This window comes from Neltuma alba, unplaced genomic scaffold (genome assembly GCF_004799145.2).
Source record: "Neltuma alba isolate B1F8T4 unplaced genomic scaffold, ASM479914v2 tig00003268_pilon, whole genome shotgun sequence".
NCBI lineage: Eukaryota > Viridiplantae > Streptophyta > Magnoliopsida > Fabales > Fabaceae > Neltuma > Neltuma alba.
The window spans coordinates 8933-81021 of NW_021633214.1; the positions used below are offsets into that span (position 1 = coordinate 8933).

Here is a 72089-nt window from a genome sequence, read left to right on the forward strand (position 1 = left end):
TATATATCTTAATTGAAGTTTGACATGTCCATGTCTGTGTCTCTTTTCGTAATCCATAGGTTCTTTATAATTTATAAGATAAGGTAGCGTCTAGCACCCCTTATGTTATTGTCCAGTCATAGTCAGCACCCTAATCGTATTTATAGTTTAGGACCTTAATCTTATGGGAAAAATAACGTCAAGGTGCTGGATACATCATCAATAAGATTAAGGTGTTGGATGCAATTGGAAAATAACATTAGGGTGTTGGATGCTACTTTGTCCTAACTTTTATTTTTATGTGAATTTTGTGCTTCATGTAGGAGTGGCTCATTCTTGTCAGTATTAAGGAATTTTTTTTCCAGTTTCCTTCCCCCCCCCCCTCGCAAAACGTTAGAACATTTTGCAAAAGATATAATAGATGGCACATAATATTGTTGAGTTAATCAACCGCTATCCCATTATGATGTTGAGAATACTCGCAATCCTAATATAACGTTGGGGTTGGTAAAACACACCATGACCGATTCATCAGCTGTTCTTGTTTGTAAATGCTGGCTTGAAAATATTATCTCACTGTTGCTTTATTGTGTAGCATGTCAGCTATAGACTTCTACTGCTCAGTTGACAAAGTTAAAGGAGTCGATGGGAAGGATCGTGTGGTGGTAACATTTGATGGGAAATATTTGCCATATACTGAGCAGGTCTGTTGCTGCATATTTATTTTTCCTAGATGGATTTTGCTGCAGAGAACAAAGATCTATTGAAAGACTGATAAAAAAACATTATAAAAAATTTCTTCCCTTGACAACAAACTGATTAGCGAGCCACAGTCAAGTCTTATTTAGTTATTTATTTAGTCTTATTTAGTTGTTGACCGCAAACATTATGAAAAATTTCCTCTGTTGTTGTCGTCGTGGTTTCATAGATTGTAGTCTTGAGTCTTTTTGCATCTGGTCAGCCACTAGAGTCTTGATGTTCAGCTCAAACATGTCTGTGTTAGCCCTCATTGGTTGATGAGCCAGAGGCTGCATGAGAATATCTGAATGCATTTATCTCCCTTTCTTTTCTTTTGACTTATAGGTAAATGGATTCAGAAATTGAGTTTGCATCATCAGTTAACAAATTAAGCATACTGACAATTCTGCAACTAATTTACGCTGTATTTTTATATGTTTAATGTCCTTTAGTAATGTTTCATATACATTTGGCCTTTCTTAATGGGTACAGAAATCAGAGCACATGGTTTCCAGGGGAAGGCTTCCGGGAAGTCAATGAGTATCCTCATGCAAGTTCCCTTACATGTTGCCTATAGACATTGGAAGAGAATAATGAAATCATCATTACTCTGTGCACATTCAGGAGCATCTTTTAGATTATATGTTACATTACATTGCAGTACTGGCTTATGTTGGTAATATCATGATACTGACATCGACTATGGATATAGATATATAAATATATATATTTTTGTGAAATCTCTTCTATCATTCTATGTTGGTTAAATACCAGATGCATTCTATCAAAAAAAAAAATTGTCTTTTATCCTTAAAAAAAAAAAATCCCTCTTGTCCTAAATATAATATTCATTTCGTTGTGTAAATTATATTATAATGTACATCTTACATTTCGGATCGGAGGCAGGTTATGTGGTTTTTTCTGGAGTAAGACAAAATGATATTGAGAAAATTAGAGTTTTACATGGTATTATCCATATTGTATTGAGCAAGCAAATGATTCAACTCACCAAACGATAAAAGAAAGACCACCTCTATCAAGATAGACAAGTGTTTCTTTTAGCTAAACTTTAAATTTTGAGAATTTAAGGCCATTGTTAATCTTTATAGCCTCTTTGGTCTGACATGTGAAGGCTGATAAGAAAAATGAAATAGCTTTCAAAACCTTCATTTTGATTTTTTGTGATGTCCACATTGTGTAGGTGGCTGCCTACTTTTTGGTTGAGGCCATTTATTTAAGCCGAATAACACGGAGCCCAATTGTTTTGCCAAACCACATTGCCCTAGTGAACAGTGAAATGAATATGGGTTCTGTTTGCCATCATGTCACTGGGATAAAACTCTTGCTGCATATTTATTTCGTATTCTATAAATTATAATTGAAAAACTGCTAATAAATTATTCTTTCTTTTTTTTGTGGTAAAAGCGGCAAGCCGAGGCTTGAAAGAGTCTCAAAAGAGACAAAATAAGAATACAAAAGAAGCAAAGAGAGCCATGAGAGAAAGCTACTAGTCTCTCCGAGAGTCTTCTGAGAACTGGGCCCAGCATCCACTTGGTACTCTTGGAACCAAAATCAGCTCCTCCGAGCTTGCATGTCCCTTTCGCGCAAGGAAGTCTGCACATCGTAGATTCTCTCTTCGCGTATGTCTAAGCTCTGTCTCTCCGCTCTGTAAAAGGAGGTTCCTAATCTCTCGGACTGCATTGCTCATGGAGTGATCTGTTACATAGTCTCTTGAAAGCATGTTAAAAGCGTCCAGGGAGTCTGAGTAGATCAGAATTTTCTGGAATCCCATTTGATGCCTGAGCTCCAGACCATGCTTGATCGCCCATAGGTCTGCTTCTCTAATAGAGCATATACCGAGTGATTTTGTGAAACCCATGATCCATTTTCCCTCATGGTCTCGAATTAATCCTCCGCATGCTGCTTGTTGCCCGAACCTAACCGAGCCATCAACATCAATTCGAACTGCGTTCTGTGGGGGTGGTAAATTATTCTAAACAGACTAAGTGAGCCATTTTGGAGCCCGCTTAAGACGAACAATTATCATATATATGTTGATGTTGATGTTGATTTTCAATAAGAGTTGCCTCGTTAGTAACAACTTGGCTCATGATCTATAAAGTTATGAGTGTGAAAGCCGTTATCGATATGAGGATTTTGTTAGTGATAATTTGTAAGTACTTCTATAAACGTTCTATGAGTTTGGAAACATATGTTGATCCTTATAAATGCAAGCCCCTAAAACTCAACTCACATAATATTTCATAATAAAAAAGATATTAATATTGATTGATAAGTGCAAGATTCTAATAAAGAAAAATTACTATATTAGTCAAATTGACAGCATCTAACGCATAAGTTGCAAGGAATTTTCAAGTTAACCAATGAAAAAAAAAACAAGCGAAAATTTACAACCGATTTTAAGATTCAGTTTTAGATTTTAGATTGATATTTTAGTTTCCATTTGGTCAAGGGAAAGGAAATGCAGAAGAGTACAGGAGAAGGAATAAAGGAATGTCACAAATTTTTTGCTTGGTTGATTTATCTTTGTTTATATTCTCATTGCTTTGAAATCCCAATTTCCACAATATTGGTGTTGAACATCCCATCAGGAGTTGAATGATATGATTTGAGATTCCAAGAATTAAAATTGAGTGGATCTGTTTTCAAATAAGTTGTTTCACCAATAAACAATTGAAAGTATTAAATTTATGACAAAATTATATAGGTAATTTTTAATATTATTAAATTTATTAAATTCTAACATCATATTCTCTTTGGCTTTATATATAATATTCAAATAACCAAGTTATGCAGATAAAAAATTTGGCTAAAACTTGTCAAGGGCAATAAGTTTATAAAAAAATGTATTTTATCTGTAAAAATGTTCTTATTTATGGAGTGAAAGTGGGTAAAAGAGAGAATAAATAGGAAAAAGGAGATAACTATATTTAATAAAATAAGGTAAAAGAGGGGGGAAAAAAAAGCTAGTTAAAATTTCAAGAGTCTTTAATATAAGAGCTAGATAACTAATTTAAAAAAATTAAAAAAAAATTAGCTAAATTAGTTATTTGTAATAAATGTATATTAACTTCTCTAAAACATTTTCTTTAATCATGTGTATTAAAATGACATCTTGGTGGAAATCTTTTACAATCAATAGGGATATTTTGAGAAAAATGTGAGACAAAGAATTGATGTCTCATGTCTTTTTATTTTTGATACAAGAAGGAGAGAGAAACTCTCAAAGCATGCTACCCATTATCATTGGGTCCGGATGAATCCTGCAATAGAATATCTTTAAGCTCTGCAGGCGGCGAGACTATAGGAAAGAAACCCGTGATGCCTCCCAGTGCCAACTTTACTAGATAATCAGTTGCCTTATTCGCATTTCGACTTACATGTTGAATTTCGACATTCTAATCCCGTGCAAGAAGTGCCTTGATCTCAAAAATCAGGCCGACTTCAGCATGTGTATCCGTCTGCTGGTTCCATAATAGATCTACCACTTCATAGGCATTTGTTTCCAGAATCACAAGTTGATGGCTTGCGTCCCAAGTGGTTTTCAGTCTAAGAAGAACAGCCCATAGCTCAGCGGATAGACTGTCTCCGATGTGGTCGTGGTGCATGAAGCCCATAATGAAAGCCCCGTCGTCATTGCCCGCAACTCCACTGCACCCAATTCCTTTACCTCTCAAGTAAGCTCCGTCAACGTCCAACTTCACCCATCCTTCCCCATTGTTCATGTCTATCAGTCACTAGATGACCATTGAGATTACTTCCTTTTATGCGGGCTCGAGCATGTTGAGTAGCTGTGACCATGGACTTGGCATGTACAAGAAGGGAGTCATTTGTTGTGATTCTTGCCTCAAAGACTCTGTCATTCTGCCTTTTCCAGAGTAACTAACAGATTGTTGAGAATGTGCTCCCCCAGTCCTTATATCCTGCGTTGAGGGTGCCTCTAAGATTCTATTACATCCAGTCCTTTAGGTTGGCATGGAGGAACCTGTTATGCGATTCTGGTCTTATTAGGCCTCTCTACAACCTCATGGTCGCTTCACAATCATGTAGAACATACAACGTGGTTTTAAGCCTCTGTTTGCACCATGTGCACAAGTTATCTCTGGTCATATGTTGTCGGGCCCGCTCCTCATTCGTGAGAAGACAGTTATGGTAAGCTAGCCATAAAAAGGTTTTGCACCTTTGAGTGGTATCCATCTTCCAAATCTTCTGCCACGTTGGGTCGCCTTCTCGGACACCGTCTGTAATTATGGTGTATGCACTTCTGATCGAGAATAGTCCACTCTTTTCATGCTTCCATCTTACTGTAGTGGTTGAGTAGTCAACTACACACCCATCCTTAACAAACTTCCAAGAGTTTTTGATCCCCTACCATACGTTTGAGCCGCATCGCTCCATGTTTATAATTGGTATGAGATTGTTTTTGCACTTATATTTGCTCCGCAACACCTGTACCCGCAGTTCATCCTTACGGTGCATCAAATTCCCCCCAAGCTTAGCCATGTATGCTTGGTTTTGTTGTCGCATGTCTTAGTTCCAAGACCCCCTGTTTTCTTTGGCTGGCAGATGATGTCCCACTTCACGAGATCGGTCTTTTGTTTTTCTATTGTAGTGCCCCATATGAAAGCCTGGTTACTTTTCTTAATGCTGTTGTAGGTACCCACTAGGAGGGATGAAGTCTGCATAATGCACCCTAGGATTGCAATAGTCACTGCCGCAACCAGCATCGTTCGTCCTACCAACAAAAGATTATTAGCTTGCCAACTCGTTAGCTTTTGTTTCACCTTATCCACAACTCCTTGGAAGCTATCTTTGGTGACTCTAGAGTACAGCAATGGTACACCTAAGTACTTTCCAAGGTCTCCCGTCATTTGAAAACCTAGCACGTTGCTTTGTTCACTCTTTCGAGTATGATTAATATTCTCAGAGAAGTACACCCGAGTCTTACGAGCATTGACTTTTAGACCAGAGCTTTCACAAAACACATCCAAACACTGTTTAATCGCTTTAGCCTGTTGTATTGATGCTTCACCGAAGAGAATAATATCATCAGCGAAAAACAAATGAGAGATCGACGGTCCAGACTTACAAAGTTTTATGGGTAGCCAAGTTTTGGAGGCAACCCGCTCTTGGATGAGGGGAGCAAGATGCTCCATACATATTACAAACAAGTATGGGGAAATGGGGTCGCCTTGTCTTACTCTTCTAGTCGGCTTAATGTCGCCTGCAATTTCACCATTCCAGAGTAGCTTCATGGAGAGGGTCACTACGCACTGGTAAATAATTTCAATGAGCTTCTCAGGAATGTGTAGGTCGTGTCTTATGCCTAAGAACAAATCCAATACTTAATCAGCTCATATATTAAAAATTGGAGGCAGTATTTTATATATAGGATTGGAGTGTTAATGTCTACTCTATCTCATTAACCTATATAAATATGAGTATATATGGACGAAAAATATTTGATGGTTTATAAAACTACCAAATGCCTTGCAAAAACCATCAACAACATCTTTTAATAGATGCTTTATGTACGGGACTGAAGGTATGTTGAATGATAACATACCATTTTAATATTAAAAGATTTAGATAAATTGAGGCTCAAACTTACTATAATCAATAATATTAAAATACTTTTCAAATAGGGAGTAATATATCTGTTTTTCCGAAGTTCAAATAAGATTGTTATTCAAGAATGAATTGATGTTGTAAATGCAAAACTTTTTGGAAAAAATTATTTTTCATTATGATTAATTATAATGTTGTTTATTTTATTTTATTTAAAATTATTATTTTACTACTGATGATTGAAAAATATTTTTCTAAATTCAAGAATGATAATTTTTATTTATATATTTTAATTAGAGGTATAAAGTTTTCCCCACAAAAATTTTAGAGGTACAATCATTCATTCATCTTTCTATTTATTTTATTTTATTTTAATGATACTTTCATTTCAACCAATCGAATATAATCATGAATTGAAAATTTATTATAAAAGATTAGAAAATTTCATGGTAGCAAATACAATAGAAAATGACAGTTCAAAATACAAACGGCCTCAACCCTCATGTTGCAAGGCTTTTGAAAAATAATATTAATTAATGAGTTTATGATAGCTATTAATTAATATTTAGTGTTATAAATATTATGTTATGTGGATGTGCATAATTCTATAGCCTCTTAGGATTTCATTTAATGGTTAATGGCATTATACTTATAACTTCCAAATTGAAGGTTTCTAGTATTTATTCCCTATAACCTCCAATTGTACAATTGTGTTGCTTAATTCACTTCTTTATGTACTTATAACTCTTTAGGTTAGTCTTCAATGTTGGGGTTCTATAAATAGGAGATGATATACACACATTTGAAATAATAAAGTGAATGAAAATTTCTCCTTATTTTCTCCTCCAATATCCTCTTATTTTCTCTATCTCCCCTATCTCAATTTTTATATTTTTCTTATTTTCATAAAACATTATCAGTACGAGTTTGTTCTGAAGATTTAAAGTATAAACTTTGTAAAGTGATATATTCTCATAGTATATAATAATTCTCTCTATCAACTTCCCCTTACTCAATTATCCCTTTTATCCTATTTAATTTTCTATACATTTGCTATATATTATTACTGTTCTTTTATATTATTTGTTACTTTATTCTTTGTATACATTTTAATTTCGTTATGTTTCAATGCTTCTTATTATGTTGTTTATTTATATATATCTGTCTGGTTTATTTTATGTTGTTTTACATCTACCATAATATTGTATATGATTATATAATGTAATTTATATATAAATTTATTTGTGTCTTTATATTTAATTATAAATTTGAATTTAATTAATTTGTTTAGTTACAATATTATTTTTATTTTATTTTATTGAATAACTAGAAGTCATAATACTTTTGATCATTTGATTAGATCACTACAAGTCATATCACTTTTATAATAGTTCTTTTGTAAAAAGACAATATGGGTGTTTTTAAATGGCATGATAAGAAAAATCTATAGCACTTTGATGATTTAATGTGATAAATATCAAAACCTTAAAGGCTACATGGTGATAGATATCAAAACTTTGAAAGCTAATGGTTCAAATATCAAATGGCACAAAAGAACTTTATTTAAAAGATTTCTACTATAATCCTAAAGACTAATATTGGAAGAAATTGATTATGTGAAGCAAGAAAAATGTCTATAAGAGTGATAAAGAACGTGATCACATTGTACTAGTGAATTAATGATTGAAGGGCAATAATCTTCACAACACTGGAACCAAGTTAGGTGAGCTTGAATGTATTGGTTAGAACGGGGAAAGATGCTCTTAGAGCGTACTCGTTCCGAATCTTGGCTATTGAACCATAATTGAGGAAATAGTAATATTTTTATAGTAAAAAAACAATTATGAGAAAATGTTATAATATAACTAAACGTTATATAGATGAATATATATACTAATACATTGAGAGTAAATGTTAGAATTGGTTATGAAACCAAAAAAGACCATGAGATATGAGATATTATGAAAAATACCAAATATAGTTATCATGTCTATGGCAATGACTTATGACAAAAGATATCCAAAATAATTAAAGTTGAAAGATATAATCGTAAGCCCAGAAAGTTATATGATTTTTAATTTTTATTAGTATTAATTTTTTACGAGTGATTGGTAGAAAAATATCCAAGAGTGGTTTGAAACTAAATATACCAAAAAAGTAGTTATTGTCATTTTGAAATATTAATTTAATGTGACAATTTATTTGCATATTTAAGAATATGAAATGTGAATATAATTTATTTTCATATTAATAGAATAGCCTAAAAGATTGCCATATTATAATATTGATATTTTATTGTGCCATTTGTGTGCAAATTAAAGAGATGATATAATATTATTTTGTTTATTTATATCCTATTCATATGATCTTATCTAATACTAATTTTGACTTATTGTGATTTATTGATAATAAATTTTATTATTAGTATTCGAAGTTATTTCAAGTTTAACTAAATAAGAAATTAGTTGAGAAAGAAAAATTAAGCATTCATATAATATGAAAGTATTTTTTTCAAATGATATATTTTGAGTGTTGCAAATTGAATAAATGATATATGATATCTTGATTAATGTTGAGAAGTTTTGAACAATGCATTCAATTTTACACTTTATTCTCAAAATGTTTATTTTAAAAGATTATCTACATTTTGTGTTCCTTTTAACTATATGAATTTGCTTGTGATAAGAAATTAAACATATAAAGATGATAATTACAATTTTAAAAAAATTGATGAATATTAGATTAATTCAAATATCATTTAATTCTTTAAATTTTGAACATTTTGAAATAACATAAAAGAAAATTGGATATTTATATTCCTCTATTCTAATGTTACGACATATGTTAATCTTTAATTTTCGAAATGATGAATGTTGATTTTATGTATTTAAATTAAATTAGTCTCTTTATAACATTTGTGAGAAAAATAAAAATCATATATTTATGTCACATTTGAATTGAGAGAATGGAAAGTTATTTAATTTTATGAGAAAATTTATTAAAAATAGTTGATGTTGATTTTGATTAGCTGGAAAAAATCTTAATTAAGAAAAAGAGGATAGCATATTCTTTCTTGCCCTAGTGATAATATCACTTTTACTCTTCCTGATAACAATGTCACTTTTTTTCAAGTGGATTATTTCTAATACTTTTCATATAATCTTTTTTTTAATCAACCCAAACATGATGCATTGTCATCATATAAAAGTTTCAGATATATTTTTGCAACATATTTTTCTGATATGTTGAGTTATCAATATATGCTCCACTAGTCTTATAGATTGTGAAAACAATAACAAAAAAGTTATTATGAAAATCATTAGGATATATCTTGTATCTAGATGTTCAATTGGTTTGAACACAATAATCTTATATAATTTCATAAAACTACAACATCAAATATAAATTTTATTATTCCCTTATGTACTTGCAAGAACTTAATAATAAAAAAATAACAACATGCAATATTAATATTATCATAGAGTGAATATTGCAATATTAACTTCAACATTTCCTGTTAAGGTTTTTGACGAGGCAATTTTAATGTATATTATATACTCTTTTTCATTTACTAAGTTTTTGTCTCACCGGGTTTTTTTCTAGTTTCAATGAGGTACAATATTTGTTTATGAACATCCAGGAGAGAGTGGTATAAATATTATGTTGTGTGGATGTTCATAATTCTATAGCCTCTTAAGATTTCATCTCATGGTTAATGACATTATACCATATAACTCCCAAATTGAAGGAGTTCTAGTATTTATTCCCTGTAACCTCCAATTGTACAATTATGTTGCTTAATTTCTTTCTTTATGTATTTGTAACTTTTTAGATTAGTTTTCAATGTTGGGGTTCTATAAATATCAATGAAGTGAATGAAAATTTTTCCTTATTTTCTCTACCAATTTCCTCTTATTTTCTCCATCTCCCCCATCTCTGTCTTTATACTTTTCTTATTCTCATAACAATTAGTAATTAATTCAAATTCTTAAGTTTTCTTTTTCATTTTAAAAGAAAATTTCTTCCGCTCATTACATACCCTTTCATCCTTAAAATTTTTATTTTAATGTTTGGGGGTGTTGAACTTGAAATTTGGATCATTCAATCAAATGTATTTAATTTTTCCTTCTTGAAGATTAGTAGGAGTGTCAGAAACATTATGTACTATTCTGTAAAAATTCCTTCCTAAATATGACTAACGCTATGTTTGGCTCGACAGAGGAAAGGAAAGGGAGGGATTTCAATAGAGGAAAAAGGAGGGTAGGGAAAGGGAGGAGAGATATGGAGGGGAGGGGAGGAATTTTAATAATTCTTCGTTTAGATTGATTGGAGAGAAAGAAAGGGGAGGCATTTTAATGATACCTTATTTGACATAAGAGGGAAAGGGACAGGAGCTATTCAAAAATTTAAATTATTTTTTTTAATTTTTTTATTTTATCAATATGTACAAGGTAATTTATGAACTTGAAAAAAAAAACACTAGCTTGTGCTTTCGCCACAAGCACAACTCATTAAGAAAAACAAAACAAAAAAATTGAAATCCAATTTCTTTCCATAATATTATTCGCTGATTCTAATGAGCTTATAAGAAAAATTACATTTTTACCATTTTTTATCTTTTATTTCCTTATTTTTTATTTTTTAACTAATTAAAAGATTAAAAGATGTTTATTATCTAGTTTAACTTAATATTACTCTATATTGACTTTTTCCAAAATATTATAATTCTTTATCATTTCTTTTTCTGTCCCAATGATTTTTATCATTTCATACTTTTTTAGCTAAGTAGTTTGATTTTTCTAGTAGAAATGTTAAATATAAGAGGATAATGAAGTTGAGTTGATTAGAGTTATTAAAATTATAAGATTAAGAAAGAAGTGTGGAATGAAAGGGCCAAAGAGAGGATAAAGGAGAAATTATGTTATTTGACTAATGGTGTGTTTGATATGAGTGATTTGGGAGGGAGGGAAGAAAATGGGAGGGATTTTAATCATTTCCCTTTGTTTGGCAATACACAAATTTTGTAAAATTTTTCCTCCCTTTCCCTCCTCAACTTCCCCTCCAAAATTGGGAGGATTTGGAGAGAAAGGACAATATTTTGCCATGTTGTGACCATTGTGCCCATATTTTGTCATGTTGTGACCATTATGTTCATATTTTGTCATGTTGTGACCATTATTCCCGTATCTTAAATAAAATAAAAGCAAAATTATCCATATTAAAATATTTTTCCCTCCCCTCCCCTTTTTTTTAAATAAATCCAAATAAGATAATATTAAAATCCTTCCACTATCCTCCCCTCCCCTTCCCTCTATTAAAATCCCTCCCCTCCCCTTCCCTTCCTTTCATTAAACCAAACATACTCTAAGGCTACTTATGAAATTAAATATTTTCTCTCTAATTTTTTCTTCGAAAAACTCCATTTTTAGAGGAGAGGCCAGGAAGGGAAAAGGAGGGAATAGGAACCCCTCCCCTCCTTAAAAATTATTCCAGCCAAATGAGGGAAAGGGAGCAACTCCCTTCTCTCGATTAAAAAATATTCCAGCCAAAAGAGGGGAGGGGAGCCACTTCCCTCCCATGCTCTTTAAAAATCCCATACCAAACACTGTGTAAATATCACAACTCAAAATCTAAAAAGAAAATGATAAATAAAAAAGATTGAAAAATATGATATTCCAAATGAGATATCTAAAAGTTAAAAATAATAGAGAAAGAAGTAGTGACGGTATATTATTTTACAAATATAGTTAAATGACTTAAATACCCTCATATTAAAAAGTTTATTAATAAGTTCTGAAATAAATATTAAACAACAAATGACAATAAATATATTGACAATGATAAGTTATTTATTGACAAGTTGCAAAGTAATAATGACAAGTGTTGAACAACCAACAACAAGAAATGTACTAGCATTTTTTTTCCCAAAAAAAAAGGTCATGAGCTGTTCTTTGCTCTCGCCAGCAAATTTTCCAAAGATTGGGGGGGGCATCAATTAGTGGAAGAAGATGATCTACTACAAAGAGATACGGAAAAAAAAAAATTAAAAGCTGTGAAGGCATAGTTGTTTTAGGCAGCAGGAAAGGTGAACATAGATCCTTCAAAAAGATGCTTCGTGGTGCCCTTTTGTAGAAGAGTGAATCAAACGAGAATCTACAAGAAGAAGAAGAGGATCTGGAATCAATCAGATCTGAAAGCAAGGTTATTAAGCATCAGAAACCCAAAATTGAGATTCTTGAATTTGTTTTTACTGAGAGGGCTTTACATAAAATATGTAAACCTTATTAGTTAAGCCTGATCATTAAGGTTCTTGGTAGAAGATTCAATATGAGAATGATGAATGAGAGGCTCCAAAAGATATGGGCGAAAACTGGATCTATTGAGGTGACTAATCTCTCTAATGATTTTTTCATTGTCAACTTTTCTGTTGTTGAGGACTATGAGTTGGCTGTCTTAGGAGGTCCATGGATGATATTGGATTTTTATGTTACTATAAGGAAGCGAAGACCTAATTTTGAACCTGTATCTGAGGCTATAAAAGATGTATTGGTTTGGGTTAGATTTCCAGATTTGCCACTTGAATATTATGAAGAAGAGATCTTGGAAGACATGGGAAATGAAGTTGGAAGCACTGTGAAAGTAGATATGTCAACTTCCCTAAGGGCTAAGGGGGTTATGCTAGAGTGGGTGTTCAAGTATATCTTAGTAAACCCCTCCTTCCTGCCTATATTCTTAATGGAAAAGAAAGATCAGTTGTCTATAAAGGTCTTTATGCTTTGTGATTCACATGTGGACGGTATGGACATACAACTAAGGAGTGTCAACAAGCTCAAGGGGAGACTCATGGAAGGGAGGAAGGTGGAGAGCAAATGAAGGAAGAGAAGTTATATAGAGAGTGGACGACTATAAAAGGTAACAGAAGAACTAGGAGAAATGGAGGTGAAAATGGGAGAAATGCTCCTCGACAAGACGTTGGGGCCTTGAGATTTTCACGAGTTGGAGGCTTGGAAGAAGAAGGAAATGAGCTAGAAAATGCAAGTGAAGAGGGAGTGACACAAATGTAGGGAACTATTTCAGTTAAAGAATGGGTTAAGAGGAAGGCGAAAGTAGTAATATCTAAAGAAGTGTCAAATGAAATTGTAATGAGGAAGCTTTAACTAAGAAGCCTAATGAAAGACTAGTCAGGAATCATACTTTGACCCAGAGATTGATTGAACAAAAGAGGCAGGCTAGAAGCAGAGGAGAGGAGGAAGTAAGTATGACACAAAAGGATACTGACATGAATATTGTGATAGAAGGGAGAGAACTCTTAGGTGAGATAGATACAAATGTTGTTTATGAAACCCCTGAAGTGGCTCGAGAAATCAGCTTATTAAGGGGTACTGATGCTGGAAGGCCCGCTGACAAAAACATGGAAGAGGGTATAGACCAACCAATAATGGGTGAAGATACTAATATTAGGATGCCTAGCCAGATGGTTGAGGGAGCTATTATGAATCTTAATTGAACATCTGATCTTCTATTATGAATTGTTTTATGGATCAAACTATTTTAGTATGGAATTGTAGGGGTGCTGGAAGTGCATCCTTTAGTAGAAGTTTAAAGATGATTGTCGGTAACAAAAAACCTGATTTAATTGGATTACTAGAGACAAAAGTTAACCACCAATGTGCTAAAGGTCTTTTTAAGAAATTAGGCTTTCAAAAGTGGATTGTGGCCTCTGGAATTGGCTTCTTGGGAGGCATATGGGTGGCTTAGAGTGACGAGAAGGGGTCAGTAGTGCTTATAAAACAAGACCTTTAGTTAGTCCACTTAGATGTGAGCTTTAATGGTGAGGAGAGCTGGAGAATCACCATAGCTTATGTTAGTTTGAGAGAGAAGGAAAAGAGGCTATTCTAGGATAGCATGGAGGAAATTGCTAAAGTGAATGGAGGATTATAGGCTATTATTGGTGACTTGAATGACATAAGAGGAGATGAAGAGAAGAGGGGAGATGCACCAGTTAATAGTAAGAGATGTAATATTTTTAATGAAAGAATCAATAATTGTAATATGTTTGAAATTAGTAATTGGGGACATGAGTATACTTGGAAGGGCCCTGCTATACCAGGATATGAAAGAGTCTTTGAAAAACTAGATCGTGGGGTTTGTAATGACATATGGAGATGCAGATACAAGGAGGTAGTGGTTAAAGTACTTATTAGATTGGATTGCTCTAACCATAACCCTTTGCTTCTTTGTTTAAAGGAGGAAACTAAAAGATCGGGGTAGTGACCTTTTTTATTTGAGGCTGCGTCGATGCTCTATGATGATTTCAAACCTTTTGTTAAAGAAAATTGGAGTAATAAGGTGTGTATTTGCCAAAACCTAATGGAGTTGCAACAGAAGTTGAAGTCGTGGAATGCAGATGTCTTTAGAAACATTCAGAAGAAGAAAAGATAGATTTTAGCTCGGATTGATGGAATTTAGAATAAAATCAGTAGTATGGTCAAACCCTAGCAGTCGCTTGTGAACTTGGAAAAGAAATTACAGAAGGGATTGGAGGATGTGCTGAAGCAAGAAGAGATTCATTGGTATCAAAAGTCCAGAGGAGAGTGGATTATGGATGGGGATAGAAATACTAAATTCTATCACATCCGTACTCTTGCGAGAAGAAGGAGAAATAATGTTGCTATGTTGAAGGGTGAGAATGGAGAACAGGTGGAGGATGAGTTATTATTGCAGGGAATGGCTAGAGACTTTTTCACCAAACTATTTAGGGAAGAAGGAAGAGTTGATTTAGAGCAAAGCTTGGAAACAACAACCACCTTTCCTAGTCTAGATGAGGCTGATTTGGGCATAATGGCTAGAAATGTTTCTGAGAAAGGGTATATCAAGCTATGTTTTCTATAGGAGCTTTTAAAGCTCCTAGAGAGGATGGTTTTCCAGCTTTTTCTTCCCCAAAAAGAATGGTGTATAATAGGAAATGATGTTTGTTGTTATGTTAAACAACGTTGGAATGGTGAGGAGGATTTGAAGAATATTAACAAAACTCTTGTTGCACTTATTCCTAAGGTAGACAGACTAAAAACCTCAAAGTAGATGAGGCCTATTACCCTATGTAATGTTTTGTATAAGTGTGTGACCAAAATATTGGCTAGTAGATTAAATAATAGTTTGAAGAAAGTTGTAGCACCTAATCAAATGAGCTTGGTTCTAAGCTGTTATATTCAAGATAATATAATTGTGGCTCAAGAAATTATCCAGCCCATAAAGAAGATGAAAGGGAAGAGGTTTTTTTTGCTATTAAAATTGACTTAAAAAAGGCCTACGATAGACTGAGATGGAAATTTATAGAGGATGTATTGAAGGAGATGAATTTAAAGGAGGAGTTTAGAGACCTTATAATGAGGTGTATTACTTTAGTGTTAACTCAAATCTTATGGAATGGCTATAAAACTGACAGTTTCTTCCCTATATGAGGTATTAGACAAGGGGATCTCCTATCCCCTTACATCTTTATCCTAGCCATGGAAAAACTTTCTCATATCATTCAAGATGAGTGAAGAAAGGGTTCCTGGAAAACTATTAAAATTGGAAGGAGTGGTCCTGATGTTACTCACCTTATGTTTACGGATGATCTAATTGTCTTTATGAAGCAACTGAAGCTCAAATGAAGGTGACCCTGGATAGTTTGAATAGATTCTGTTCCTTTTCAGGTTAGAAGGTTAATGTCAATAAAATGGCTATGTTCTTTTCTAGGAATGTGGGTAGTGGAATCAGGAAAAACTTAGCCTCAATGTCTGGGTTTAAAGAAGAATGTGACTTGGGTATGTATCTTGGGATTCCTTTGTCTTATGGCCAAGGGAAAGGGAAAAGCTTCAGGTTTATAGTTGACAGAATTAAGAGAAGATTAGCTGGATAGAAAATTAACTATCTTTCTATGGCAGGTCGTACTATCCTAGCTAAATCTGTATTGGGAGCCCTCCCTATTTACCCTATGATGGTGATATTGTTGCCTAAGGCTCTCCTGGATGAGATTGAGAGAATTCAGAGGAATTTTATTTGGGGTCATGACTATGACACAAGGAAATTACATGTAGTAAGTTGGGAGCAAGTTCAGAAATCATGAGATTGTGGAGGCTTATGAGTTTTAAATTTGCAAGATATGAATCGTGCTTGCTTCTTGAAATTGGCTTGGAACTTAAAAGTGAATACTTGGAGATTGTGGAGCAATGTTTTGCTCCATAAATATAATAAGGGCAGGGAATTAGATACGGATTTTCCTAGCCACAAGAATGCCTTCCCCCTCTGGAAAGACCTTGCTGAGGTCTGGTCACTCTTAAATGGAAACTTATGGAGAGGTGTTGTGGATGGTTGCTCCACAACCTTTTGGAAGGATGAATGGGTGGAATAAGGAATCGTCTTATGGAATGAGAAGAATGTTGATGTTAATAAAGGATCTCTAAATTGGCAAGTCTTAGATGTTGTTATAGCATCAGATGAATAGGATTCGATGAAGATAGGACCTTTCTTACCTACTCAGATACAAGCAAAAATCAAGGCTTGTGTCCCCCCTCGTGGAGAAAGGAGAGATAAGTGGTTATGGAAAGGTGAAGGGGACGGACTGTACTTAGTTAGAAGTGGGTACAAATTAATTAGGAGAGATAAGGTGGAAAGGGTTGAAAAGATTTGGGACCTAGTTTGGAAGTGGAAAGGACCAGAGAAAATTTGCTTGGTCTTCTAGTTAGTAGCTCAAGACCGCCTTTATACAGGAGATTTAAGAAACAGATGCTAAGGGGCAAGCAGTATGTGTGACGTTTGTGGTACTAGAGAAACAACTTTTCATGTGCTCAAAGAATGCAATTTTGCAAGTAGTGTCTGGGATAGTTTGGGTTGGTTCGATAAGAATTTCAGAAGGGACTTGGCAAGTTTGAATCTTTCAGAACGTGAAATTATACAACAGTGGCTCCAGACAAACTTTCATAATAATAAACGATTTAGATCCATACATTGGTGTGTGATTTTTGGTGTGGCTTGTTAGACTATTTGGAAACAAAGGAATGAGAGATTATTCAAGGCTGATCTCTTTGATTCACGCTCCTGTGTTGAGCAGATATGGAAATTTGCTGCAGAAATTGAGCAAGCTCAAAAAGATAAGATATTGGGCCCTGGTAAGATGGTAGCTTTACAAGAAGAAGGACTTTACCAATGGAGGAAGCCAAAGAAGGGTTGGGTAAAGGCCAACTACGATGGTGCTTGTAGGGGTAGCCTAGGCTTCTTAGGGTGTGGAGGAGTGCTTTAAGACGATGAAGGAAGATGGATCTGTGGTTTTGCAGAGCAAGTAGGATTTTGTGATGCCTTGGATGCTAAAGCATGGGGTGCAAAGAAAAGCTTGGAGATAGCATGGGATTTGGGAATTAAAAATTTAATGCTTAAGGTGGATTTAGAGGAATTAGGGAGGAAATTGAAAGGGAAAGAAGCAGAGAAGGGGTACTCAAATGGCTTGATAGAAAGTATTTTGAAACTCTTGTCGCGAGAATGAAGAGTTAGGCTTCGTGTTCTACGGTAGAAGGCAAATGGAAGTGCTGATACAATGGCTAAGTTCAGCTTTAAGAAACAAGGGAGATGGAGCCATGTGGGAGATGTCCCACTACATATTGTACAGCTAGTGGAAAGAGAAAGAATTGTATGTGAAGATACTGTAGCAATTTTGGAAGTTTTGAATCTAGATGGGATAGGATAGTGTTGAGTCTTGGGCTTGAGCCCTCTCTTCCAACCAAAAATAAAAAGAAATGTACTAATGTTGACAAGTTGGATAGCTTTTTTTTCTTTCCAAATCTAATATAAGGGTATTTTGGTCATTTAATTATATTTGCAAAAAAAACCAGCTATACCAGCTATAACATGTATTTCTGTCATTTTCAGCTCTTAGATACTGATTGGAAAATGATAATTTCTTCTCTTTGAAGTTTTTGCAATCCAAAATTAAAATGATTCTGCGTTTGTCTGTGACAATGCCTAGACATCCTAAACGTGTGATTGTATAAAAAAACGTGCGATCCATAAAATTATGGTGTTTGGGTTTCGGTGGGAGTAATATGAAAACCTACAATAAGCTATACTTAAAAATTAGCTGCTAATGGCTTATGACTTTTGGCTTTTGAAACATGAAGAGAGGAACAATTAAAAAATGTACTAGTTTTTTTTCTCTTCTGGTTTTTATTATAAGTATCAAATAACTAATTTACGAATAATGAAAAATCAATTAAAATTAGTTGAAAATAATAAATAATTTAGAAATATACTTTTGTTTTCAAATATAGCTTTATAATAAATGATAAAAAAGATTAAAAAAAAATATACGAGATTAGTAGGAGCATATACATTTAAATTGAAATTAATAAAATGGATCACACTCCTCCTAAATTTGGAGCTAAGATCAGGAGGAGCTTATAAATAATTTAAAATTATTATATTATGTAAATTGATAATTTTTTTTTTTTTTTATTTAATAAAAGTCATACCTATTTTGATAATTTTACGAACTAAAATTATTTATTCAATCATAATTCAAACAACTTACTTGCAAAAACTACCTTATTTATAAAAGTTAATTCAAACATAAATCATATTTTTTTATAGGTACAAATATCTTCCTATTGAAAGTAATCATATTTGAGACACTATCACACACTAAATGTGAGCATTTCCTCCAATGAAAATTCAAACATTGATTCACTACATTGTCAACATAAATTGTGTTGCTCAATTTAACTTTTACCTGATCTAACTGTTTTAAAAACTAAGAAAATGTTTGAATAGAACCCAACTTATAATTTTAAAAATGATTTTATAGATATACGAAATAAATACTTAAAAAAATTTGTTTTTAAAAAGCACCTCTAGACATTTCCTACAATCCAAACGGGCGCTCTGACTTCTGAGGCGTCATCACTGGTCTTCGTCTTGCTCTGCTATGCCTTGTGCTCACTGACCCCGAAACGAGGTCATCGTATCGTAAAGATCTGAGAAAAAGGAAAACACAGTAATGGAGAGTAGCGAGGAAGAAGATGACTTTCCTTCCATTGAAGGCATAATCCCGCAGAGCAAGGTTGACTCCCTCTACCAGTCCCACACTGAAAAGGTTCGCTTTTCTTCTAACTTCTCCAATATTGATTTCCAACCCTTCATTTTGTAAGTGCATTAGCTAAATGTTAGTTCCCGAGAACAATGAACTCAATATTCGACATAAAAATTGGGATTTTGGGTTGTTATGCTTGATTTGTTGCTGTTCACTTAGTCTGCTAACTGGCGGGGATTTTGGCTACCTCCAAATTTACTTTCCTGTACCGCTTTTTAAGAAAGTGGTTGACTCCGGTTCTCCCATTGAGATGGATTACTGATCGTGTCTGATTTAATGTTATCTATTTGAATAACGCCTTTGATGTTTTGTGGTTTGGACGAGAGCATTGTTGTCTCTTCCCCAGTAAGGAAAATTTTCAATATTTTTTGTTTTGGTATATTTGCTGGGAAATTATGACACGAACCAGGCCAGACCTTGGACATCTCACCTGCATTTCATGCGCCCATGTAGATTGGCTTTGTGCTACATTCGAGCCATGGGCAAATACTTCAATACCATCTTCAATACCAAGGCTGTACAATTGCGGCTGGATTGTAGTGGAATGCTCTGACACTATGTGATAAGAACTTATCTGGAAAGATTTTGGGATGTCTCAAAGCCCTAAGGGTCATCTGTCTTGATTTTTTCCCAATAAAGGACATATCTTGCTTACTTTTTGAAACTTCAGCATCAGAAATGAGCCACCCTCAGTGGCTTCCTTCAAGATGTGTTTTTGACCATCTTGAGCTCTAGGCAGCCCTTTCTTTTGGCATCCCTTCTATGCTAACCAGCTCTTTGTAAGAGCACTGATTTCGTAGCTCAAGCTATCTATACATACAAGATTCACTACTCTATGAAATAAAATCCCTTGTGATCTTTATCCTTAGCAGATGTCCAAGACATCTCAGAAAGAAAAATACGGTTCAATACAATTCACATAGCTTTCTGATTAAACCAACTTTCTTAAACGGCCTCACAATTTCCTATCCTTCTGTTAGGTAAGGATATAGGTTGATTTTGAGGCTAAATCCCATCAGATACGGATCTCCCTGGGGGGAAAACTGATCAGAAACACCAAATTGAGGACATGAATACTCTCCTCCCACGAGAGCTCCAAAGACAAAGAAATACCTCTTAAAATCCAAGCATTCTTTCTTCTACAACCAACTGCACCATAATACTGCACATTGCCACAATAATTTATCCTCTTTTTCTTCCAATCTTTGATGGCACATCCTCTAAGAAAGATTTGTCCAATTCACTTTCAAAATTTCAGTAATTTGCTTTGTGTATATTAATCATTCATTTTAGTTTCTGTATTCATGGTTTAGCAGAGATGGATCTAGATCTAAACATATGGAGGGACAAAACAAAAGCTAAATAATATTGCCCCTGTTTTTCATTCTTTTTTTGTGGCTGTGGGTCCGGGGGGGCTGCTTGCCCCTCTACATGTTATTTTGGTTTGAGATTTTTGCTGTAAACTTAGGAGGTGTTTGGATAAAACCAAACTATGATTTGGAAAATAGCTTCTAGAGAGTAGATTCTTGGGAGAATAGATTTTGTGAAAAAGTGATTCTGATAAAGTGAGAGTGTTTGAATAGTTGTTATCAAAAGTACTTTTTATATGTGCAAATTATTAAAAAGAACATAAGTTAATATTATAATTACAAAAAAGATAGATTTTATAATATATTTGAATTTGAAGAAATAAATTTGTTGATAATATATTTTTTACCAACATAATTAATAATATATAAGAAAATGTAGTTAATAAATAATTAATATATGTATATATATTTATAAAATATAAGATTGAATATGTTCATAGAAAAATGATTTTTTTTCCAGAAAAATATTAATTTTCTTTAAAGATTTTAAACATGAAATCTCATAACATTTTTTCACAACTAGTTTTTGTAACAATAGACTACCTCCGAGGTTAGATTACAAAGAACCTATGAATAGATGGGAATAACAAAGAGAAAAAATTACCCATACTCATATATAATGAATTAAAGTTAAAATTGCGTAATTTTTTGGGTCAAAATTTATAATAGCCCTCTCCATATGAATAATAATAATTTAATAAAGAAATATGAAGATAATTCGTTTGGATTTACAATATGATCTTAAAATCACTGTGAGCTTTCTCATTCAAATAATTGCACAAATGAATATTATTCAAAGTTATACGAATTCAATATAAAATTGTAGCTAGTTCTTGGGAGGGTTTGAGAAGGTAAATCATTGATCTTTAAATGGGAATGGATAACAATATTATAGGACCTAAGGAGGAATGGATTCTGAGCAGTGAAGGCCAGAAGGCGGAAGAGAATGAAGACAAGAAATGAATAATTGAGGGTATATCCGTCTGGGCCAAAAAACAAAAAAAAGCACATATCCGTTGGAATACACAAAACCCACCCTGACACTCCAATTTTCTGCCCAAAAGCATATCCATTTCGCTTCTCCCCAAACCATGGTTTTTGGGGCCAAAACCATGGTTTCTGCTTTTTCCATAGTGTTTGGCTGCCCAAACAGGGCCTTATGCTTATATGGCCCTGTTCCAGGCCTTTTTTATCGCAGCTAAACCTGACTTTGGATTTGACACAAATGATAATGTTGTCCAACATGATTGTAAATAAAATGGGTTGCACTGGAGCTTTTAATCAGGCTTCCAATGACTTATGCATGTAGAGCTGGACGTATATGGCCATAAAAACTCATTGTTCTGGCCATTGAGGGAAAAAATATTTTGATTTTCATCTAGTTTGGTTAATACTGTGATAAAATAAATCAACCAATCTGAGAATTGCCCTATCTTTTTAATGTTGTGCATCTATGCGGAGGGAAACTTTTTTTATTAAGAATTGAAATCATAATTTTATAATGTCTTTGTTGTACACCACAATGGAAAATCTATTCCATGTTAAATTTGATGCCTGTGATGTGCTTTTGAAAACTTGACGTGTTTTAATGCTTTCAAATTGCTTGACCTTGTAGGGCTTATGATGCCAATCTCTTTTTAAGTCATTTTATTATTTTTTAGGTGAGTTCATTATAAATTGCACGGTGAATTTATATTTTAGATTGTGATGAAACTTCAACCCTGCAGGGTATTAGAAAGCTTTGCTGTGAGCTCTTGGATTTGAAGGATGCTGTGGAGAACTTGTGTGGCAATATGCACTCAAAGTTCCTGGCTTTCTTGAGGTAATATATGTCAGCTTCGTTAAATTTTTCTGAATCTCTTCCATCTATTCTTTCTTAATAATCATGTACCATTTTTTGGCCAACTGAATTTGGCGATGTTACCCTAAGGTATGCCAGAAAATTGTAATGACGTCTAAATTTTCTGCTAGATAAAATCATTTTCTTTCATTTTGTATGTATAAACAAGACAAACTATGGAATATCCATTCTGTAGTAGTAATGGCAGTTAGCAATTTCAGCTTCCTTATTGGATTAGGCATGCTATAGTTAAAGCTTTGAAACTTTTTGGGTTTACAACACAGCACTTCCTATAGAAAGAATGGGAAACCCATTGAATAAATCATCATCTTTAATGTCTGCCCAACAAAATTAGAATACGAGTGAAAATTTTTGATGTAGAACTATCATTATCCAGAGTAAGAACCTATCGAAAGAATGATTCAGAAATGTTCTTTATATTATTCCATTGTAGAGATAGTACATAAATAGGGTCAGATTTCCTTACAATATATTTGGAAATCTGATTGTATTGAATAGAATTTATGATAGGGAATCCCCATGATTGGAGACAGTGATTCTAGGTGATTTAGAAAAGGAAATACACAGCTTTAAGGGATCTGATCCAAACGGCAAGTGCTAGGAATTAGGGATTCGATTTTGACCCTCCCTCTCAAGCTGGAGAATAGATGTCAAGCATTCCCAGCTTGCTTTGAAGCCCTTCAAACTGTACCCTTGCTAATGGTTTAGTCATTATGTTTGCAATTTGGTTGGAGGACTTTTTGTAGGATAGATTTATGATGCCTGCTTCCACTTTCTCTTTAATAAAATGTCTGTCTATTTCCACATGCTCCGTTCTGTCATGGTAGACATGATTCCTTGTCATTTCAATACTTGCCTTGTTGTCACACCATAGATAAAGAGGTCCCTCATAGGGTATTCTGAGCTCTTTAAGGAGCCTTGTGATCCAGATTCCTTCACACATTCCTAGGGCAACTACTCTTAACTCAGATTCAGCACTACTTACTAGATACTATGAACTGCTTCTTGCTCCTCCATGTTACCGAGTTCCTCCTCACATATGTGCAGTGGACCTTCTATGCTCTACTACTCTCCCATGATCTGTATCTGTGTATATTTCTATGCTTCTCATTCTATTTTTCTCAAAGAAGATAACTTTTCCAGGATTAAGTTTTAGCTGACTTGGGATTCTGAGCACGGCTTCCATATGTTTTTCTTAAGGTTAGTGCATGAATTGGCTTACCACTCCTACTACATAGCTTATGTTAGGACGTGTGTGAGTTAAGTAAATTAGCTTTCCCACCAGTCTTTTTGAGTTAACTGGAGTGCCGTTTGGTTTCAACTCTAAGTTGCAAGTAGCTTCTATTGGTGTTTCACTAGGTTTTGATCCGAGCATTCCTGTCTCATGGAGAAGGTCAAGTGCATACTTCCGTTGGTATACATTAATCCCTTTCTTTGATCTTGCCACTTCCATGCTTAGGAATTACCTCATCTGCCCAAGGTCTTTAACTTGAAATTCTGCAGCCAATGCCCTCTTTAGTAGATTTATTGTCGTATCATCATTTCTTGTGATTATAATATCGCCAACATAAACAATAAGTATGGTAACCATCCTATTGTTATGTCTTACAAATAGTGTTTGGTCTGCTTCCCCTTGGAGATACCCAAGGCACTTTAGGACCTTTGCAAATCTATCGAACCAGGCCCTAGGTGATTGTTTTAGTTTATAGTGACTTTTTGAGCTTGTAGACTTTCGTAGTGATTTCAGTTCCTCCCACTCCCTCAGGAATCTCCATGTAAACTTCCTTATCTAAATCTCCATTGAGAAAAGCATTCTTTATGTCTAGTTGATGTAGGGGCCAGTTGGACGCTATGGATAGTAGAACCTTGATGGCGTTGAATTTGGCTACTGAGCCAAAAGTCTCCTCATAGTCAATTCCTTAAGTCTGAGTGTATCCCTTTGCTTGCTACGAGCCTTGCTTTGTACTTGTTGAGACTGCCATCAAGATTGAACTTTGGCATGAAGACCCATTTGCAACCTACCACTCTCTTTCCTAGGGGTATTTTTGTGATGTCCCACGTTTTGTTCTCCTTTAGGGCTTTAAGTTCTTTTTCCATTGCCTTTCTCCAATTGGGATTGGTCATGGCTTGTTGGAAGGTTTCTGGTATCTTCACCTGTGCACTGTTAGCAACAAAGTTTTGCATTCTAGTAGAAAGGTTACCACATGATACAAATCTTTGTATAGGATGTTGGGTACATGATCTTATTCCCTGTCTTAGAGCAATTTGCCATCCCAAGTCCTCGGGATCCAATTCTATGTTAGATTCATGGTCTTGCCTTGGAGTGGGAGAGTCTTCTCTTTCATCTTGGTTTTTAGGGTTGTTCTTGGTATTGCGGTCGTCTGTTTCTTGATTTTCAGTGTTTACAAGGTCATTAGGGTTGGTGTTAGATCTGGTTGCTGTATTTTCGTTGCTGGTTGAGTTTTCTGGTTCCTCATGTGGGTTTTCTGGGGTGAGTAGTGTAGTTTCAGGTTTGTTTAGTGGGTTTGCTGGTGGAGTGATTGCTGTTTCAGGTTTGTTCTGCAGAGTTTCTGGGGTGTGAGTGACTTCAGTTTCAGGTGTGAAGTGAGTGTCCTGAATTAGCCATTCTTTGTCTGTATAATTCTCCCCCGAATGGGTAATTTAGGGTAATATGCTTCTTCCTCATAGAAGACAGCATTTTTTGTGAAGTAAACATTTTTAGTGGTTGGGGAATAACACTTATATCCTTTTTGTGTTGGAGAATATCCCAAAAAAATACACTTTTCGGCCCTTGACTCGAGTTTTCCTGTATTTTTATAAATGAACACTGCACACTCAAAAACTTTAGTTGGTAGGTTATTAATTAGAGGGGAATTTGGATAGTTTTCAAGTAATTTCTGGACAGGAGTTTTTAAATCCAGTACTTTGGAGGGTACTCTATTTGTGAGATATGTTGTTGTTAATACTGCTTCTCCCCAAAAAAGGTTTGGTTCATTTTTCTCAATCACTATTGTGCGGTTCACTTCCAGCAAGTGTTTATTCTTTCTTTCTGCCCCTCCATTCTGTTGGGGGGTGTAAATGCAGGAAGTTTGATGATGTACCCTTGTTAGTCAAGAAAATTTTTGAAGGACCTATTCATATTTTTTTTTTTGCATTATCACTGTGCAAAACTTTAATTGTGGTTTGAAATTGATTTTTCACAAAGATGAAAAACCTTTTGAAAGTTTCAAAAACTTCAGATTTTTCTTTCAATAGGAAAACCCAAGTCATTCACATGTGATCATTGATAAAGGTAACAAACCAGCGTGTATTGGAGGGATTTTTACCCTTTGTAGGCCCCCAAATGTCACTGTGAATGAGAGTGAAAGGGGTAGTAGGCTTATAGGGTTGTTTAGGGTAGGTACCTCTAGTTTGTTTTGCAAATTGACATGTATCACACCTTAGGAAATCTAACGAGTCTTTATTGAAAAGTTGTGGAAACAAATATTTCATGTAGCTGAAGCTAGGGTGGCCTAACCTATGGTGCCATAATAAGATGTCTTTGTTTTGAGTGTGGTGGCTAACCATTGCATGTCTTGTTCCCTATTGTTCATGCTTAAATAGTAGAGTCCATCCCACTCCTTAGCCTTGCCAATCGTCCTCCCCGAGACTAGATCCTGAAACACACATTCGGTGTCATTGAATAAGACATGGTATTGTTGACTTTTAGTTAGTTTGCTTACAAAAATCAGATTACATTTTAGTTCAAGCACATATAGCACATTATGTATGGTGAGGTACTCAGATAGTTCAATAGTTCCAATACCACATACTCGAGTTGTATTTAAGAGTTTTAAAAAGGGATTTATTACCAGTCATGTGGTCTGAAGCTCCAAAATCAACAATCCAAATATCGTCACTGGTCAGGGCAATTATAGAGTTACTTGACTTTACTAAATTGGTGGTAGGGAGACTGGTTTGTTTTTTCTGAATTCATCTCAGCATTTGGAGCTCTTCTAGGCTCAATTTTTCTCCCTCCTCTTCTTTCTTCTTAGCGTGATAGCCTTTCCTTTCTGTTCTTCGTTTGTTGTTCAGGTTAGGTGGCTTTCCATGGAGTTTCTAGCACATGTCCTTGGTATGACTCTTTTTGCTGCAGTGATCACACCGTTTTTTTGTCTTTCTTTTTTGTTCAGTTGAGTTGGTCCCCTTTGTGATTAGTGCAGAAGCCTTGGTCTGTATAACTGGTGTTTGTGCGAGTTGTTTCCTGCTTTCCTCACATTTGACCATGTTAAATGTTTCAAACAGAGAAGTGAGAGGCTTGAGGCCTATAATCTGGCCCCTAACATTCTCGAAGGTATCGGTTAGTCCCAATAAAAATTCATAGGTTCTCTCTATTTCAATAAGTTGTCTATAGCATTGAGCATCTACAACTCATTTCCATGAGTGTACCTCAAACAGATCTAGTCGTTGCCAAATTCTCATGAGAGTACTATAATACTAGGTTATAGTCATTGTACCTTGCTTAAGCTCCTTGAGTTGTTTCTTTAGTTGGTAAAGTGCTCCTTTGTTGTCAACAGAGGAGTAGGTTCGTTTGGTAGCATCCCATATCTCCTTTGCTGTTCTAGCGAGCAAGTATCCTTCACTGATTTATAGTGTCATTGAGTTACGTAAATAGGCCATGACTTGGTTATTTTTAGTGAACCATGTGTCAAATGATGGGTCATCTGGTAGTGATTGTTGTGCCTGGCCATCAATGTACTTCTCTTTCCGGCGGCCCCTCAAGTACATTGGGATGCTTTGTGACCACTAGAGATAATTGCTTCCATTTAGCTTATGAGCAACCACCATCTGTTGGCTTTCAATTGCAAAGGTGAGCTCTGGCGCCATTGTGGAGCTAGTGGAGGGGCCAGTTGCGGTAGAGGATGATGAATCTAAAGTGGCCGAGGTACTCGATGCGCGGGATGAGGAAGAAGCAATCATCAGGGCTATCGGAATTGGGCCCGTGCTTGATTGATTGCATCGTAGAGTTACAAAGGAGGAAACTCTTTGCTGTTCATTCTTTTCTCCTTTGCTCTGATACCATATCGGAACAATGATTCAGAAATGTTTTTCATATTATTCCATTGTAGAAATAGTACATAAACAGGGTCAGATTTCATTACAATATATTTGGAAATTGATTGTATTGAATAGAATTTATGATAGGGAATCCCCATGATTGGAGACTGTGATTCTAGGTGTTTATCATGAATTTCAAAATTTAAAGTACTAATCATTTTCCTTAGCAAGAATCACGGTGCTGGCTTAGTACGTTGAAAGTTGATCTAATACGGAAGCCTGATAAAAATATGAGTTGCAAGCTGTTGCTTTTTTTATTTATTATTTATTTTTCTTTTTAACTTTTTTAAGTTTTAGTTTTTTCAAAAAAGAACCATTCTAAAAGCTCAATCATACATGTGTGAAAGGGAAGATAGGGAATCTGCAGCTAAAGTGGGGGTTCTAGTGAGGAATCTTTCCATTAGCACTAGTTTGTTTGGTGTGGGGCCCTTAACAGCTTGTGGTTATCTGGGTGATGGAGATGGAAAAGGGCCTGTACTTGACATGAGAATTTTGCTGATGAATTAATTTGCACCGAGTACAATCTGCATTCCTCTGTACCGCTTAAGCTGTTAGTAGAACGTTGAGGAATGCTCTTCTGTATTTGTATCCTTGGTTTGCATCCATCATACAAATTCCCCGTAGACTTGATATGTGGGTAAAACATAAACCCACTTTTTCCTTTTGGTATGAAAATCAATTTTAGGGAGGGCGGTCAATGAGAACTGAACTATAGAGAGAGAATTGAATTATCTTAAAACCCCATTTCTCAATATCTTATATTATTGAATCTTGTTCTGTTTTTTGTGGTCATTGTAGGATATCTGAAGAGGCAGTGGAAGTAAAGCATGAATTGATTGAGCTGCGAAAGCATATTTCGGCTCAAGGTATTCTTGTGCAGGATTTGATGACTGGTGTCTCCCATGAATTAGAAAAATGGAACCAGTCAAGCAATGATGTTGATCAAATTCAGCAAGAACCTGAAATATCTGAACTTCTTGAGCCCTTAACAAATGAAAGATATGACCGCAAAACAGTATTTTTGGAGAACATTGATGTTCTCTTGGCTGAACATAAGTTGGAAGAAGCACTGGAGGCAATAGATGCTGAAGAAAAGAGTTCCCCAGAGCTAAAAGGCTCGGGGAACTTGTCAGATGAAGCATCCTCATATAAGTCAGCTTTCTTGGAAAGAAAGGCAATGCTTGAGGACCAGCTGGTTGCAATTGCTGAGCAGCCTTCCATTAGCTTCTGTGAGCTGAAGAAGGCCTTGTCTTCTTTAATCAGACTTGGAAAAGGACCTCTAGCACACCAGCTACTGCTGAAATTTTATGGGTCTCACCTCCAAAAGAGGATAGAGGCCTTGCTTCCCTCTTGTTCTCTCTGTCCTGAGACATTTTCTTCTACATTAGCTAGGCTTGTTTTTTCTGTAATCTCTATGACGACAAAGGAATCTGCTTCAATTTTTGGAGACAATCCTGTTTTTACCAATAGGGTTGTTCAGTGGGCAGAGTGGGAAATTGAATATTTTGTACGATTGATAAAGGAGAACTCGCCCCCATCTGAGACTGTTTCTGCCTTACGTGCTGCAAGCAATGGCATTCAAGCTAGTCTGAACTATTGCTTAATGTTGGAGTCCCAGGGACTGAAAATGTCTAAGTTATTGCTCGTGCTTTTGCGTCCTTCTGTTGAAGAAGTTTTAGAATCTAATTTTAGACGTGCTAGAAGAGTAGTTCTTGGCTTGACAGAATCTGATGAGTGCTTCCCATTGTCACCACAATTTGCATCTTCATTGTCTGCGATAGTAACATCATCTAGTAGCATCCTTGTTGATAGTGGAATGCGTTTTATGTACATAACTGAGGTAAGTTAATTTCCTATAATATAGCTAATTAAGTAGACAATCATTTAGTTTATATCATGTCTGAGGTGATGCCTGAGCTTTACTATTTTACATGCAAGAATTTGTGAAAATTGTAGTAGGACCAGTAAAAGCCTTTGTCTTCAGCCCCTTTCCTCTTGTTATTTCTGTTATGAGGAGGACTCTTACAATAGATGTGATTTTCATCTCAACAGAGCGTTATCTAAAGTTCTCAAAAAACGTACTTTTGTCATCTGCTGAAAGAATTATTTATTATTTAATAGAGTCTTGACATACTCAAGTTAGCGTGAGTGGTCAAGACTCTTGTTCCTTAAATAAATGGTTGGGGTTTCAATTTCCAACCTTTATGTGTTGAGTAAACCTAATTAGGAGGGTTTTAGCCTTTACCCTTCATGCTCCAAGGGAGATTAATCTCTGCTACAGACCTAGTGTCTTGGAAAAAAAAAAAAAAAAAATCATGGCAATGTATCAGGTTTTAGTAAAGCTTCCTTGTTAGCCATGTTCTCTAGTGCTTACTTTGGTACTTCCGTAATGCATAATGAATGGTTATTGCGTTTATAGCTTTTGATGCTTTACAAGTGCCAATTGTAGAAGTTACGTTCTGGAAGTGCATATAATATTTTCTCTCTTGCATGCCTTATGAATAATACATGTATTTGTGCGGATTCATCTCCCTTCTCTTTCAACCACTTTGTACAAAATTGGAAAATAACAGTAATGATGCAATGAATTATTTTTAAGATTGTGTTTCTTAGTGTTGTTGCCCTCACAAACTCAACTAGTGTAGGATGCGTAGTGGTGTATATTTATTAATTATTGGATTTGGTGGTCATATCTGTTCAGTTACCTATCTAGGTAAAACTCCTCATGCATTAGGAGATTATCTTTATCTAGGGTTTATTATTATTTAAGAGTCTCACTTATCTTTATCGTAACCTTTATGAGTTGTATATCTTAAGATTATTATTATAAATAATAGAAGAGAGGGGCTGCCACTGTGTTAGAGTTCTGCATGTCTGTGAGCCTCTTCATTCATCATATTTATGCTCCTTGTCTTGAATTTTACTACATAATTTACGCTCCCCCTCTCTGTGTTGGCATTTACAGCTGTCGTGTTTTAGTTTGACTGAATGTAAGCAAGTATAACGGTGAGCACTGCAATAAGTGCCTATGATTGAACTTGCATGGAACTTTGCTTTGCCCATTATTAATTTGAACGTAAATGCTGTATTCATGGACCTATGGTGCAATTTACAGGAGATATTAGGACAGTTGACGCCCTTGGCCATTTTGCATTTTGGAGGAAGTTTACTGAGCAGAATTTCTCAGCTATTTGATAAGTACATGGATGCTCTTATCAAAGCCCTGCCAGGTCCTTCTGATGATGATAATCTTCCAGAGCTGAAAGAGGCTATGCCATTCAGAGCTGAGACAGACTCAGAACAACTTGCAGTATTGGGTGTTGCATTTACCATTTTTGACGAACTGTTACCAAATGCTGTGATATCAATGTGGAAGCAACAAAATGAAAGGAATGAACCAAAGAGTGCAAATGCTGAGACTGTTGTTCCCAATACTAGTATAGAATTGAAGGAGTGGAGAAAACATCTTCAGCATTCTTTTGACAAACTTAGGGATCATTTTTGCAGGCAGTATGTGTTGAGTTTCATTTATTCACGAGAAGGAAAAACACGACTGAATGCCCAAATTTACTTGAGTGAAAACCGAGGTGATCATTATCGGGACTCTGAGCCCTTGCCTTCGCTTCCATTTCAGGTCATTACTCTTTTTCTTCAGCTTTAGCTGCAGAACTTGTTTTGGTACTCTATTTGCTTTTATTGGGTTTTTTATGGCTAGACGTTCCCTTTGTATTTCCATGCTTACTTTTTGATAGTATTTAATATTGATTCTTCTTTTCCCTTATCCACTTCAATTTTACTAGTAGTCTCCATCTTGTGACAATTTTGATGCTTAACTGGTGTCTATGTTGTGCTCAGCATAATAAAAATTTACCATTTATACATACTGCTAGTTTCATGACGTTTTCTTGTACAATTGAGTCTTCAATTTGCTTTTCACCTTAAGCACAATTTTTATCTTAAGTGATAGCGTGCAGGCGACTTTGAGTAGTAATTGAAAAATGGGAGCTTTTTTACTGAACATCTTTTATCTACTGATAACTCCATCTTTTGTGAAGACTGCACATAGAAAATTTGCTACTTAAGATTATATTGCAGCGTTAAGGTGGTTTCAACTGAAGATTGACCAAATAAGGATTGAATAAAGATGTGTTGGATTTGGATAGGACATTAAATTGTGTGATTGCTATCTTTCTACGAAGTTAATAATTGTTATCTTTTTGGTTTCCTGCTGATATGTGCAGGCATTATTTGCAAAGCTGCAACAATTAGCCACTGTGGCTGGAGATGTATTACTTGGGAAAGAGAAAATACAGAAGATTTTACTTGCTAGATTAACAGAGACTGTTGTTATGTGGTTATCAGATGAGCAAGAGTTCTGGGGTGTGTTAGAGGATAATTCAGCACCCCTGCGGCCACTTGGCTTGCAGCAGGTACTTTGATATCTAAAAGCTACCTTTTCTATTTACCTATCTTCTTCTGGAACAAGCTCTAATCATTTTATTGTCTTACATCATTTTTATAAATAATCATGTTATTATGCATCAAATTTTAGGGAAAATGCCCAAACTCCTTTAAAATTCGGGTCACTTGCATTATTGCATGCATGCCCATAAACTTTCAAAACCGAAAAATAGATATCAACTTTTCCTCTGAAAATAGGTCTCTCTGTCTAGTTTTCCTTTTAACACCATCTCTCCATTTGCCACTTCAACTCTCTGGTAACTCCCTGAGCCAGAACAATTTGCCACTTCAACTCTCTGGTAGCTCCCTGAGCCAGAACAATTCGCCACATAATTTATGAGATAACTTCGTTATGGATAAAATAGATAGAGGGACATAATTTACGGTTTTTTCAGAAGGTTTTTTGCAAGTGGCCTAAAGTTCAAGGGTTTCCCCACATTTTCCACACTGAATTTTAGATACAGTTTTAATATTATTTAAATTCAGATTACTATCTCTTTTTCATCTTATCGGTGTTGAGTTGAAGATTCACACCTCAAATTGGGTCATGAGTTACCATATAAGACCCATTAGTTTGACTAATATGAGTCTCATGAATATGAAAGGCAGATAAGCAAATTTTTTACCCTATTTATTCTCCTTGGATCATTGAACATTTCTCAGGAGACGCTACAAAAATGACATTTTAAATTTTAGATGACTTATTTGTTACTTTATTGTATTGAATATAAATTTAACAAGCCCCTGTGATTACTTATTTATATGGTCTGCAAAAATTTTGATGTTTAAAGTCTTAAAATGTCATTAATACGAGTCATTAGCTATCATTTTCTGTTGTGTTTTTTTTTTTTCCCGGCGTCCTCTGAATCATAATTGACTCTTCGTGGCAGTTGATTCTTGATATGCACTTTACTGTTGAAATTGCACGCTTTGCGGGATATCCATCTCGACATGTCCATCAAATTGCATCAGCTATAATTGCTCGTGCCATCAGGACCTTCTCTGCTAGGGGCATTGATTTACAGAGGTATTCTTCATTTCTTCAGCCTATGTTCTTGCCTCTTTCCTGTATTCATATGTTTTCTACTGGATGAGGATCCTCTCATGTGATAATATCGGTGTCATTTTAGTCCATTACACATTTTACTTTAAAAGTAAATCAAGAAATAAAATAATGCCTTATCACATTTCATAGAAAAATTGGCTTAGTAAAGCGATGAATATTGAAGATTTTAGTTATCATCTTATATGTTATCGTTTTTATTGGTTGGGTTTTAAGTGAAAACCAGATAAACAGGTCCTGCACATTGTATGGAGTGTGTGCATTACATGAAGTCTAACTAATGAATCTGTGCTGTTCATGATTCATGAATAGTGCTGTCTTATTATTCATTGCTCGTAAAAATGTGGTTAATTGTAAATTTTATATATTAATCATGAGAAGTGACTAAAATGACTATTATGGGGTCCTAATATCATGTGACGGTCTCCTTTTACTTGTATTTCTCCTTTCTTGTTGACATGCTTAGTTCTTTCAGCTTGAGGCCATTGGTATATTGTTGTATTCTTTCTTCGATGTTGAATGAGATTTTCCACATTCTCTCTCAAAGCAGGAAAAAAAGGGCACAATAACAATTAAGGACCTTATAAGTAATTCAATGTAAATCGAGTCTCTTTATATAACCAAAACTTCAAAATTTATAGCTCAAACTTCTCTATTTACAACTTGAAGATTCTTATTTCACATTAATCTTCTTATAAGGTCTTACATTTGTTATAGACTTGAAATTAATATTGAGGGGGTGTTTGGATAGAAACCAAACCATGGTTTCAGAAGTGCTTTTACAGTTTACGAAGTAAATATGTGGAGGAATTTGTCTCGTTTTGCAGAAAAGTGCTTCTGAAACCATGGTTTGGAGGTTGCCAAACACCCCCTGAATATTGATTGAGTTGCGACTAAAATGACACTATCATGTGATATCATGAGAGGAACCTGATCTCGTGATCTTCCACTGGGGTCTGGGAATCTGACTGCTCATTATTGTCATTTTTGGTTAGTGCACTTCCTGAGGATGAATGGTTTGTGGAGACTGCAAAGTCTGCAATAGGCAAATTATTGCTGGGGGCTTCTGGGTCTGAGACATCTGATATAGACGAAGATCACATAATTTTGAATGAAGAAGTTGTGTCAGATTCAGATACTGCATCATCCCTTTCTTCATTGGAATCTACAGACTCATTTGCTTCTGCTAGAGCAAGCATGGCAGAAGCTGAAAGCCCTTCTAGCTTGTCTGATGCAGAAAGCTAGTTGAAGTTTTTTTAACCTAGAAGGCTGATCTGTTCTTAATTTTCAGATTGCAACATCAGGTTATAATTTGTGGTGTATTAAATAGGACACATAAGATTTGTTGTAGGACATAAACTATGGGCTAAATTATATCTCAAGTTAGAAAGTTATGCATGCATGAATTTTCCAAAAGCTTACCTTGGAACACACGGTAACGGAAGAGCAAAAACCACTGGTCAGTAAAACATGGGAAAAAACAAGGAAGTTGCTGCGTGGGACATTTTCTCTATTATATAGAAGGAAAAAACAATTCTTTTTTCTCCCTTTTAGATAAAAGGAGATAGGAAAGCATAATACTTCCTAAATGTAACACCTATTATATTTATACTATAAAATAAGTTTTACATTTTAATTATATAAAATGGTAATAAAACTTCAAACTAATTTTTTTGTGGTGGCAATTTTGCTATGATTTTAATTTTTAGGGTAAATTTGTATTTAGAAAAGTTTTCAGATGTGTGGCTTGACCTGATAAAATTTCAGTCTTTTTTATCTTCATTGTCAACATTTCAACGTTGTTTGTCACGGATGTAGGAGTTTTGTGCCGTCATAGAATATCTTATGGACATTTTTGCCCTTCTGCTTATTTACACATGGGACGAGACTAAACCCTTACTAATGGATATTTGGCCTTTGTTACGAGTTGAAAAATTTTACATCGTGATGGGTGAAACTTGTCCCGTAATATATATTAAAATTCTTGTCACTCCTCACAAAATACTCTGAGCGTATATATATAGATATAGATATTTACCCCTTAGCAGAAAAATGAAATATATAATATAATAAGTTATACTATTAATAAATTATCTTATTACACATTACTAGTCTTCAGTGTTGCCTTAAATAATAATTTCTAACTCAAATTCCTATACTTTCCCTCAATTTTTAATTGGGTACCCATATATTTTTTCTTAATCAATCCATTTAATTTTACCTTTTCAGCAACATTAATACTTTGTAACTTTGTTCTATTAACATTTTAATCTCTATTTAAGGGTTAACGATATTAATAAAACAAAATTAAAGATTTAACTAAGAGAAGAAAACACATAGACATCAAATTGATAAAAAAAAAAAAAAAATATAGATACGTCCAAAATGGTTTTTCTTTATATAATAATAATGATGATATTGTGCCTACTATAACTATTTTCTTCTTCATGATGAATTGATTACCATTTCCGCCTTTACACTTGGAAATCGGAGAAAAAAAGTGAAAAAATATTACTACTTCGGTCCTAAATGTAAGACCCTTATACTAGTGTGTATAAGGGTCTTACATTTAGGACTGGAGGAGTACGTCTTTAAATTCAACTTTTCTATATCTGACGTCTGATAGATATCAGCAGAATATTGAGGAATAGAATAGACAGAATAATAAAAATAATAATATATAAATATTAACGTTAGATAATGTCATTTGCATCCCGAACCCGCACGCATTCATTGAATAAGAGCTCTGTTTCCCTTCTAGAACTGAAAGAAAGAAAGAAAAGAAGGATGAAGTTATAAGGTTAACGGGCGGCCGATAACTTTATGGAACATTTTAGGGACGTTGAAGTTGAGATAAGGCCTAAACTTTTCCTTGGTTTGCTTCCCATGAACTTTTAGTAAGATTCTTAAATCACTTGCTAAGACAAGATTAACCACAAGAACTCTATACACACAGACAAACTTAACACAAGACCTAGTTGCCTCATTTAATATGAAGAGATTAAAAAAACTAAATAAATTAATTATTTAAAATATTTATATTTATTGTTTTTATTCAAACTAATTTGCCTAATTTATGAACTGATATATAATTCAATGATACACATAAGTCTTTTAGAGATATCATGTAATATATGCTATAATTAATAATCTATTTAACTTCCTTAATCTCCCCAAATTATTCTACTAAATCTTATATTGAGGACATGAGGTGATATTAGAAAAAACAATACAACTTGTATAGCACACAAATTTATTACTCCCCAAAATTCATGAACTTTAACAAGTTAGCTTTCATTACTCTGTCAAGAGAATAACAACAGTAATAACAAGAAGCCTTATCTTTTTGAGTTAATTGGGTTGGCTACAAGGATTAATTGCATGATGTCATTATACTCTATCAATGACTAAATCTTTATCCAAGTTGTTAACTAAAAATTCTCATTTAATAATTTTATTGAGCGTTCTCTTTCTTCGGTGAGAAGAAAAACATACTACGTACATATGTATGTACGTATACATACACACGAGTATTTCATCTTTTCTTAATCTGAAATGTATAAGAACTTAACTATGTGGGAAACCATTCAACATTAATCAGTGGGTTTTTTTTTTCGCTGTCGGTAAAAGGTTGATTCCATGTTTGGCCAAAAAAAAAAAGGTTGATTCCTTGGAGATAGGTAGACAGATAATAGTGATTATCTCAATCGGAATATTTTCCGTGTCATATTGAGTCACTTATAACCAATGGGCAGTTCACCCATTCTGCTGCGCCAGAGATTAATGAAAAAGCAATGGAAAAGGAATAGCTTCAGTTGAAGAAGCTGGACATACATGGAAGTTCATTGATTCTACTCGTTTCGTTGATCTTCTGGAATATATATATATATATACACACACACACACACATATCGATCTCAGCATGTGTCATTATATTCGTCAACATCGATCGTCTGAATTGTGTGGCCATTAGGGTTTGATGGGATAGGATCCACAGGTCACATGAGGAGGAGAAGATATGCCAAATTTAGGATAATCCCTTTTCTGTGGGGATGGAATCTGTGCGTTTTTAATGTGAAATCTGCAGAACAAAGTCAAAACGATTTCAAATTCCTGATTTCTTTAAACCCAGCACCCTCTTGAATCTTTAATTATTTTCCTTGGACGACGTGCGCTTTGCATATATATGTAGTTAAGACTTGTTATATAGTGTGATGACGACTTCAAATACATGCAGCTCCCACGGTTCAAATTTAAAATTTAAAACTTAATGTGTCGGTTTTAATTTGATAAAGTGCCCTTTTCAGTTCTCCAACCTAGTAACCCTAAAAAAATACGCTAATTTTAAATTTTTAAATATTGACAAAATGTTCTCAAGTTAATTAATACCGACATATTAAGTTTCATTTACAAAAATCATAAGGTTTGGCACAAAAATTGTCATCTAAAACTAGTGATTTTAGATGAGTAAATTTTAGTTTATTTATATAAATTAGTTAAAGCACTGAAAGTGCTTTTCTTTTTTTTGGCTATTTAATGTTCCCAGTTCGAATCCTCCCTATGTTCAAAAAATTGTTCGTGATGCCATTGAATTAAACCTACCTTGTGTTCCGTCCAAATGCATGGCTGGATCGCGTTGCTATGTAAAGAGGCGGTGATAAGATAAAAGTGCTCCTATCCATTAAAGTCCGTTACTTTTAGTATGGTGGGACCTACACGATGTTTTGCTTAAACTTAAACCGTTGTATGCGTAAAACTTTTATAGTATTAGATCCATAAAAAGAGAAATACTTGATGCTTTTTTTTTTTTGGGCCTCTTTTTACGTATATATGAATGTTTCTTTCTTTTCATTTTCCTAATATAAAACATGGTTAATATATATTTTTTATTTCCTAAAATTGGGGCCTCTTTTTATTTTAGTCTCTCAAATGTCAAACCCTTGATTTTAGTCTTTGAAATTTAATTTATTTCAAAACATTAGTTTTTGGAGGTATAATGGTGTTAAAATCTGATGAAGTGATAAACAGCGTTAGAATGGTGATGTTGACTCGCCAAATGACATTGAGCTGGATCTTTTGTGGATAATAAAAGAGGGGAAGAATAGGTTCTCAAAATGTAAATGTTTAGCCCTTTTTTCCCTCTATGTTCATTGGAGGGGTTGTCAACTGTGTTGTGTTTAAAGTCTCATTCCCTTTACATAAGATCCAACTAGGTGTCATTTGATGAGTCCATATCATTATTTTAATGTCGTTTACAACGTTTCAACAGATTTTAACACCGATACACCTCTAAAGACTTATGCTTTAAGATAGATTAAATCTGAGATAATAAAATCAAGAGTTTAAAATTTGAGGAACCAATATCAAAATACGCTTAAATTTCATAAGTACAAAAAATTATATTAACCATATGAAATATATAGGAATTTTTACTGTAATAACGTTTACATTATTGAGAGGGGTTCGAGAGTGATGGTGGTGGTAAGTTGATTCCATATTCCATACAGAGATCCAATGATCACAGGCGTTGATTCAAAAAGATAAAATTCTCGAGCCCTTAGGGGGAAATAAATTAAAAGAAGGAATTTCCTCCTTAAAGAAGATAGATGAGAATATTTGTTCTTTATATTCATCACTCAACCTGAGCGGTACATAAAAAAGAATACAGTAATAAAGAAATTGAGAATAAGTACGTGTGCATTAAATTACTGCATGTGGAGACTATGTTTTATTCTTCTCTTTTTTGAGGTTATTGAGGCCAAAGAACATATTCCTTCCGATTACCTTGATCTACTTTGCTTCATACATAAAGGAGGAGAAGCGAAAGGCTTATTTATTACTACTTCCAGTGTTTAATATAAACACTAGTTGGAGATTCAATTTAATTCTAAATATAAGACCTCAATTCACCCTCTCTCTCATATTTATCTATTAATTGCAAGAATTGTTACAGTTCACATGATTAACAAGAATGTTTTAGAAAAAAACAACATCTACTTATTACAAATTAACTAACTAACATAACTAATTTTTTTAATATTTATAAACCAGTTATCTAGTTCTTATATGAAGCACCAAAGATAGTATCTGATTATGAAACAAATTAAAATCTTTTACAATTCACGTCAACCTGAACAATTGGTTTAGCATTAAGGGCGACAAACATAATCTTAAAGCATTCTGTAAGGAGTTACGTTACCGAGTCTGGTGTATTTGTTAACAAGGAATGCGTGGATCCCATATGTTGTGCTATGTGTAAATGAATTAGGGGTAAAAGTACGTAACTCATAAAGTTTTAGTATAATAGTGCAATTTTACCCATTACTCTTAAAAAAGGTGTAAAAAAATCCAGCTTAAAGGCGCACATTGGCAAACCGTGTTGGCCGTGAACGTAAAAATTATTGGAATTTTATTCATGTAAAAATATACGTACCTTTAGTCCTTAATATGAGACTCTGTTAACTAATTTGAAGAAATTAACGAAATAAAAAATTACTTAATTATAGTATATGTTATATGATCTTTCTAAAGTACATATAACGTGATCTCTCTGAAAAATAGAAGATAGAATTGGGAGTTTGAACTAACCTGGAAAATAGGCAGAAGAGAAAATAGGAAGTGAAGGTAGCTTCTAGATAGCCTGGGTTCCAAATCAAAATTTGTTTATGTGACTATGATGTATGACAAAATAAAATGTTTCACCAAAGATTTTTGTTAGCTAATACAAATTTGACCACATGTATTTTCGCGGGTCAAATAAAATTTCAATATTTATAATATTTGTGGACAAATCTATCTCTCTATTTTTTTTTTTTTTGGCCACCAGATGCTTCTATCACTTTATAGAGGATTTTTGCATTGGTCTTTAGAGTTAATGGACAAACTAAAACTGTATCATACTTAAGTTTAGGATGCCAATAGCTGTTCCTAGAATACTTTGTGAGTATTTTTACATTTTAACCATCGGTTTATTATCATTTTTCATTTTGACCCAATAGTATAGGGTATATATACATGTCATTGGAGATTCATTATTGTCTCTGTTCAATAATTGTATGTATGTTAAAGAAGATCCGGATCAATATGGCACAACTAGTAGTATTAAAATCTAGCTGATTTAATTTATTAAAACTTTTGGTTTAGTAATTTAACGTTGAAAATATATTTATACGTATTTTTTGTGACACAACTTTACATTATAATTCTAAACTTTGTATCAAGAAAAAGAACCTTCATCTCTTGAAAAGTGGTCACCACTTAGGGATTCCTTTGTTGTCAAGTTGTTTTAAAATATATATTCTCTCTCTCTCTCTTCTTTTTTAGGTGCAGGACAATAACTTTATTCTTCGCGTTTTGATGAAACACGTTATTCTCTTTCTCATCATCTCAACACTACTATAAAACCCTAACTCCCTTCATAAACTTCCATCAAACTTCATTCATCAACCAAAGAAAAGCACAGAAGAGGAAAAAAGAGAGCTTTGAATTTACAAGAAACAAAGAAAGGGGAAGAAGAAGAAGAGGAGGAGAAGAAGGAGGAAGGAGCTAGTTTACACATATATTGCTCGTTTCAAAAATGAAGAAGCCTCATCACCTCGCAGAACCTAATTGTTTTGAAGAAAAGGCAAGTATATATCTATACACAGACACACATAGACTGGGTTTTTTTCTCGTTGTATGCGGGCATCTGACAAGGTTAGATTTGACCATTGTCGGGTCTAATTGAGGGTAGCACATACACTGGTTTTTGCTTGTATAAATATAATTTTCTTTTAAAAATATTATTCTAAGAGTAAGTTACACAAGTCCTCCTTCCCACACTTTTTATTGAAATGACCCAGTCTTTCCTTTTATTTCAAGAAAGGAATAGAAAAATATTGTATAATTCAACCAATTAAATTAATGAAAGATTTGTGGGTCTTATTCTTTAGTTAGGACAGTTTATGTTTTCTTAAAAATGGAAAAAAATTATGCCTATATAATTTTAGATAAACTTGAGAAAGGTTAGTATTATTTTATAGGGTTAATACAAATTTTGGTCCCTCAAGTTTCTTTTATATAATTCAATTAAAAACATGGATCATTTTACTCCTTAAGGGACCAAATCAAAATAAAGACAAATTTAAAAGACTAAAGATTATATTAATCCTATTATATATATTACTCAGAAATTTTGAGATTATAATTATTTTATGCATGCGCTGATCAATATATTGAAAAATTAATGCAGGCTGAGGATAATTTTGAGATTTTTCCCAGAGGACTCAACATTGTTTGGGGGGACGACCCTCGTTATTGGAGCCTTGAGTGAGTATCAAATATTATTTATTTAATTTTTTATATTGAATTTTATCACAAATAAATAAATCTTTAATTCCTTTGATTGCCATATAGAAAAGAATAAGTTTGATGATTAACTGCTTTCGAATTATTAGATCTATATACGTGGGTGTATTATTAGAGCATATATAATATCTGGCGCATATAAGGGTGGCTGAGGTAAATAAATCGTATATAATATACTCACATGAATAATAAAATGGTCAATAAACTGATGGTTCGGCTTTAAGCAAAAGTATATGATATTGCATTTTTTGTGTGTATATGATATTGTATAAATATTAATAATATCCTCGTCAAATAAATATTCTTGTTAGTGTATCAATAATATAATCTAATACCCTGAATCATTATATCTTATTTTAGTTCTGGTAAAAGTACATTTTTGTTCTTTTAGTTTCCAAGCTAACAAATTCACATACCTATCAATTTCAATGTATGAAATACACATTAATCTTACGAGAGGCTAAACAATGTTTATATATATGTTAAAGACCTGCTTCCTTCTCTCTCTCCCTCTCACGCACACATACATACAACCTCCAACCCTTAATATAAGAATTACATAACTAACTTGTCGATATTAAGAAAAATTAGTTAAGTCAGTTATTTATAACAAATGATATTGCTACTTTTCATAAAATACCTTCTTTTTTTTTTTTTAATCAGGTGCCTTGTAACTACCTCTTTATAGAAACCCCTTTAATTACTATGTGCAACTTTGGGGGGAAATATAAATTTGGAAATAAAAGTAGGTTGTAGTTTTATATTTAAAACCGAAATAAATCCTATTTGCCTGTCATATTTAGGAGGTAATTAATACATACGCACATGTTTGTGTGTGTAATCAATGGGAATAATTTAAAAATTGAGATTTTATATTTAGAAAAATACTTAAGTCAGTATGATCATCATCTCAAGTTCTTTAATCACATAGGGTACTTAGATATGTGTAATTGAAAAACTCGATCGTTATAATGAATGTATATAACTTGATGTAAATATTATCGTTATATTTAATACCAAAATAAATCCCTTAATCTAGATGTTATATTTCGAAGAACCGGAGGCAATATACATACATATATATATATATATATATTGATGCTTTAAGGGTTGTTTAATGAATTTGCAGTAAGACTTCTACGAACGGGGCTGCGACGCTGATCCAAGTATCATGGCTAGACGTATCAGGTATGGTGGAAGTTAAGCAGGGAAAGAAATACAGAGTGACGTTTGAAGTGATGATGAAGCCGGACGCGTTCGGGTGGACGGGAAGTCCGGTGCTGGTCATGGCCAAGGTGGGGAAGAAGGGCAAGTATACCTACTCCGAGATCCTTCTGAGTAGCCATTCCGGTGAGGCCATCACCATCCCGGACGGTGGGGTCGAAGTCGACCTGACGCAAGGGTCGGAGAAGAAGATTTACTTTGGGCTCTATGAAGTTTGGAGTGGCAAATGGAAGGGAGGGCTTATGATCAAGAAGGCCAAGGTCGAACCCGTAACTTAAAGCGACACACATATACACACCTTCTCTTCTTTGTTTGCTGATCTTTAATTATATTAGTCAATAAGATCGTCGTCGTCGTCGTCGATCATGAGAAATTAATGCCAGTGTCTGTTTTATTTGTGTAATAACGAATAACGTGTTTGCAATTATATATGCTCTACGCGTATGTATTTGGAACGCATTCTATATGCGTATTTGTACTTTTGTGTGCTGTTTTTCTCTCTCTAGTCTCTCTTTCTTCCTCTCTCTCTCTCTCTCTCACACACGCGAAACAGAAGAATTTAGTTAGTCCCATCAAAACTGGGCGTTCGCATTCCGTGCTCATCAGCCTGATGAGCACGGAGTGCTCAGCACTCAAAACGCACAGCGTTTTGAGTGCTGAGCACTCCGTGTTCATCTGAGCATTTTTTTTTTTCACTTTATTTTTTTGTTACAAAAAAATTTATACCATCTCAAATTATTAATATAAAAATTATCTTGATATTTAATTTAGTTTTAAATATAATATTCTAATCTACTTTATCTCTTATATATATATATTATTATTTTCAATATAGTCCTTATAATAATTGTACGTGTTAAAGATTTAATCAATTGTTGATTTTAGTTAATACACATAATTAGTGAGAGGCATTTTAGAGAAAACAACACTTATTTATTACAACTGACTAATTTAGCTAATTTTTGTAGTATACTTGAATTAGTTAAACTAACTCTTATATTAAGAATCAGAAGAAGTATAAATTAAAATTATTTTTGGTTAACATTTATCTAGTACTCAAAAATATTTTTTTAGATGTTTTCAATATCTTAAAGTATTTTATGATTTATTTATTACCTTAAAATATTTGTTCACGTGCATTTAATGTTTTAAAATTTTTTCTATTTCTTGATATTGTATCATAAAATATTTTAGAATACTAAAAAATATTTCAGGATACTAAATAAATCATAAAAGACTTTAGAATACTAGATCCTAAAATATGTTTTTAGGTAAACCCAGTCACAAAGTATTTTAAAATAATGAACATATATAAAAAAATATTTTAGGTACCAAATAGATCACAAAATACTTTAAAATACTAGATTCTTAAATATTTTTTCAAATGCATTGTCAGAAAATATTTTAGAACACTAAATACATATAAGAAAATATTTCAGAATATGATAAAATATTTTAAAATATTAAATATGTGTAAAAAAATATTTAAGAGTATTAGATAAACTTTAACTAAAAATAATTCTAATACATATATTTTTTTGTAATAAAAAAAAAAAGGTCCCTCATGCTCAGCACTCAAAACGTGGACGTTTTGAGCGATGAGCACGGAATGCGGATCCTCAAAAGCGCCATATTTATTAACCATGTTTTCATTAATTGTCTCAAAAGTTGTAAAAGCGCGACTAATTAAGAATTGAGTTTAGAATAAGTTTGACTATATTAAGTAATCCACGACCTTAATTGAATGTCAGCGAAGCGTGCTTGGAAAATTGTCGCACAAACCATGAAGATGTTGAGGTCTATGAAAACGTCGATCGAACTGGACCAGGCCGAAAACCACCGAACTTGGCGCTTGACCAGTGTTTAGCCCTCGTGAACTGGGAAATGTTGAGCCAAGGTGACTCAAAGTAACCCAGAAACAACCCGGTTAACCTGACCGGCATAGCAGGTTAACTTACTTTTTTTTTTAGCCCCCCAAAAAACAAAAACTGTTTTGATGCAAAAAGAAGTCATCTTCTTTTGTTTTTTTTTTTCAAGTTGTCAATAGTCATTAGTTTAGTGATTAAAGAATTGCAAGTAAGAATATCTTGTTATCATATTTTGCTAGATTAAATATCTAGTGATTTTAATAGTATGGTATCGTGATGTCAATTTGTCAAAAGAATTATAAAGAACATTAGAAATAAATTGTAAGTATGATTATTTTGCTAATAATTCATGATACTGAATTGATATTTAGTCTTTGAATGGTGTGATAAGAAATTAACTTATTGTTTTTTATTCTTCACCTATTTGACTCTTAAGCTAACTCTAATCTAACTTTTTCTTTTTTTTTGGATATAACTTAGATGATTTCTTAAGTTACTTTAAACTTGAAACTAATCTCTGTCATGTAAAAAACATTAAAATTAAAACCCTCCTAACAAGTGCGCCTTTTGAGATTTAAACTTATATTTTCCTCTTTACGACCGCTTATCATATTTCATTTTTTCTAAAAGTAACGTCTATAAAATGATATACTTCTAAAAAGATCATGTTACACTTGTTAAAATTAAATAATTTATTTAGTTTTTCTAATCTATCCAAATTAATCAAGTAATCCTTATATTAAAAACCGGAAGAATCATTTCTCAAATGCATTACCCAGAAAAACAGAGACAGCTTATTTCTTGAAGAAGAAACCGTGCATATACTTGGTATTAGGTAGCTACATTCTTTTATGCCTTTTCCCATTCAAGCCGATTTATCCATTTCTGCTTAATTACTAAAATTGTGCATGACAGCTTTTGGCAGCTCACTTTTTTCAAACTCACCCACCGTTACTTGGGAACACCATGTCATGCTTATACAATATCAGAAATCTAGGTTCATAAAAGCAAAGACCTTTCCTTTAGAAATTTGTAGATGGCACATCATCTTACTATGCCAGACCTTATATACCAGACATTGAGTGTTTTTGTCAGAACGATGGCATATTTCTCATGTATGATATAACCCTTAGATACATATATACCATTACAACCCCTTCAAACATGATGTCATCGACGAATATAATAAGCTGTACAGGATAATTACCATTCACTTCCACTGCAACACTTTAAAAGAAGCTGATTTTTATCAGGCATCGACTGAGACGGTTAACTCGTTCAGTTGAACACACTGCCGCCCGCCGTTGTTGCCAGAGTGAACAAGGATACCGGGATGAGCGTCAGAACAGGACTGATTGGCTCCTTCGTGCGAAACAGATATGGCACCCAGAGAAATTTTATCAGCAGAATGGCTGCATTCATCTTGGTCGTGAGAAATTATTTCCCATTCCCCTTTAAGGGATGAGACATCTAGATCATTCTCTTTGCGCTGCTCCATTTCAAACGCAGTTGGCAGAATCACATAATCGTTCAGTGGGTTGTAGTAGGGATCGGGATCTCCAGCCTTCAGCCAATGTTTGAGAATCCGAAATACGTGACGCTCACAAAGAATACCCCTGTGTTCGCCTGGAACTCCAACCCTTGCCTCTGCTTTGAGCCCATCAGCCTGCAAATGAAACAAGGATGAAGCCATGTTGTGGGACAAAATCAAACTAAAGGTCACGCATAGGCAGCAACGGCAATGGGGAACCATGAAACGGTGGTAGTCATCGCGACGGCTGGCTTCTACAGAAATAGGATGCAACAATGATTATGATGGTCTCTGATGTGTGAGATGGAAGCCGCAGAACGGCAATGACAATTAGAGTCTGGGTGATAATCTAGACGGGGGCACAGTAGTAATCATAGTGAAGAAACTAGGCATTAATAGCTGCGAAGTACATCTTCAGCTTAGCAGATATGCTGCTTACGGCAACCATGGATCCCTATATTGCTGTAGACAAGATGATATTCATCCAATCCTTCATGTAGGACCTGATCAGGGAATTGATGTTGGTCCTATATACAAGACCTATTTTATATGTTTATCAATTTTTTTCCAAATTAACCCTATTTATATTCCCCCAGCAATAATCAACTAGGAAAGGGAGGAAAAGAATTAAGAAATATGCTTAAGATGTTATAGAAAAAACATATCAAATTATCTAATTTAACTAGCATCCTTAATCTACTCAAATTAATTAGGTCTTACATTAAGGATTAGAGGAGTATCATACAAGAAGTATTGAAATAATAGGTCTAATCAACTTATATCAAGGAACATCTAATCCGTCCGTCGAAGATTCTGAAGTAACATCATCAAATTCCAATTTCACAGAAATTAAGAACGTCTAAATTGATTCACTGGGGGGGAACAAGTTTAAGGTGTCAAACCTTAGCTGATTCGGCTGGTACTGTTCCATCACCGTCAACACAAATGTATTTGGCCTGAAAATATTTATTAAAAGAGGTCAGCATTTGCAAATGGAAAAACACAAATGGCCTCAAGGAAAATAGGATACTTGTGAAACAGTCTGGGAGAGAAATTGAATGTATTGCATTTTAATTTAATGTTTTAATCCAATTAAATGTGTTTTCAAAACCATAGATGATAAAACAATGCAGGTGGAAAACTATCCAGAGTTATTTTAACTATTCGCATAGATAAGACAGGTCAATGGACACTGCAAGCACCATATTTATATGTATAACCTGCACCATACAAATATTGGTATATAAGCAAATGACCTGGGAATAACGTAGCTGTTGTAGATCTGAGACAGGCTTCTCTCCACTTCCATAGCTGCGGAATAGTAATTTAAACTTCATGAGTTATTGTACATTTCCAAAGAATTAGAACCTTCTAATAAAATCCATTTTTATTAGGCGTTGGAAGCATTACCAAACAGTATGGGGCGTCTCAAGACCAATCCCATAAATATTGTAGAATTTGACTTCAGAAGGAAGTTTCGCACCAGATAAAATCTCGCGAGTTTTATTTGCCCACTTCATGATCTCCATGTTAAAGGGAAGGGGCAAATCCTCACCATCATAGTTGACCTATATCATGGTTAAACAATATTATAACAACCTAAGATGTCTAAGATGTACTAATAATCATGCAGGACATCGAATGAAGAGAAATACTTGTAACTGTCAAAAGCATTACAGTAACTACACAGCCTTCCTACAAATAAACCTTCGTAATGCCAGTTTCCCTGTTATCCTTTCACAGAAACAAAGACTAAACAGTTTTCTTTAAACACTAATCACAGAGGAATCAGTTTTAAACCCGGGGGGGGGGGGGGATCTCATAGGGATGGCTGTGTTTTTCTATTACAAGTTGTTCACAAAAATTAATATGATTAGTAAACTGAACAATCATAACATACTCCAGACCCTAAAGTTTAGAAAATAATATATTCAAGTTCATGAAAGATATGGAAAGAACTGAAGTTCAAATGCTGTACAAGATAAAGCAGACAACTCACTTTGTTATTTGCAAGAGATTCCTTTATAATCTCAATACTATCTTCTGGATGATGAGACTCCAGAATAACACGAGGTTTCCCATCAGAATCATGCTTCCTATCAGAATCATGCTTCTCACGCCACAGTTCTAGAGCTGGGGTGTTCTCCCAGTGAAAATCAGGGCAACCCATAAGTTCATATAGAGATGGACATTCAACCAGCTGTAACATTGTAAGAAGCTAATCAATAATCAATAATATCAAAAATTTCACAGCATCAGAATAAAAGAAAAACAAACGAAAACGAAACATAAGTGAATCAATCACAGAAACAAGGCCAGGTGTATGCCATTGCTTCACTTATTTCATGCAAAGATGAGTTGAAATAACCCAAATAAAACAAAGAACACACCATCCAGCTATCTAGACCCACTAAATCCCGAACACAATCATGCAGTTGATTATTCGTAAGTTGTCATAGTAACTGATTATTGACTAACGAGTTATGGACAATATTTATAAGCCAAAACCCCTCTTTTTGATATCTTTGTTAGTTTCAACAATTCATATATATATTTGTTTTCAATATCAAAATACATCTCAAGACTGACTCCAAACCCTTTGAGTTGTATATGTCATTTCAAAAAGATCTTATACCATTGTTGCCTATTTCTCACATAGAAACATTGATCGCTTAGCACTTCTACCGTCATACAAACATGATAAAACCCCATATTTTATTTGTATTATTAATTGGTTAAAAAAGTAATAAAAGCTTTATGTTTCCAACAGTTAAATCACATTAGGTAGCTATGCCAACTTAGTTTTTCTTCCAGAAACAACCAATTTGAATCTTGTTTTTCAAACCTCTTTTGTTTAATAACTCAACATTTTTTCTTCCCGATAACAATAACAGATCTGTTTAGAGCAATTGTTCTACTTAAAAGTTTTTCAAAAATAGACCTCTACTTTCTGCATTTAAAACATGAGGAAAATGATTTTGGTCATTGATTTCGTAAATAAATTTACAGTCCAAATCAATCAACCATTTTTTTTTACAATATTCTAGATATTACAGATAATTCTTATACTACAAATTATAACTTGAATGAAAGGAAGTCAAGACTCTAACTTTGAAATCTTCAAACTGAGTCTTATGAAAATATTTTCAGAATATAGTTTACAGAAATTTTGCTGAATGTTATTCTAACACTATATTCAAAAACTAATAGACATAAACATTATCAAACGGATCCATTACATGCTATCTATAGTCATGTCTTTTATATCCACTATCTCATTTATGAACATATTGTCAATATAGATACTATGCCTCACTTGTATAGAATGGTCAACTATGGCAGTATTAACGGTTACACAAAAAAGGGCAGAACTGCTTAGTTTCCTGAAGTTTCGCGTCCAAGACAGCATGTGATAAGTAACAATGATGACTATAAGGGAAAGATGATCCATTAAAAAAATTTGTAATTGAAGATGATTGAAGAGTAAACTCAAATATATATTTAAGAAATGCAAATGACTGATTTCTACCAACTGGTGCATGCTCCATTTTGAAATGAAGAAATTCTGCTCCCATCCCTCAACAAATGACATTCCATTTAAAAAGGTAGAATTGACATATCCAGGTGCACCTGTCAGAAAACGTGGTTCACTATTATGCAGCTGCAAATACAGCTAAAAAAAAACAAAAAATACACCAAGGCAGGTTATGCAAGCTACGACTTTTCAGGTCAAGGGTAAAACAAAGAGAGAACGAAAAAGCAGAGCATAAATAGGGATATATCCATTTTGGCATCCTCCTCCCAAAGAACTGGTAAGCCAGAACCCACAGGACAGCCTAAAATCAACCCTGACCGAAATGAAGGTATATATTTAATAAAAATAAACTGAGAATACTCAAAGCATTATTTTCCAGCCAGATACCCAAAGCCTGCACAATGATCAAGGAGCATAGTTCTAATATCCTTATGGCCATTTTCATCTCTCAAAACATTGAAAATGGAAGAAAAGAAGAGCTCCACATCTTCAGAGGTTTGAACCGGCTTGATTTACTTAACAATGAAAACTAGAGAAAGAAAATAACATAATTAGTATCGGATGGTCCAAATACATCCCAAAGAGTCAGCCGTGAACCATGCAGCACAAGACCCTTTGTTCTTGCCCTGGTCCTTTCCCCTCTCCAAACCCCTCCCAGAGCCTTATGCCTCCTTTATTTGGACGAAAAAATCCAAAATAAATAAATATCAACAAAAAGAAACATAGACTGTGGTGGTTTTGACATCTTAGTCCAGGGCATCACAGTCCCAGAATAAAATGAAACATGAAGAATGCATTCCCAGGTATGCATTCCATGCACTCCCATCCGCACTCTTTTTTTCTCTATGCAAATGTAAACACTAACTTGGAATGCAAAACACTATAGACAATGAAATGAAAAAAATACAAATTTGGAAATAACATACTAACAACAAATAAACATTACTACTACCCACATTAAACGAGCTTTTGGTTTTAGAGCTGCAGCAAAAGCAACCAAATTAATATATGAGTAAGGATCAAGTTGCATTAACTATTCGCCATTGAATAACCTTTTATACTTACTCATCTCTTTTCCAAGCCATATGCAATATCACGACCATGTTCACTTTTTATTTATAAATCATTTAATAACCTCTGCATGACCTTGTTTATGTGCCCAGCAAAAAATTTAGCCTATCAAAATATTATAATATCCCTTTTGGAACTAACAACAGTCCCTAGCTTGACAAATTATATTGAAAAATGTGTGGTATGATTTCATTCAGTATGTTAAATTAAGGCATGAGCAAATATAAGATTAGTTGCTTACCCTGGAATGGAGCGGCAATTGCAATCCAATTCTTAACATATTTCTCAAAAATCTGCAAAACAAAAAGCACAAACTTGTAAACTTTACCCAACAGCGGATACTTTGCATGATGCACGTCTACAAACCACAGGCTAATACATAAATTGAAAGATTGCAGGAAACTGTAGAGACAAATAGAAAAAAAGCTTAAACAAACTTAAGAGGCCTGATGGATTCTTTACATCACTACGCAGGCACATGAAACATTTCACCAAAAGGCCACCCATAGAATGGCTTATGATATTTATCTTCTTCCCTCCTGCAGCATTGTACACTGATTCTAATTTTGCAGCCAACCGATCTAAAGTTTCTGGCAACCTACATGACAATAAGTGGTACAATTGTTAGAGCACCTAATTTAGTTTACTAATCAGGTAAGTACATATTAAAGTAGTTATCCTTGAATAAATGGCCAATCATACCACCAGGGAAACAACGCCAAACAGACACATATTAAGAATAAGCAGTCTGATTAAATTAAATTTTGACGAGACTATAGTTTAGGGCCCCCACGTGAAGATCTTTCTACTGAAGGACCTTAAATTTTGAAATTATTCTAAAGGACCCTAAGACCAAAATTTAAACTGCACAATCTTACTTTTTAAACTGCAAGTTAAAATTTTATCATTCAAGAGTCCTAAAAAATGATTTTCAAATTAAGGTCGCTCAGTTTAAATATCTTTAGCATGGGGCCTTCAGCGGTAATCTTCCCCCTGATTTTGCATTTACATTTTAGTTTTTGCTATGCTTGGCTCACAAGAATAGTGTTACACAGTAAATAAACAAAAAGGGAGTCAGTTACATTTTAGCTACGGCTGCACATGCCCAGCTGCTTGTTCTGACTTAGTTCAGAGGAAATTTAATTAGGATACTTTGGAGGGCCTCGTTTGGTACAATTTTCTTGGGGGAAAGGGTCTCTTAGGAGTAAGGTATTTGGTACAATTTTCTTGGGGGAAAGGGTCTCTTAGGAGTAAGGTATTGTTATGTAATAAATTAAAGAAGAGGGGGTTAGTTAAGGAGTTACCAGTAGTTAGGATTGGTTACTTAATTAGGGTCCAAGATATCAGGTTATACATAGACAGGTCGAGTTAGGTTGTAATCAGCTTTGGAATAATGAAGATTTCAGTTTTGTTTTTCTACTCCCCCCCCCCAATCTATCTTCTCTCTCGGTCGTCTATTTCCATTGATTCCCTCTCCCTCTTTCCTACTTCTACGTCAAATGGTTTCCTAGGAAATCTTCTGCTCATTTATCGCCAAAAAAGGTAAATGATGACATTCACGAGAAAAGAGTAAGCAAATGAATTCATCTAGGGAAGAGCAGCTCAAGCTAAAACGATGGGTCACCAACCAGCAATCAGCATCAACCCATGGAGCTTAAAAGTTTTTGGCGGTGACAAGACTAAAACGTGGAGGCTGACTTACTCTAGGAGAAAGAAACGTGCTAGAGAAGAATAAGGGGCTCAAGGGCTGAGTTTGCTGCTATTTTTCTGATGTTTTCTTTATTTTATTTTTACTGTTCCTGCTTTTTTGATTGGTTGCTTCTGTTGGATGAGAAATAAGTGGGAATACCCCGCTTCAACTTCAGAACAGATTAGGTGTTTCATTTGAATTCTTTTGATTATTCCGTTGAACTATTTTCCTGGATTTTCTCTCTGTAAAACTCTATAAATAGGCACTTTGCCTTAGAAATAAAGCATCAAATATTTTCAGAGAGTAATTTCTTGTGTATGGAGATTCTCCTCAGTCTATTTCTAAGTGAGTGAGATTCTTACCTTACATACAAATAGAAGAATTCATTTTTCCTGCTCTTTATTTTTCTGTGATTATTTTATTCGGTCTCTACCAGGCACCCATCTAAAAAGTAAAATTTTTTTCTTTTTCCAGAAAACTTTTCCAAAAGTAAACTTCCAACAGAACAAGCAGAACCTGGAGAAAGATCATTGATCATTATAGCATATAATCCTCTGCCATACTGTAAAAGGTACGCATCAGAAGAAAAAAAGTAAATGTTTCTTTTATGCCTTTCAAGTAAGGTAACCCTCAAGATCCTGGGGACAAAGTAAAGACCAATTTAATCTGCTCTCTACATTTTCCATAAGCCATTACATGCATCAATTGGGTTTGCATTTGAAAAATCATAATCTCTTCTTCATCTATAATCATAAAGGAAAAGAAGCATAAAGCCCATGGATAAGAGAGCAGAGGTGGCAATCAATGCTTACCGTTTCTGTGCCAAACACAGCAGGATAAAAAATCTAATGTACTTGTATGAAAAGTATTGTTGTAGGGTTTATTAATTGAAAACAATCCAAAAATTTATTCAAGAAATGGATTGCTGAGTAACATTCTCGATCATGCCTCAACAAAGGGAAGGTAATTAAAGATATATTGATTAAATTGGACGTGAGTTTTGCAATGATATGGTACCTGTTACTTTGGCGAAAATCATAACCAAAGCCAAAAAGGGTCTTTCCCTCCTGAAACCCCCATTTAATCATTTCAACGATCATGTCATGGAAATAATAAACACACTCACGTCCAATTACCTGCATCATAAAATTTGTATAGGAACCAAGAATCAAGTGTTATTTCATCTGGATTGTAGGGTGCACAACTAGGTAATAGAATTGCATTGATTCACAGGATTTTTAAGCAAATTAATGCTCATAAATACTAAATTTACCATAAAATGTAAAATTAGTCAACAAAGTGTACTTATATTCTCATTAAATATATATATTGATTCAAAATAAAAAGGTAATTCCGCTGTATGAAATCACCATAAACCAAACTACTGGCACCTGCTGTACATTCTCAGTTTACATGGGCCAAAGCCTTCAGGTATTCATAGATAGATTGTATGGGAAGGGAAAAGAGAAGTATATGCACATGCTTATTTTTATCAGGTGCGTGTGTGCGTGCGTGTGTGTGTGTGTGTGTGTGTGTGAGAGAGAGAGAAAGAGAGAGAGAGAGAGAGGAATGACTGCAGAGAAGTACAAACTTCATTGAACCATATAATAAAAAACATAAGCAGCTTGGAATACCATTTGTCCTAGTGTCCAAAAAAGCTTCCACTAAACTTCCTCATGGATCAAGAAGGGTAACGTAAAACATAGAACAAAAGGAATAAACGCTTCTTCATTTTGTCCCGAGAACTAAGCATACCATATCAGGGTCCAAAACATCAATTGCATATAGTCCATATCTGTCTTCCGGAACAGTAACACTGGTGTTTGAGTCCATAGAAACAGTTTTACCTGGTTCCAACAGAAATTATTAGTGTTCAGCCTTCTAAATTTTAAGTTCTTGTTGCACCACCTTCACTTCTACCATATAAACAACCAAATGATTATAATCCCCATGTTTTCATTTTGTAATTTACTAGTTTAGTAGTATCATATAAATTAAAAAAGTATTAATCATATTCATTAATATTTTTTACACTAATACAGCCCGTTGAATATTAATGGCTTTCATTAATATAAAAGGAGGGAACGCAAACGAAGTTACATGAACAACTTCTGGAACTATAACATTATAGTTTATGTAAACAAGCATAAGCAAACATGGATGAGGAAAGCTGAGAAGGAGACTAGTCTAATTTTACCTGCACTTCGTTTGCAATAAGATTAAATGAACCTTTTTTGCGAGAAGTTGTTTCTTTGGCAAAAAAAAAAAAATCAATAAAGCAGTTAAGTGCGAAACGAACTTCACTCAGCAAATGAAGTCACATATAGAGTTCTTATAAAAGCTTAATTGTTTTTCCCCGGGCCAGCTTACAAAAGCTTAATTAAAAGAACAAACGACTCTTCAAATGGATAAGAAACACTTTCAAACTTAATTAACACAATTTAGTTACCGGTAGCAGGATCAAAACGAGACCATAGCTTTGTCCGGAATGTATAATCAGCGGCGAGAATCCGAACCCAAACCCTTTCTTCTTTACCATTCTCATCATCTACAGCCTTAAGAATCGAACCAGCAATACCAGGCACCAACAGAACAGGGTCGAGATTGGGATTCACGTAAGGCTGGGGCTGCTTGATGAGCTTCAACCACAGTTCCACCGATTGCAAGATATCTTCCAACAGCATAGCCATTGCGAGATGAAAAATCTAGCAATCAAACAACGTCAGGATCGCAAAAGTGCGACCGAATTCAGAATTTTCTCGAATGGATGAATAATTTTAAAACCGAATTGCAGAATCAACAGGCAATAGGTGGAACAAAATGGAAGATGATCAAATTAGGGTTTGGATTTGGGGAAGATGTGGCGTGAGATGATGAAGGTGAGTGAGAAGATGCCAGGACTCGTGTCCAAGGCGACAACCTACTACAGTTAAAAAATGGAGACCAGAAATAGTGACGTAAAGATTACGGTCCCCTGACTTTTTCAGTTTAAATACAATATAGTAATAATTAAAATAAATTAAATATTGACTTTTCCTTTATCCAAAAACAAATGTTGACTCATTTTTTGACAAAAACAAAAAAATAAAATAAGCAAAATCAATGTGAGCAACCAAGAAAAGAATTTAATCATTAAAAAAATTTCATAACAAATGGCATCATATAATAACAAATTTTGGTGCCAAAAAAAGAAAACAATTAGTCCGGCTCCCTTGCGGGCGAGGCTCTTTGGTAAAAGTCTGTGTGATAATTATATATTTTTCCTAAGACTAATAATAGGAAGCAAATATGAAAGAACTTTAAACAAAGACAAATAAAAAATATTGTACACTGTGACTTCAATCATCAATCCATACGTGGAGAAAATTACATCATGGACTACAAATCTAAAAGTATGCAAAATATTTAAGGGAAAATAGAAAAAATTTCTTATAATCATCAGGTCAAATTCTTTAATTACAATTTGCCTTGCGTCTTTTTTTTTTTTTAGGATTACAACAGAATATGATTATAATTGAAGAACTTGATATAATGATTATAAAAAAATTGACTTAAATATTATCTAACATTTAATAATATCTGTTGGGATTTTCGATTATTGAAATATAATTTTTTATTTAACATAACATTCGATGCAGTTTCTACCATCTCATTATCTTGAATATGTTCTTCTTCAAAACAAATAAAAACATAAGTGTTTTGTAACACTTATAGAGTGCGCAGCTCACAAAAAAAATTTATTTCAAATTATAAATGTTTGTATGCTTGGTTCTATTTGAATTTAGATTATAAAAAAATTCAACCAATCCAATCAATTGAGACAAAAAATATATACTTCTTTTCCATTTAATTCAATTAAGTGATTGTTGCTGGTCTAGGAAACAAAAATTACAAGACAAGTTCAAGGTAAATTGGGTCTCAGAACTTATTAGGACAAGGACATACCAGAAATTATCATACCAGAAGTTAAGGTGGAGGTGCATTTCTAGAAGAAGCTTGGGCATCAATACAATTTCACATGGGCCTCTCACTGCAATGGATCCGAGTCTTTCTTCTTCTTTTTTCAGATTTAGAAAGCTGATTCATAGCAGTTTAATGTTGGTTCTGTTTGTCAACAAAAGTTGATCTTGCTGTTAAGTAATTAGCTCATTATCCATTAGGTTATATATTTAAATCTCGCTGTCAATGTAAGGGTTTTGTTGGTCAGACAATCTATAAATATCTCTATTACTGTATAAAAAGGATTGGTTTTTTGTCTTATTGGTTTTTGACTTAATTCTCTTTTTATTAAATACTCTTCTGGTTCTATTCGTAAATTAGAAGGAGAAGATTTTTTTTGTCCTATTTATAAGTTGTAAATTATATTTTTTACATTAAAACAATTTTATCATTTACTTATTATTGTGTGACTATTATTTTCTTGAATATATATATACACACATTAAATATTAGGACAAAGTTAATAAGATTTAGATTATATTTGGATTGAGGGAAAAGTTGGAGAATAGGGGGAAGGAATAGTCTAGCAAGGATAATAAAGAAGTTTAGTATTTTAGGGATTTTTTTTCCTCCTAATATTGTTTCATCCTTAATTTTCTTCCCATTGAAAGTAAGGTTAGGATTTTCTTTATTTTGGTGAAATAGGCTGAAAATTACTTTATAAATAAAACAAGAGAAGTAAGTTAAGTTGTGGTTCGATTTGAATAATAAGCCATCTTTTTCACTGTGACATCGTGGTGGTGTTATTTTGGTGTTTCACATGTGGACAATATTTAGATGATTGGATGAGGATTTTTTATTTTTTTTAATTCAATAAATAAAATAATATTTTCCAGGCCATAAAACTAATTATTATTGTTATCTTTTTCTTAAAAAAATAAATTGATTGTTATAGTTCTGTGTGATCCAAATTTAAATATTTACTAAATTTTTAATATAATTAAATATCATGATTAAAAAAATCGACAAAACTTTATTTAAATATTCAAATTTGACAGAAAATGAAGTTTGATTAAATTATTAAATCTAAAATATTATTGTGAAATACATAAGCCATTCAAAAAAAATTTTGATGTTCAGTCAAAAAAAATTTCATCCAAATTAATTAATAAAATTATTTTGTGGGTTTACAAAACTGTTGTTGGCCACCATATTAAATTTCAAAGTAAATGCGCACATTTTTTTTAAAAAAAGAATAATAAGAGAATTAATCATTTATGGGTATTAGTCATTTGTAGACATAAAAGTTTGACATATAAATATAATTAAGAAAATATTTAATTCTTTATTTGAGATTTTTTCTTTGTAATTCTGCCAATAACACTGATATATTTAATCACGCATTACACCCAAGTATAAATATTTTAATGAAAGTTCAAATAATGCAACATTGATAAGATAATTCATCTCAAATTCAAGTGCTTTGATGCATGCACCTACGGCTATCAATATCTCAATATACTAACTTTAGTCATTAATATAATAGCTAGATGAATAATTAATTTTGGATATTAAAAAATTAGTAAAGTTATAGTAATTTGTAACAAATGTGAAATAATCTTTATAGAGCTAATTAACTTCACAAGACATGTTATATAATGCCATGTGAACTTAATTGAGATGAGAAAAAGGTGTTAGAACATATTATAAGGTTACTGGGTGAAACATCCTTTCTTAAACCCTTTTAATATGCATCTAGAAGCATTATGATTCCAATAGATTATAAAATAAACCTGTAGATTGAAGTTTGGGAGAATTATAATTAAGTCTCATAGAAGGAAAAAAATTACAAAACAAGTCCCAAAGATTGTCATTCTCCACTGTAGGACTTGTCATTACAGACGACTTAGGTTGTTATTGGGACTTTCTAATAATTATTTCTCTTCTGTGAAATTTGATTGTAATTCTTCCTTGAAGTTTTGAAATTTGATTCTTGAGTTACTATTCACTAGTAAATTCTAGATTTTTTTGTCGAACTTTGAAAATTTATAACTAACTATAGAAAAATCGCAGTAAGGTGATCTAAGTCTTATTTGAAGCTCCTTCAATTCTATGAGAAAAAAATATAAATCTAGCATTTGACCTTCTCAATTTATACAATTAATTTGTGAAAGTTTACTATTCATTTGCTAAAAACTGTATTTTTCAGTTTCTCTGCCCTAATTTTGAGCAATTATAACTCTTAGCACACATATTCATTTTAAGTAATCTACCAGTTGTTGTAAAGCTCAAAATGTATACTTTAAGCATGTCAAATTTTATGGGCAGATTCCATCTTTTACCTCACTTATACTCTGTCACAAATTCATGACTCATTTAGGAATAAATCATCTCTCCTTACTTGCGTTAATAATTCATAATTATACATTTCTTGGCATGCAATGATTCCAACATACCCTTAATCATTTCCATGCATCATTAAGTCCATTCACACATGCCAATATCATTATTCGTCATTACATTACATTATAGGCATGTTCATGCATACATTAACATCTACAAGAAATATTACATTACAATACATAAACACATTTCTCCCGTCTCTTCTCTTTTTTCTTTGATCTTCATGAATCCATTCCTCTTCTATAGGCATAATACCTATTATGGTTGGTTAAAGGAGGGTGAGGTTCAGGAGAATCTTAGTAGCAAACATTATCATGATGTATGTAAGATAGATGCAAGTATATGACATGCTCGATTAAACATATTTTCACATTTATAAAATGTCATGCAAATATGCTCAACATTTCAAACACACATGACCATGGATTAAACAAGAAGTACAGTAACATTTAACCATTCATCCTTTCATTAATATCGAACAACATCAATATACAAGCATACACATCAAGTATACAAATAGGTAAGTTCGCTACCTTATGTCTTTAAATTGTCTCTTTGCACTACTACATAAAAGACATTTAATGGCGGTTAAAATGAGCTTTTCATGATGATTTTGAGAGCAATGTTTATGCCATTGACCTAAAATATAGAGGATTTCATGGCAGTTTAACAACCACCGTGGTATATGACCACAGTGAAAAGTTTTTCTTTTTTTTAGCTTATCTTTCATCCTATTGATCAGGATAGAACTAGGGAACAAAGCCGCAAAGGAAGGGGGTTTGAGAATCAATTAACCAATAACCTATTAATAATGGAAAGCATTCTGACAGAGCAAACGTAGATTCTTTCCTTGCCATATAGCACCACTTAACTTCACTTTCAACCACTATATCGAAACCACTAATAAGACTTAATAAAGATAAAATCAAAGACTTAGATCTGATAAAATTCAAGAATTTTAGGCTATCAAACTCTAATCTACAAAATAAGGGAGAGCGCAATCGGGTCTATTCAAGCTTTCAAGTATCAAAGTATGTTTAAGGAAGGAGAGGAACAAAAATCAGATCTATTTAAACTCAAAACAAACATCATATTTTTAATCAAAGAAAACAACCAAACTATGAAAACTATGAAACCCATAGAAAGCATGGAGGAGAAAGGGCAAAAAACTCACAAATAAGAATGAAGAGGATGACGTGACGACGACGACGATAGTAATAGCAATAGCAATGGTGATGGAAGAACATGGCGGAGATAATAGAAGCAAAGGATAAATGCCGGCAAATGTAAGAAGAGGGAGAAAATCGAGTGGGGATGCTAACGGGGGACCATGAACTCTAACTGTGAAAAATGAAAACTATTGCGCGATGGGTAGAGGCTTAAAATTCTGTTAGATTTTTTAAGGCGGTTTTTTAAAAAACCAAAAAAAAAACTACCGTAAAAAAGATTTTCAGTGTTTTTTTTTTTAAAAACCGCCGTCAAAAGAACTTTTCACATTGGTTTTCTTGATAACCGCCTTGAAAAGTAAAATTTACTTTCCTATAATTATAAAAATGCCACTATCATTTTTTTACAGTGTTTTTTCTAATGACTACCGTAAATTAGTATTATGAAAGCTCTTTTTTGTAGTAGTGTTGCTTCCTCTTGCTCTCTTTGCTTCCGATCATCAAGATTGTTTGATCAACCTTCCAATTTCTCCCTAGCAAGATACACTACTCTTTGTTTTCCCAGTTAACTATGTAAATTAAAGTCACACTTCTTCAAAAAGTTGAGCCACTACTATTGAATTATGCGAAGCATCAAATCCTAACCCAAGAAACACTTGTGTAACAAGAACAGGCATGAGTAATTAGTAATGTTCAACTAGGTAAAGAGAGTTATATGATACTCTTCTTCAATCTTCTTTTTTACATAATTGATTAACTAGGTAAAGTCAAAGTCACTCTTCGTCAATTGACTTGAGCTTGTATTATATTCGGATACTCTTCATTATTCACACACACACACACACACACACACACAACTTTAATTTTTGTTCTTTTCTACGACTCACCCTTGTAAAGAGAGTAGATAGTCGTCACCCTTGTTCTCTACATCATCGGAGAGAGGAATTTAGCACGCTAGGCTAGGGTTTTTCAAATAATACATATAGATTTGATTTGTGTTTGATTAGAGGCAAGCTCTATTATATATAATGTCTAATCAAAAGAATTATGCGCCAGGAATCCATAGGAAAAACTCTTACCTTATGTTTGGTATGAGAGGATTTGAAAGGAGGAGAGAGGAGAAAAAATTTTAATGAGCTTAATTTAAAAAATTGCATAAATTGAGTTATACAATTAACTATCAACTAACTATATTCTTGAAAACTTGTCCAGTTGTTTAAAAACTAGTCAGGTGTGACACTATGACATCTGAATAGATTCAATTAATCATATTTGAATAATATTTTGATTGAGATTTGGGTATATTAAATTAAATGAGGAGTATCATTACTAAATGAAATTTCAGTTGAAGGCTCAAATAAAGAAATTAATAATTTATTTTGAATTTGAATAATATCTTAATTAGAATTTAAATATATTTAATTAAATGAAATGTATCATAATTAAATAGTACATCAATTGAGGGCTTAAATGGAGAAATAATTAATTAATTTTAAGTTTTCATATGTTCCTCCTAATTTCTGAATCTCTAATTCAAATCTCATTTGAATGAATAAAAAAAAAATCACACTTCTATAAGAAGTGAATCTCGAGGGCTTAAATGGAGAAATAATTAATTAATTTTAAGTTTTCATATGTTCCTCCTAATTTCTGAATCTCTAATTCGAATCTCATTTGAATGAATAAAAAAAAATCACACTTCTATAAGAAGTGAATCTTGAGATACCTTAGATAATACAATTTATTGGAATTTAAAATTTAACCAAATTTAATCAAATTTCTAGTTTTGATAAAGAAAAGATGTAAGTAATCCGTAATCTTTTGCGAGGCGTCGGTTATCTTACATTTCTTTCATTGTAACTAATCAACCGAAGGCCTTGGCACATTAATAAATTTTCTAACGTTTACAATACCTTTTGTCTCTTTGCTTATGTATTCTTGTCTTCTCCTCATCCCTTATCTTCATCAGAAGCTTGCAGAGATGGCACCATGTTGGCTTGAGGCAGTACATGTCCCATTAATGCAGGCAAGGTACGTACGTAGATGATAAGCTCCTGGTCTTTAATTGTGTTAATTGATTAGTCTGTTTCAGATCAATTGTACTGGTAAAAGGAGGGGGGGGGAAGGAAGACGGCCCTGCAAATATATAAATAAATACACACATATACTTCTTGTAAAGATGATTGGGATAAAATACAATAGGAAATAAGCCCAAATCAAATTTGGTGTGAGCATAGTGCTTAAGAGACTCTCGTCCCTTAAGCAACTAGTTAGAGGTTTGAATCTGAAATCTTATATAAATAGAACAAACATAGTTAGAATGAAAAGGATATTCCTGTTGGTTCTACAAAAAAACATTTATGAAATTTGCATTATATCCCTCTTGTGTAAAATATGAGTATTAATTAAACAACTAAATCACACAATTTAAAAAAGTTAAAATTAGTTCAAGACAATAAATATGTAAAATATGTAATTTATTTTCCTAAAATACCTTTATCTATGGAGAGGGCAAGTGGGAAAGAGAAAGACTGAAAAAAGATATGAGAGAGAATAAGCAAATAAAAGAGATGAAAAAGATATATATATAATTAATTAATTAAGGGTAAAAATGAAAAAAAAAAATGCATCAAATGATGATACAAATCCAAATTGTATCTTATGAAAAAACAAACCACACTCTTTTAAAGATTTGATCCTTATATTTTGAACCAAAGTAAATTCTCATCATTCCCAGTTTTGAAATGACGCAACTCATTTCTTAAACTTGATGTAATAATATAGGGAAAAACATGTATCTGATTTGAACTTAAATCCCAACAATGTCTCTAAGAAGAAGGCCAATTTATGTGGTTGCTTGAATTTCATCTTTGAGAAATCATATATGAGCTCACCAGCTCTCTGACAAGTCTAAACAAAACAATTATATATATAGGGTCGTATATATTAGTTTAAGCAAGATGCAAACTAATGGACTATGGAAGTATATTTGTTTGACAAAAAAGACAAGTATTATTTGAAGCTCTTTTTCCTTTTAAAACCCTACCTGACTTTGAAGTTGTTTCCTGCTTCACTGTGGATGAACATCACTTTAAAAGATTATATCTAACCATCAATTTGGTCGAAATCCAAATTAAAACCTAAAGGACAAAAATTAATAATAATATTCAAAAGTCTTTATGTACCAATTAATGAGTCAGCTAATAATTAATGATGATGTTTAATAGAATAGCAAATATTGGATACTTGTTGTGGTCCTTATTATAAACACCTACTAAAAACTTTGCATGTATTAATAAAGTTGAAATTAGTAATTTCTCTAAAATATTAAAATTTTCTTCAATAGAAGTCAATATAGTCAGAAGAGTTTGGTTAGTTAGGAAGTTATATAATTAGTTAGTAGTATGTCTACTGATTTTCAAGCAATAACTATATAACGCCAATGCCAAACTCCTAGAACAACTCTAAAAATTAATAAGTTGGTTGACCATATTTGCCTAAAACACATATAACACACAATATATTGAAAAAATAAATTTTATTTTTTGTCACTATGACAGATATATAATTGCGGTTTTAACTTTGTTCTCCGCAGAATTTTCTTAAAATAATCTAGTGGTCATCATTCTAAAAGTGTTTTTTAGTATTATGACCCAAAGTTTTTTTTTTCCTCCGAAAAATAACAAAATATACTGAACCTGAGTTCTTATGAAATATACGTTGAAATGACGGATGAAGAGATAAATTATTAGAAAATAAACTAATTAATCTTTAGAAAAATAGAATTACATACAGAGGATTAAAATAATGCTTTATTTTTCCAATCAAAATGCATGCAAGCTGGCCTAAACCCAAAATTAAGGGCAAAAGTAAGAACAAAAGCAGAAAGAACTGGCTTTGATTTAGGCTATTGTTTTTGTGTGCGTGTGCGTGTGTGTGTGAGAGAGAGAGAGAGGATATTGAATTATTGGACCACATCAACATGTGTATACTATAAACGTTGCTTCTTTATGTTTCAGAATTCAGATTCATCATTCATGTGACTCACAATAAATGTTCCCAAAAGAAGCAAAATAAACGTATTCTGCCCGTTTCATAATATTTAGGAGTATCTTTTTAGGAGGAAAAAATTGTTTCCTATTATAGTATAGGTCCTTTATATATATTCTCAATTTCAAAGCAACATCTAATATTATTTTTTTTATTTCACCCTTAAAGTAAAATTAAATATCCTTCGAGGCTTGATAAATTATACAGTTAGAAATATATTTGAGGGGTAAATTATGTAAAGTATATCATATTTGTACATATTTATTAATTTGTGTGCAATATGCAAAATGATGATAAGTACTCTTCTGTTGTAAAAAAAAAAAAAAAAAGGATAAGTACTTATCTGGTTCTCATCATTAGTCACTTCCAACATATTTTACCGAAATTAAGAAAAACTTTAAATTTTATTAATTTATTTTAAAATTTAATAACTTTTCGAATTTATCTTTATTTAATAACAAATAAACATTTCAAGAAAATAACAATTTACACAATGACAGATGGAGGGTAAAATCATTAAAAAAACAAATGAAGATTAAACTGTGTATTCAAGTGAAAAAATTAATGATATAACTTATAAATATAATAAAAGAACAAATCTTATTTCAATGCTTTATGAATAAGATTGGAAGAGTACAATGAAAGGAAGGGAGTGGATGAAATGGAAACAAGTCAGTATTTATTGCCCTCAAAAACATTAAATAATATTAATAAATAAGAAATTACTGTATTATTTTTTCCAAGACAGAAACACTTCCAAATTCACCTAACACGTGCACATGTACAGACAAATCGGTTTGCAGCCCTGGAATCTTCAATATAACAACTGCCCTCTAACTTTGTCTTACACACACACATACACACACATTTTCAAATTTCCATCGTTAATTATATATTCCAATCTCTCTCTATACATCTATAAAAATCTCAATCTCTTGATTAATTTGTTAAAGTCATCCAAAGGTAACAAATTAAATTAAATTAAAATTGACCTTTCCAACATATAAATGTGAGTAAGATTGTTATTGATTGGCCAAAAAAAGAAGTAAATTTGTTATTATATTGCCCACATGGATATCTAATATATAAAAAATATTAAGGAAGGAGAAGAATAAAATATGAAAGTGTGAAAGATTAATATATACCTGAAATAATTAATGGATTCAGGGCTTGAGAACAATCCCAGAGAACTCAGAAAGTTGAGAAATGGATCTGTCGGTATTTGAGTGATTGAAGCTGCAAGATGACCTGATAGAACCTCATCGGTCTCAATAATTACCAGCTGGTTTGATTTGTTCTTTAGAGGTTTTATTAGGATTTAATTCATTCTAATTAATTCTGTGAAATTAGCTTGCCTCTCAATGGAGATCACTTCAAAGGGCCAAAAAACAAAAAAGTCATTCGGTTTGTGGTTATGGAGAAAGAAGATGTGGATGTAGTATTTTTCCTGAATTATTTTAATTAAAGATTAGAGATATATCACCAGAACTATTTCTTAGTTTAATTTATTTCGTTAAGTTTCTTTAATTATCTTTTCTTCTTCATAATAACAAATGACTTATTAAAATCCTTCCAAATATTTTGAATTACTGTGTCCTCCTCTTCTTGAAGTTATACCCTTCCCAGTAATCTCAATGAAAAATATAATTTCAGTGAATCTAAAATCGATTAATTAACCCTCAAAATTCCCCCTCTCCCCCCTTCTCAAAGAAAAAAGAAAAGAACCAAATCTAGGTTATTAACGAGATCTATACATAACCCTTTTCGTTATACAACAAGAATTGCTCATTTATTCTCAGAAATCAATGGCCAAATTAATCTCTAGACTGAATCAAGACTAATACAAACTCTAAAATCCACCAGTGGAACGAATCTTCACTATATATATACTGATTGATGTATGTAGACAAGAGGTATGTTCTATATATATAAATATAGAAGTAGTGTGGTTGGTTAATTACCAGATCATGCTGGCAGCTTCAAGCTCTCAGACCAACAACTTGAGAATTGAGAGAAGAATATCACCATATTCATCAGCAAGACGAAGAATTCTAAGTTTCGGGGAGATTGAGGAAATGAAATCTAGGGCGAAACACAGACACAGAGGTGAGGGATGATGAGAGAGAAGGAAGAAACATGGAAATTGAACAAAAGGGCCTCTCGTAATTATCTCTGATCTGTTTCCTCTGGGCGATGATGATGGATCCATAAGAAGGCTTTTTATTTTGTGACACTGTGCCATAGAGAGAGAGAGAGAGTTGGTATTTAATGGAGGGTTTTGGTCCTTCCCTTCCCTTACAGCTATCTTGACACTGACTCCTTCTCTCTCTCCCACATTCTCTCTCTCATACATATACCCAAATACAAACACCTACACACAAGCACAGATTGGAATCCGTAGGTTTTAACATTGTTAAATTTATTATCCTTGTTACGTAAGCTGCTTAATTAATTTGGATACGTACGTTAAGGAAATTTGATAAATTATACCATCAAGGGTTGATACAATTTTTTCTTCCTCAAATTTTAAATTCATGATTTTAGCTCCTGGGATTTAGAAGTTCTTAAAATGTTAGTTCTATAGCGGTGTCAAAATTATATTAACCCATTATTTAATTATAACAAACATGACTTGATCTTCCTAAAATACTCTTATATAACATTATATAACATTAGATTATATATCGGTTTATAAGTTAAGTAAATTAATTTGAAGAAAAATTATACATGTTAGAAATAAAATGAAGAGAGGCTTTATATCTAGAATCAATTGCCAACTTCTTTACTAGCTTATAAAATCAAGACTGAAGTATAGCATGGACAGTAACAAAATAAAATGGTTTGAACTCTGCAGATGATATACATATACTCATCCGGTCTTTAATATAAAACATAATCAACTAATTTGAGTAGATGGAGGATGTTAGTTAAATTGGTTAATATGATATGTTTTTTCTCTCTAAAATATCCTAACCATTTTTCATAATTCCCTTCCTTCCTTTCTTACGCGATTATTGTTGAGGGAATATTAATAAGGTTAATTCAGAAAAAAATTGATAAATATGTAAAATATGTCTTATATATAAAACCAACGACAACTCTCAAATTAGGTCCTACATTAAAGACTACAGGAGTATATATTAATATAAAGTTAATGTAATTTAAAGTTTTTTTTAGTTCATGTAAAACATTTGAAATGCCTGATAAACAGGAATATATGAGTAAAAGTTATGGGGAAAATGTTGCCTAAATGACCTCCATAATCTTTATTAGATAATTTTGAAGAAACGAGAGTGTCAAAGAAAGTAATAAATGATAGGATAACTATAGTTAATGAAATGACTTTGACAAAAAATGTTAAAAAGATTTTTAAAAAATTCCCTCCAGTTTTAAATAATGTGAGACCTAGTTAAGAGGGTTTGCTTTAGTCCTAGCTTTTAATCCACTATATCTCCCAAACTTGTATTTTTTTCCCCCAACAATTCTTATTTTTTTCCTCATATAAAAGGGTTTTAAATCAATAAAAGGAGTTTGTAATACAAATGATTAAGAATGATATTTTAGAAAAACATAGACTCATTTTTTTACATATTTGGCTTAAATAAATTTCTTAATTTTTATAAATAATTATTTAACTCTTTTTTTTTTTGGCCAACTATTTAACTCTTATATAGGATTAGATGAAGTATAAACTTTTAAGAATATATTAACATAATAATGAAAGTTTACTGCAGAATATACTATTAAATTTGCAAAATCATTGAAACAATATCTTTAGATTAAAATAATTCTTTACCACATGGCGCTGTTGAGTAAGAACCACAATATGTCTTTCTTTTTGTCACAAAAATAACAGCTGTGTCCATTGAGTTGATTATTTGAGCAACAAAAAAAAAAAAGACTTGATTATTCGTCTAGTTTAACAACTTCTAAACATAAACAATTCAAACACAATTAAAAATAGAGCGTCAATTATTATTAAAAAAAAAAAATAGAGCGTCAACACTCAACTATAGAAAATTTAAATGGATTATCAATTAATAGTTATTGAACATGGCAAGTCAAAATGTTTTTTTTTTTCAATAATTACTTTATAGTAGCTAACAATTACTATAAATTATAAACCCTGGGCCCACCAAAATAAAAACACAAAATTTATTGCCTCTCATTTGGTACAACTGTCATATGCATAATGTCTACTAAAAATTTAAAACATAGAGGCAAGACATGGTCCTCATCAACCATAGAAGCGTCACTGTTCACTAAAAAGCTTCACACACACTTTTGGCTTTTTCTTATATTACACCTATTTGATTTAATTTAATCTTACCCCAAACATCTATTAAAGAACATGTCCCCATGTGATTTGAGACTACTCAGCCCTTTATACAGCCAATTAATTTAATTATCTCCTAGTAATCAATATTCAAACATTATTAAGAAAAGAACTGGTTATACTAATTCAAGTTTTGGTGCAAGCATTGTAAGCTCTCATCATTTAAGTAAGTAGTTGAAAATTCAAATCCTAACACTTACGCATGCACATAACAACCTACTGTTCTAGTTCTATTTATAAGACATTTTTATTATATTTCACTGGAACAAAAAAACTTGAAATCTCACTAGTCTAAAAATTAGTAACTTTTCAACTTTACCCCTATTTAATATATGTTCTTTACTTTAATTGCTTGTTCTCATGAATAATAAATGAATAGTACAATTGTATATTTATGTGAAATCCAGAGGAGTAAGGAGGAGGGATTTACTTTTTTCTCTTAGCATATAGCTTGTGAAAAACTAGTTTCTGCTGTCTTAAAACCTAGTTACAACACATTCAAATCTTAAAAATGGAGAATCACTAATGAAAATTTTTACACTCATGAGTCTAACTTGACTCAAATTGAATTAGTTAGACCTAGTGATATGATTAAAAATAGTGACTGAACAGAGCGTGTGTGCGTGCATATAACAACACCAAATAATGACTATATGTATATAACTAAAAAAGAAGAACAAAGGGAGAAAACAAAGGAAGGAAAGTAGGGCAAGCAGGTTGGTGAGAAATCAGGTGTGTCCTGCAAATTTTGTCTTAAGCTTTGGAGCATTTATTTGACAAACAATGACATATGCAGTCACACATCTAAATGAATGGAAGAAAAAGGACCACACAAATATATACATATATATATATATATATATAATATGCACCTTTATTATTTATTAGAGGGTTCATCATGTGTGTGTAGGCTACTAGTGGATAAGAATCACATGGCTTTGCTTTTGTAATTCAGCTCAATAATCTCTCTTGAATCTTCCACTGATTAAGGTCCCTTTGTGTAATGTGGTGGTTGCGAATATAACCCTTGTTTAAATGTTGTTCCCTCACCTTTATTACCAAACACATTAATTAATTATATAATACTACCTCCGGTCTTAATTATAAGACTTTGTTTATAGACTATAAATGATGTTTTATAATTAGAACCAAAGGTAGTACCTCATGTCCTTAATTACTATAAGAACTAGATAACTAACTTGGAGAGATTAAGAAAATTGATTAAATTGGTTAATTGTAACAAATGTGTGTGTGTGTGTTTTTTTTTAAATTATCCTATTTAATCATGTGCATTGATATTATTCTTTGGCAATAACCCTTACAATTAATAGGGATATTTTAGAGAAAACATTATAGATTTGTGTGACAAAGTTGCTTGAGGTCTTATATTTATGACCAAATACAACCTTCTAATCAACTCTTATATTAAGGACTGATGGTAGTATATATAGGGTTAATTGTAGTTTTCAATCACCATTTGTTATGGTTATATGAATTAAATGACTGCATCTATGATAATATATTCATAAAAAAGATAGAAACATAGTTTTTTAAACATATATATGATTGAAAAAAAATAAAATCTGATTCAGTAGGGCTTCTCTTTTTTTTATTTTCCATGTCCCTGGTCCCACTTTGAGCCTCTGATTATATATATATACTCCCTTATGATAAGATTTTTCTGATGCCTATTGCTTTTCCCCTCAATATGGATCATCTCCCGGATTAGGGTAAAGATACATAAAAACCCTAGTTTAGCCACCCCTCCCCCCAACAAATTACCAAACTCATTAGGGTTTCTTGGTTTTGAATCCTCTACTCATTTTCCCCCCTTTTCCCTTCTCCTCATTTTCATCCTCACCCTTAAATTATATTTAATATTTTATAAAACCATTTTTCTATTTTTATATACTCTACCGTTGTAAACTGTCTAGATGAAGTTTAAACTATTATTTTTTATTTAATAATATAATGTAATTCTGTAATATATTAAATTCCAGCTGTTCAATTTTTAATTTAGAGATGGGGATGAGATGAGGAGAAGATCAAAAAAGGACAGGAAGGATGAGGAGATGATCCAGATCCAAGGTTCCCCTGTAGCTTGTTTTCATAGTTAATTGGAAAAAAAAAAAACCGCAAACACACATAAATATATAATTGTTTGATTTTATATAATGAGCATCCTTTTTTTGCCTTAACTTTCTACTAGCATTTCTCTGAATTAATGTTGAAAAGTATTCAGTTTATTGCAGATACTTCCCTTTTGTTTTCTGTATGTGGTCCTACTTTGGGCATTATTTGATCAAACGCATTAATTAATTCCTTAATTGATGCGATGTTTCTTATATATTCTGTTCTGTTCCTTTTTCCCTGTTTTATTAATCTCAAATTTCGATCCCTTGATCATCTCCCTGATTTGGGTAAAGATACATTTTTTAAAAAGTAAAGTTGTGCTGTTTGGCATCATGATTTTTTTTAATCTAGAGGACTGCAAAAACTTTTTAATGGCTAGATGTTTGTGTAGTGTGTGTATAGATAAGTTTTTGAAAATTTATGATACTCAAGCATAAAACACCTCTTTTTATTTAATTTGATTCTTAACTTAATTTGTTACCAGTTTTTTTAAAAAAAGATTTCATTAAAAATTAACTTGAAAAAAATTAAATTTCAACCAAAAAATATTTAATTAAAATGTTATTCCTTTCCCCCCTTCATTTTCTTCATAACGTACTAAAGAAATATTTGAGACTCCAGAGAAGAAGTTTAAGAGACACACATTTAATGATTTGTTCTTATTTTTTGTTTCAATTCAATAGTAGTGACGACCAAGTAGATGTAAAGAATAGTTAAAATTGTTACATTCTAGTTAATTATGATTTATGCCCACTCCTCAAGATGAGAACATTCAAAAACATGAGAAAGATCGAAGGCAATAACATAAAGATTCAAACGCATTCGAACCTCCCATTTATTTATTCACCCATCAGACAGAGAGATAATAAAAACATGACGAACGTTAGCACAACAATAACAAGCTTTATCTTATTAGGTGGGGCTTACTACACGGGTCGCATGATATTATTGTATTTTATCAACAATCAAATTTTTAGATAGATTGTTAATTAAAAGATCTCGTTTAATAATCTTATTAAGTATTCTCTTCGATCTTCCTTAGTCTCTTTTCAAATAACTCCATACTATTTAATCTACATTCCTTAATAGCGTCTGGACTTATTTGTACAAGAAAAGATAAGATTTGAAATAGTTGGAAGAAGGGCATGTGTGGCATCTATGTAAGATAGTATAGGCATAGATGAATTGAAGTAATAAAAAGACAAACAAAATAAAACAAATTGAGTATTTGAAATCGAAGGGAGAATAAGTATATAAAATGATTCTCCCTCAAATCCTAAATATAAGATAGTTTTTAACCACATCGCTATAACAAAAAGGAGTTAATTTCATCGCTTCATTAAAATGATTTTAAAATTAAATAAGTTTTCATATTTATCTCTAATTAATGTCATCCATTTAAAAACCTTAAGAACTTACGCAAAGTGACTTATAACTCTGGGACCCTCCAATGACAGCTTTGTTCACATGCCATTTGCTCTAAGTTGCTGGCGCTGGGTGTTGATATCGATATTCT

The 72089-nt window shown here is 33.0% G+C and overlaps 5 protein-coding genes and 1 long non-coding RNA gene across 8 annotated transcripts in view; 3 read left to right on the forward strand and 3 right to left on the reverse strand.

The window, feature by feature from the left end:
- The window catches only part of LOC114741086 (cyanate hydratase), a 2755-nt gene extending 1303 nt beyond the window's left edge, over positions 1-1452 (forward strand). The window contains exons 3-4 of the mRNA XM_028929346.1: positions 575-683; positions 1210-1452. Coding sequence (XP_028785179.1) covers positions 575-683; positions 1210-1257 — 157 coding nt within the window. The 3' untranslated portion in view covers positions 1258-1452. The remainder of the gene's footprint in view (positions 1-574; positions 684-1209) is intronic.
- A 2684-nt stretch (positions 1453-4136) lies between these two features.
- LOC114741093 (uncharacterized) lies at positions 4137-4463 on the reverse strand. The gene has a single exon (XM_028929352.1). It carries the CDS (start codon positions 4461-4463, stop codon positions 4137-4139), a length of 327 nt encoding a protein of 108 aa, XP_028785185.1.
- A 14783-nt stretch (positions 4464-19246) lies between these two features.
- On the forward strand, positions 19247-34797 carry LOC114741090 (exocyst complex component EXO84C). Its single transcript, XM_028929349.1, has 7 exons — positions 19247-19432; positions 22527-22621; positions 28556-29597; positions 30873-31391; positions 31999-32187; positions 33109-33245; positions 34277-34797. Exons 1-7 carry the CDS (start codon positions 19337-19339, stop codon positions 34524-34526), a joined length of 2328 nt encoding a protein of 775 aa, XP_028785182.1. The 5' UTR covers positions 19247-19336; the 3' UTR covers positions 34527-34797.
- Positions 34798-40747: 5950 nt separating this feature from the next.
- On the forward strand, positions 40748-43333 carry LOC114741091 (protein PHLOEM PROTEIN 2-LIKE A9). Of its 2 annotated transcripts, none has more exons than XM_028929350.1 (3): positions 40748-40905; positions 41512-41588; positions 42760-43333. In XM_028929350.1, exons 1-3 carry the CDS (start codon positions 40858-40860, stop codon positions 43127-43129), a joined length of 495 nt encoding a protein of 164 aa, XP_028785183.1. In that variant the 5' UTR covers positions 40748-40857; the 3' UTR covers positions 43130-43333. The 2 variants fall into 2 exon arrangements, with proteins under 2 accessions (XP_028785183.1, XP_028785184.1); XM_028929351.1 differs by having other exon boundaries at positions 41515-41588.
- Positions 43334-45691: 2358 nt separating this feature from the next.
- LOC114741087 (lecithin-cholesterol acyltransferase-like 4) lies at positions 45692-55466 on the reverse strand. The gene is made up of 11 exons (XM_028929347.1): positions 54996-55466; positions 54302-54393; positions 53564-53682; positions 51319-51454; positions 51098-51149; positions 49780-49880; positions 48250-48450; positions 47661-47818; positions 47507-47561; positions 47153-47206; positions 45692-46385 (listed from the first exon to the last, which is right to left on the reverse strand). The coding sequence occupies exons 1-11, from the start codon at positions 55234-55236 to the stop codon at positions 45969-45971; spliced, it is 1626 nt and encodes a 541-aa protein (XP_028785180.1). The 5' UTR covers positions 55237-55466; the 3' UTR covers positions 45692-45968.
- A 6305-nt stretch (positions 55467-61771) lies between these two features.
- Positions 61772-65703, reverse strand: LOC114741089 (uncharacterized). 2 transcript variants are annotated; one of them, XR_003739749.1, is made up of 2 exons: positions 65250-65703; positions 61772-62113 (listed from the first exon to the last, which is right to left on the reverse strand). It is a non-coding gene; the product is annotated as an uncharacterized LOC114741089 (long non-coding RNA). The 2 variants fall into 2 exon arrangements; XR_003739748.1 differs by having other exon boundaries at positions 61772-62190.
- Between the last annotated feature and the right edge of the window lie 6386 nt (positions 65704-72089).

What these genes read in the sequence shown, in the direction of transcription:
- LOC114741087 (XM_028929347.1), bottom strand. Translation starts at nt 55,236, where the DNA reads ATGGCTATGCTGTTGGAAGATATCTTGCAATCGGTGGAACTGTGGTTG. An exon ending in TCATGTGCCTGCGTAGTGAT is followed by an intron (nt 51,150 to 51,318) that starts GTAAAGAATCCA and finishes TTTGTTTTGCAG; the next exon opens with ATTTTTGAGAAATATGTTAA. An exon ending in AATGGAGCATGCACCAGTTG is followed by an intron (nt 48,451 to 49,779) that starts GTAGAAATCAGT and finishes ACAATGTTACAG; the next exon opens with CTGGTTGAATGTCCATCTCT.
- LOC114741090 (XM_028929349.1), top strand. Translation starts at nt 19,337, where the DNA reads ATGGAGAGTAGCGAGGAAGAAGATGACTTTCCTTCCATTGAAGGCATA. An exon ending in GTTTTATGTACATAACTGAG is followed by an intron (nt 29,598 to 30,872) that starts GTAAGTTAATTT and finishes TGCAATTTACAG; the next exon opens with GAGATATTAGGACAGTTGAC. An exon ending in TGCCTTCGCTTCCATTTCAG is followed by an intron (nt 31,392 to 31,998) that starts GTCATTACTCTT and finishes TGATATGTGCAG; the next exon opens with GCATTATTTGCAAAGCTGCA.
- LOC114741093 (XM_028929352.1), bottom strand. Translation starts at nt 4,463, where the DNA reads ATGAACAATGGGGAAGGATGGGTGAAGTTGGACGTTGACGGAGCTTAC.
- LOC114741091 (XM_028929350.1), top strand. Translation starts at nt 40,858, where the DNA reads ATGAAGAAGCCTCATCACCTCGCAGAACCTAATTGTTTTGAAGAAAAG. An exon ending in CTAATTGTTTTGAAGAAAAG is followed by an intron (nt 40,906 to 41,511) that starts GCAAGTATATAT and finishes AAATTAATGCAG; the next exon opens with GCTGAGGATAATTTTGAGAT. An exon ending in CCTCGTTATTGGAGCCTTGA is followed by an intron (nt 41,589 to 42,759) that starts GTGAGTATCAAA and finishes AATTTGCAGTAA; the next exon opens with GACTTCTACGAACGGGGCTG.